General features: G+C 33.3%; 5 protein-coding genes across 12 annotated transcripts; 4 read left to right on the top strand and 1 right to left on the bottom strand.

Annotated features, from left to right (window-relative positions):
- Window positions 1-19,226: 19,226 nt before the first annotated feature.
- Window positions 19,227-24,397, top strand: LOC18032124 (autophagy protein 5). Of its 7 annotated transcripts, none has more exons than XM_024183742.1 (9): window positions 19,227-19,356; window positions 19,702-19,822; window positions 19,904-20,028; window positions 20,113-20,179; window positions 20,257-20,346; window positions 21,285-21,372; window positions 21,555-21,701; window positions 22,915-23,046; window positions 23,895-24,397. In XM_024183742.1, exons 2-9 carry the CDS (start codon window positions 19,718-19,720, stop codon window positions 24,224-24,226), a joined length of 1,086 nt encoding a protein of 361 aa, XP_024039510.1. In that variant the 5' UTR covers window positions 19,227-19,356; window positions 19,702-19,717; the 3' UTR covers window positions 24,227-24,397. The 7 variants fall into 7 exon arrangements, with proteins under 7 accessions (XP_024039510.1, XP_024039506.1, XP_024039501.1 ...); XM_024183738.1 differs by having other exon boundaries at window positions 19,696-19,822; XM_024183733.1 differs by having other exon boundaries at window positions 19,635-19,822.
- Window positions 24,398-25,157: 760 nt separating this feature from the next.
- On the top strand, window positions 25,158-28,680 carry LOC18033499 (pentatricopeptide repeat-containing protein At1g04840). Of its 2 annotated transcripts, XM_024183344.1 has the most exons (3): window positions 25,158-26,412; window positions 26,490-27,319; window positions 28,547-28,680. In XM_024183344.1, exons 1-2 carry the CDS (start codon window positions 25,239-25,241, stop codon window positions 27,308-27,310), a joined length of 1,995 nt encoding a protein of 664 aa, XP_024039112.1. In that variant the 5' UTR covers window positions 25,158-25,238; the 3' UTR covers window positions 27,311-27,319; window positions 28,547-28,680. The 2 variants fall into 2 exon arrangements, with proteins under 2 accessions (XP_024039112.1, XP_006420980.1); XM_006420917.2 differs by lacking the exon at window positions 28,547-28,680 and having other exon boundaries at window positions 26,490-27,421.
- A 17,167-nt stretch (window positions 28,681-45,847) lies between these two features.
- On the top strand, window positions 45,848-47,197 carry LOC18032508 (paired amphipathic helix protein Sin3-like 1). Its single transcript, XM_006420915.1, has one exon. The coding sequence runs from the start codon at window positions 45,848-45,850 to the stop codon at window positions 47,195-47,197; it is 1,350 nt and encodes a 449-aa protein (XP_006420978.1).
- A 2,316-nt stretch (window positions 47,198-49,513) lies between these two features.
- LOC18032029 (TBC1 domain family member 13) lies at window positions 49,514-55,956 on the top strand. The gene is made up of 9 exons (XM_006420914.2): window positions 49,514-49,975; window positions 50,084-50,176; window positions 50,304-50,408; window positions 50,889-51,041; window positions 51,508-51,606; window positions 51,686-51,814; window positions 54,241-54,420; window positions 55,091-55,207; window positions 55,589-55,956. Exons 1-9 carry the CDS (start codon window positions 49,637-49,639, stop codon window positions 55,745-55,747), a joined length of 1,374 nt encoding a protein of 457 aa, XP_006420977.1. The 5' UTR covers window positions 49,514-49,636; the 3' UTR covers window positions 55,748-55,956.
- Window positions 55,957-61,243: 5,287 nt separating this feature from the next.
- Window positions 61,244-70,815, bottom strand: LOC18032524 (O-fucosyltransferase 1). The gene is made up of 10 exons (XM_006420912.2): window positions 70,583-70,815; window positions 70,305-70,461; window positions 69,510-69,588; window positions 69,276-69,346; window positions 68,802-68,890; window positions 68,110-68,233; window positions 67,715-67,998; window positions 67,443-67,572; window positions 66,523-67,247; window positions 61,244-61,566 (listed from the first exon to the last, which is right to left on the bottom strand). The coding sequence occupies exons 1-9, from the start codon at window positions 70,588-70,590 to the stop codon at window positions 66,627-66,629; spliced, it is 1,563 nt and encodes a 520-aa protein (XP_006420975.1). The 5' UTR covers window positions 70,591-70,815; the 3' UTR covers window positions 61,244-61,566; window positions 66,523-66,626.
- Between the last annotated feature and the right edge of the window lie 1,274 nt (window positions 70,816-72,089).

Here is a 72,089-nt window from a genome sequence, read left to right as displayed (position 1 = left end):
CCATACGGTTAAGTTCGCCTAGTCAGTGCATCTTATGGTGATGGCAAGTTTCTATTCAGAAGAGCCACGCTGTGAGATCCTTAATTAGACAATCTGGGTTCGGGCTGGCATCTGATGGGATTCAGATCGATCCGAATCGATCTGATCTTGTTTGGATCGTATTCGAATTTAGAGCTAAATCCGATTGTATAAGAATCTTGCAATCTAATTGGATTTGATTTGAATCGGATTAATTGATCGAATTGCACTTCAAATTAAGAAAATACATAACTGAATTATAAATAAGAAATAAAAATTAAAAGACAACCCAACATCCTTAAAATGCTAATTCGGAATAGAAAGAATCAAAGAAGCACTTGCAGCCACACAAATCCAGCCAATCTCTTGGAGAAAAAGGCAACTTGCTGTTAACTCTCAAGTCATCGATGCCTTAGCTTCACATCGATGACGCCTTAACCAACAGTCGTTGAGCCTGTGAGCCGCTCGTTGCCATGATACCAGCTAAAGCCACAAGCAAAAGTTGAAGTCCCAACTTTGTTCATTGCAAGGGTTTCCAATGGAGTCAGATCCTATTGATCTTTCTAAATCAATCATGCAATTTATTTTATCAACCGAAGTCATAACTTGTTGGTTGATGCGAAAATGAATCGTCACAAATCTATAGGAATAAAGAATAGACTCCTCAAATCTACAAGAACGGATTTTCAAGTACTTTCACGAACGGATCATAACGAGCTTATGTCACTGATGGTCAAAGGACAATTACGGAGTTAGAAAATCCCCTCAATTCACGAAACAAGAACCCATTGCCTTATTTTTCCCTTTCTCTCTCACTATCCTTATGATGTTACTCTGATTCTTTTTGTGCGTATTCGCACCCACCTATGCAGTGCTTATATAGTAAAATGAGTGTAGTTTAATTCAAATAAACTTCCCAAAGTTATTTGAATATGCCACACGTTATGTCATTAGGATCCAAATAAAACTCTGAGTTTATCTTAGAAGAATTTTAGATAAGTTATATAATATTAAACTTATCTCTCACGTCGAATGAGGTCAGCCCATCATAGGAGCCTAAATCTAACATTTCTCACTCGCACGTGATGAGGTGACCGAGTAATTAGAGTAACGAGAGTAGGATATTTGGCCACAAAGCCATTACAGTAGTATCATATGGGCAAGTGCAATGTGTAACCCATCAACAACATAAGTTGGAGCTTGCAAAGCTAAAAATTTCAATTGCACTCTTTGTGATAGATTCAAATAACTTTTTCATCATATATCTTAGATTTCATTATTCGTTATATCAGTATAAACATATTTAATCCCTCAACCAAAATTATGTTTGACAATGCACTCTATGTATTGACAATTATATTCATCCCTAAGTTAATTATACAACTAGTCAACTAATAAACGCATAAGTCATATGTAAGGAGAATAAATCTTCATATGCTACTTATATCTTTTAGTTCTAGGCTAACTGCTTTCTTAGACATGTTTTATAGACTGCATAACCTCATAGTCATAGAAAAAATGCTAAAGTAGCTAACACAAATCTTTCCCTTCAAGATATAGACGATGATGATTAAGTATAACTGTAGAGGTCTTTTATATACATTGAAGGAACTTACACAATGAGGAGGCAAGGATTCATTCACTCATTTTCCTTTTGGTCACAAAAACATGCATGGTATGGATCACAAGTTAGAATGAATTCCTTTTGTATAAGAGCATATATCTAACAATTTATTAGTTAGATCTAAAATTAGTCGTCATTTGAGTGCCTAATTCAAGTCTCAATAAGCTCGCCTTGTAAGGCTCCAAATGAACTCGTATCTAGCTTAATTAGGTTCTCATTTTGACCTAGTCAAGACAATATTTTCAAGATATAAGTTCCATGAGAACGTACCCAATGCTTTCTCTTAATCTTGTGTCTCATCTCAGCTTGCTTTTCTTAGCAATTGAGGCAACCGCTTGTGTGGGAAAGCCAGTCAAAACCTAAAGACATATCTTTTAGTAATCATATATGTGTGTAATCATGTTAATATCATTAAGAAATGGATAAAAAATCTTATTAAAATGATCCAAAAACTAATGAATAAAATCTTATCAAGTACAACTTTACAATCTATGTAACTCTAATGATTTTGAATGTGCGAGATAAACATTTGTGTCATGGCTTTAGTAAACGGGTCTGCAACCATGAAGTGTGTCGATATGTGTTGCATCAACACTTTCTTTCTTGCCACAATATCTCTCATAAACTTATACTTAGTCTCTATGTGTTTAGACTTGCTCTTGTATTTTGCATCCTAGGTAAAGGATAAGGCTATTTGGCTAACACAATATATAATCACTGACGAAGGAAGACTAGTAACGATCTCGAGATCATCTAGGAAATGCGTAAGCCAAATAACCTCTTGTACTATGATCAAACATGCTATATATTATGCTTCCATAGCCGATAGAGTTGTGCATGTTTGCTTCTTGCTACTCCATGAGATTGCACTGCGACTAAGTAAGAATAGTTGGTAATGCCTGTTAACATATATGTTTCCATAATATTGATTTTGATGATAACAAACAAAGTTAAGAATGATTAATCTTTTAAGCTCAAATTATTTAATATTCTTTTAAATAAATCATTATTTTCACATTATAAATGTTTTGTATTTAATGGAAAAATGATTTTATGAAATTGATTGTTTTTATTCTTTTTAAATAAATCATTAGTTTCACATTATAAATGTTTCATTCTTAATGGAAAAATGATTTTATGAAATTGGTTGTTTTTCAAAGTTTATGGTTTAATTGAAAGAATTTTGAAAACTTTGAAATAAACAAGTATTGCTTGAATTTTGGTAAAGGACTTATTTGAAAAGTGTCATAGCATTTTTGGGCTATAACATAATTTCAGAAAGTTTTGGGATTAACAAAGCATTACTTAAAAATTCTAAAATTGGACCTATTTGCAAAGTTTCATGACGTGTTGGGCTATGGTACAGTTTTGTAAAGTTTTGGGGTCAAACTGTAATTTTAGAAAATAGTGCACTGTGCAGGTTACTGTAGCAATCACTGTAGCAAACGGCTAACCGTTTATTTAAAAACGGCTAACCGTTTATTTAAAAACGGCTAACCGATAATTTCCAGAAAGCATGTTCTTTAAAGTATTGTTAATATGATGATTCTGGAAACTAACGGTGAACCGTTTATTGAAAACGGTTAACCGATTATTTCCAGTTTGCTAACCTTGAACCGTTTAGTAAGAACAGTTAAACCAAATTTGTTTTGCAGGTCTCTGGAAATTAACGGCGAAAGGGTAAGCCTAAACGGCTAACCGTTTATTTGAAAATTAGCCCAACGGTAACTTTGACCGACCGAAACGGTTAACCGTTTAGGGTTAACGGCGAACCGTTTTCTGTCCGACAGTCTATAACGGCTAGTTTTTCAGCTCCAACTATAAATAAGCTCAATCCAATTCAAACAAGAAGTATTCAAACGATCATCATTGAGCAAAATATAGAGAATACAACTTTCATTGAGCTTTAAATCTTTGTATTCATCTCATTTATTCACACATTGAGCTTTCACTTGTGATCAAACATATTGTGTGAGAGAGATTCATTTGTAATCTTTTTTGTAAAATCAAGTTAAAAGATTGTAAGTGTTGGGATACACTTGGGTTAAGAGATTAGGGATAATCTCTTGTTGTAAAGGTCCATTGACACCTTGGAAGTCAATTGTAAGCGTTTGAAGCCTTGGGAGGCTAGCTTAGTGAAATCCTCAAGCCCGGTATGCTTGGAGGCGTGGACGTAGGCGGGGATTGCCGAACCACGTAAAAATCCTTGAGTTTGCTTTCTCTTCCCTTACTCATTTATTATTGTGCTTTTATTGAATTTATTGTTTTCGAATTTATTAAGGCATTAGATTAAATTGTTGTGTGGTTTGCCTAGGATAATTTTTAAAATCCCAATTCACCCCCCTCTTGGGTTGCCTAGTTAGTATTTCAATGCCTTTCAAATATGCTAAAATCTTTTTGACAGCATTCCAATATTTGCATCCAAGATTTGATTGGTATCTACTTACCAAACCCACAACATATCAAATATTTGTCCTTTTACACATCATAATGTATGTGAGAATTCTAACAGCATTAAAGTATGGATCTTATGCCATTTCACTACGTTCTTTTAGAGTCTTTGGACACATCTCAAGGCTATGAGTTTGTCCTTTGGAGATGAGAGTATCCATGGGCTTACACTTATCCATTTTAATTTTTTAAAGAATTCTTCTAATATAAGACTCTTATGACAGAGTTAGAAGTTTTCTTAAACGATCCCTATGGATTTTAACTCTTAAGATATAAGATGCTTCATATTTATCTTTCATTTGAAGGTTTGAAAGTAACAATTCCTTGATGACTTAGACAAACTCGATATTATTTCCAGCCAACAATATGCCATCCACATATAATGATAAGCTAACCAGACTACCTTTAAATCTTTTAACATATACACAATAATCTTCTTTGGTCATTGAGAATACATAAGTCATTACATATTCATGAAACCTTAGTTTTAGCCTATATATAGACCTTTTAAGCCTGCAAATTTTGTGCTCATGGTCTTTAGTTATATAACCCTCAGGTCATTTGATGTAAATTTCTTTCTCTAGTTCTCCATTAAAAAATGTTGTTTTATCATCCATTTGATGTAATTCAAGGTACATATATGAATGCTGACTAGAATTAATCTTATAGAACCAAACTTTACTATTGAAGGAAAAAATTTATTTCCTCAAAGTTTATACCCTTTTGTTTGGGTATATCTTTTTACCACCAAGCATGCCTTGGATTTTTCAAATATGCCATTCACCTTTCGTTTAAAATGTAAAATCGATTTGTTTCCAATGGCCTTATGGTTAGGTGGTAGATCAACCAAATTCCAGTTATGGTTTTATCTCATAGATTTTATTTCTTCATTCATTACTTTAATCCATAATTCTTTAGCTGATAATGTAATAGCCTCACTGCAAGTTCTTGGCTCATCACCATCATGTAAAGCAATTATAAATGCCTCCCCCTCAATCTTAAAATGACAATGTGGGATGGGTGTGCAATTATTTCTATGAATTAAGTTATCTTGTGGAGCAAGCCTATCTTGTGGTTAACTCTCACTAGGATTAGAATCCCCAAATATAAGTTTCTCTCAATTTGTAAATCAAAAGTGTCATTAATCTCTGGATCATCAACTCATATAGATAAATGTCTTTGTTGACGTTTGAAATGCTAAGGAATTCATTCTCCAAGGATGTGACACCTCTTGACTCTATCTGTGTTATGGTTTCATTAACCGATTTCCCATGTTTGTAAGATGGGTTGTGAATGATAAACTCAGAGAATTGTTTGAGCAAAAGTTTTCCTTTCTCTTAGAGGAGAATTCCTAGTATATACTATGAATACAAGCTTATGTTTAGCCCTAAACATAGCTAAACTACCATATGCATATCTATCTAAAATAGCCTACAACTAATATATCCTAAATAAGAAAAACATAAAAGATTTACAATCATAAAGACAGTTGTTACAACTGTACATGCATAGAATCTGCCATAAAATTTGCTAATTCCTTTGACACCCCTCTTCAAATTAATGCTGATAAATTTAAAAGCATAAATTTGCTAACAAGACAGTTATATCGCTAACGTGTTATAGATTTGGTGAAAATATCCGCAATCTGTAGAGTGGTGGAGATATATGGGAGGGTGATAACTTGGCGGTCATAGGCCTTTCAAATAGAGCGGCAGTCAACCTCTATGTGTTTCATGCGCTCGTGGTAGACAAGATTGGCTGCAATTTGGATGGCACTAGTATTGTCAGCATGTAGGGGAGTAGGTTGATATTGTGAGAAACCAAGCTCTGTTAAGAGACCAGGTAGCCAAATGATCTCGGAGCATGCTGCAGGCATGGCGCGATATTCTACCTCAGTGGATGATTTAGAGTCTAAGTCTTGCTTTTTGCATTTCTAAGAGATAAGGGCATCACCAAGAAACATAAACCATCCCATAGTAGATTCTCTTGTGTCCAGGTAGCCATCCTAATCTACGTCACTGTAGGCATGTAGTTGGAGTGAAGAACCAGCAAGAAAGAATAAACCACGGCTAGGAGTGCCAAGAATATATCTAATGATACAGTGGACAAAGGATAGGTGGAGATGTCGAGGGGCTTGCATGAACTTGTTGACGGTGTAGACAGCATAAGAGAAGTTTAGGCGAGTGATAGTTCGATAGATAAGACTACCAACCAGCTTCGGATATAAAGTAGGATCTTGAAGTAGTTCCCCTTCATCTCATCGATATTTCACATTAAGTTCCATTGGGGTGTCAACAGAATTTATGTCCATAGGTCCAGCTAATTGAATGAAATCCTGAATATACTTGTGTAGATTCAAGAAGATACCTTGAGGCTGATGATGCACCTCTAACCCAAAAAATAAGTGGGTTGACGAAGGTCTTTCATGTAAAAAGTGGAGTGCAAAAATTTCTGAAGTTTAGAAATTTCCTCTATATCATAACCAGTGATAATGATGTCATCTATATAAACAACGAGAACAATTATGCCCTTAGATGTCTGTTGGACAAAAAAAAGAGGAGTCATACTGACTTTGAGTGAATGAAAAGCTGAAAAGAGTTGATCGAAACTTCTCAAACCATGCTCGTGATGCCTACTTCAACCCATACAAAGAATGTTTTAGTTTCCAAACATCATTAGGTGAGGAAGTAGTCATACCATAAGGAAGTTTCATGTAAACTTCCTCATTGAGATCACCATGTAAGAAAGCGTTCTTTACATCCATTTGATGTAAAGCCATAATTGTGATGCAGCAAGGGCTAGTATTGTTCGAACAGTGGTCATTTTGGCTACCGGTACGAAGGTCTTGTCGTAGTCTAGGCCATATTCTTGCTTGTTACCAAGAACCACCAACCAAGCCTTGTAACGATCTATGGACCCATCAAAACGCAGCTTGATAGAAAACACTAACTTACTACCAAGGGGTTACACAGATTGGGGACATGACTTAATATCCAAGTCTGGTTTTCTTCAAGTGCAAGAAGTTTTGTTTCAATAGCTTTTCGCCAGCATTCATGCTCTATTGCCTATTTATATAATGAAGGAATAGGAATAGAAGACAAAGTGGCGTTCAGAGATAATGGAGAGGTGAAACCATACTTATCTGGTGGTCTACGAACCCAAGTACTGTGTCTGAGAGGTTCAGGTGCAGTTGTTGGAATTGGATCAGCATTTAGGAAAGTTGCTGGAGGGGGCCCGAGAGGTACTGCATTCTTGCATCGCTGATAGACTATGAAAGGTTTAGAATCCAGAATTTACAAAAATGTTAGTAAACTTTGGCAAAATAGAAAATGAAAGAGAAAGATCGTCGTGATGTATGGAAAAGAAATACTTATTTTCAAAGAAAATCACATTTCGAGAAACCCTTATACAATGAAAATTAGGATTATAAAAATGAAAACCTTTTTGGTGCATAGAATATCCTAGAAAAGCACAGTTTTGTGCGTTCGTGTAGAGGAAGATGAACATAGCACACGCAACTGAAGGTACGGAGATGAGAGTAATTTGGTGTATGGCCAAATAACCGAAAGAAATGGGAGACAAGGTTCAAGGAAAGAAAAGACAATTTGTTGATGAGATAGACAGCAGTGGAGAGAGCTTCACACAAAAAATAAGAGGGTACAAATGACTCTAATAGAAGAGTGCAGACAACATCGAGAAGGTGCGATTCTTTCTTTCAGCCACCCCATTGTTTTGGGGGGTTGAAGGACAAAATCTTTGAGAAATTCTACCATTGGTGTGCAAAAATTCTTGAAATAAATGAGACATATACTCACCCCCATTATCAGAGAAAAGAATTTTGATATTAGTAGAAAATTGGGTCTGAACATGTGCATGAAAAAACTTAAAAACATAGAACACTTCTTTAGAATGTAGAAAATAAATCCATGTGAAGCGACTATAGTCATCAATAAAAGTGACAAAGTACTTGTAATTAGCACGAGATGTAACAGGCGTCATACCCCACACATCACTATATATCAAATCAAAAGGCTGGACAACATTTAGTGTGTGAGTAGAAAATGGTAGAATTTTACTTTTTCCAAGCTTAAAAGAATTGCAATCAAATTGAACAGCACTAAGAGATGGTGATCTTTTATTCCCAAGTAAACCAGAATTTAGCAAAGTATGAAGTACATTAGAGTTTGGGTGTCCTAGAAGTTTATGCCATGCTCGATAATCAACATAAGTAAAATTACAAGTGATGACGGGTAAAGAGAAACATGGAGACTCAACAAATTGAAGAGGGAAAAGACATTATATTTTAGGCCCCTTGGCGATAATCTTCCATGCTATTAATCCTGTATAACACAACCAGATTCAATGAATTCTACTTTACAATTATTGTCAACCAATTGACCGACTGAAACAAGATTAGTGGTAAGACCAGGAGAGACAAAGACATTGGTTATGGAAGAAGAAACATCATCGGTGGCTGTGATAGGCAAAGAGTTGTCATCAATTGTATGAATTTTTAGATTCCTAATGTATTTACTTACATTGGTGAGGAATTTAGCATTGTTTGTCATGTGATGGGAAGCCCCAAAATCAAAGTACCAAGGAGATGTAGTGAGTGATTTACCTGAGATAGAGAGACTGCCCTGTTGGAGACTGGCTAACTCATGTTCAAGCTGAAATCGATGAGCAGTGTTGTGATGACTATAGAGTTTCTTCAGATGATTCCACATTTCTACTGCGGTCTTGAATGGTCGAAGATTCAAGATGAAGTTGGATTCCACATATCATATAATCCATGCTATGATTTGAGCATCATTGACTTCCCACTTGGTGTGCCTATCCTGGTCTATGTCTTTGTCAAGGGCAGGTTTCTTGCCATTAACATGTCCCCATAGATCTTTGCCTTTGACAAATATCTCATAATGAAATGCCCATGCTGATTAGTTTGTGCCATTAAAACGAATCAAGAAGGCATCATACTTGTCTGGAGACATGAGGCTGAGATAACTTGATAAAAAAAAATAACTAAGAACAAGGGACTAAACTAGGAAGAAGAGAATTCAGAACCAAGGCTCTGATACCATGATAAACTCAGAGAATTTTTTTAGCAAAAGTTATTCTTTCTCTTGGAGGAGAATTCCCATTATATACTATGAATACAAGCTTGTGTTTAGCCTTAAACATAACTAAACTACCGTATACAGATCTATCTAAAATAGCCTACAACTTGTATATCCTAAATAAGGAAAACATAAAAGATTTACAATCATAAAAACAGTTGTTACAGCTGTACAGGCATAGAATCTGCCATAGAATCTGCTAATTCCTTTGACAGTGAACATATGTTGCAGACCCCCAGGGACGTAAATGAGTAAGGTCAGACTTTCTATCCATCCATAGCTAATATGGAGTGGAACTTAATGACTTGCTTAGAACTTGATTAAGTATATAAGTAGCAGTAAACATTACATTTTCCTCGTAAGAAATTGGAAGATTTGCTTGCACTATCTTAGATCCAATCATCTCGAGTAATGTTCTATTCCTCATTTCTGCAACAACACTTTGTTGTGAGGTCAAAACTTTTAAAATACAATTGGATTTTATAGAAGAGATTGCACAAATCGCAATGAAATAGATTCTGTACAATTTGGTTAACAAACAAAGCAGAAAGAGCTATGATATCAGGCGCTGCTCGTCAGCTCCCCTTTATATTGATATTTCCACAAACAAGATACTATAACTAAGTTTGCCACGTTAGTGCAAAATATCTAACAAACCCCTGCAATTGAAGTCAATTTGCACAAAACTCCTTAACTTATTCACATTTTTTATTTAAGTCCAAAAACTCAGATGTTTATATCTTTACATTGTTGGGTTTTAGTACAAAAAAAAAAGAATATAACTAGTGTTCCCAGAATAAAATGTAATGAATGATTCATTAGGGGAATGCATTCTACGAATATTTTCCTTTTTTGTATTTTTAAGCTTAGAGTTTTTAGGAAAAAAAAGGAAAAGAAATTCGTTCTCTGGTTTTTATAGAAAAATATCGTTATAGTGGAGAAAAATAGAGAAAAGAAGTATGAGTTTGATTATTGCATAAACAAATTTTCTGGATTTAGAAAGAAAATGAATTATTGATTGATGTTACTTGAATTGCGAGAGGTTGTAAAGTAAAATTTTAATTTTTTGGATTTTGATAATGGGTTTAATAAGGAATTTTATGAGTTCAAATAGTCTCACCCTTTATTTTTATACATTTTTTTATGAAATTACAAAAAAAGGACATAAAGTTACATTGAGATTTTAATACTACTTAAATGTTACTATCATTTACAATAAAGAAATTAAATTATGAACTTATATTTTCATAAAAAAATATTTCTATTAGAAAATTTATTTCTTCATTGTTTCAAAATTATTTTGATCCGTATGGTATTTAGAATAATGTCGACACATCAATATGGTTATGGCACATTATGTAATTTATCCCTATATTTATCCATAATTAAGTTAATAATCAACTACTAGATTTTTAGGTTCTATGTGGTTCGGCCTCGGACTCGTAGTATTATGTAACAACTAAACACTCTTATACTTGGGAGTAATTAATGCTTTTGAATTGTATCAAGTCTTTAGCGTCGTTACTGGGGAGTTTTCTAAATTTGGCATCAATTTCATTCATATTATTTTGTTATTTTCTTTTCTTATTTAGTATTTTTTCTTTTTAATTCTCCCTTTGTCATTCCTTTGTTTAGTTCTCATAATTTTATTTTATTTTATTTTATTTTGCAATACTTCACTTAGCCCTTTCTTTCTCTTAAAATTTTAATAATACCCATAAAACTTGTGAAAACTTCATTTTGAGCCAACCTTTACCACTCTTTTACTTGCCAATAAGTCAATTAAGTACCGAAATGGATAATTGATGATGTGTTAGTCTAAGTTGATAAATTCATATATTTTGTGAATTTTTTTGGAAACTGAACAATTGTTGATGAATGCAAGCAAATTCCTGTCATATTAAGCCAACCATTTATAGTCACCATTAAAGCTTTGATTAATTGTCGGAATTGAGTGATGAATTTGTCTTTCAGTACTCAATGCGTTCAACACGTGTAAATGACCTCGCGATAAAGAAGATAAAGATAGTGAGAATGAAGATATTAACCTCATTAAACCAATTATTGAGGATCACATTTAGGATGAGAATTTTATAAACTCTATCAAAATTTGTTTTGATGATTCTTTTGAATCAAGTAAGAAATTAGAATATAATACTGCTAATATATACTCTATACTTGATTCTACACAGGTGTCTAAAGGTGACAGTAGCCAATTAAACTTTGAGTACATGATACAACTTGAAGAGATAAAAGAAGAAGAAGCACCAAAGCTTGAATTAAAGCATTTGCTTGAAAAATTGAAATATACTTACCTTGGAGATTAGCAAAAATATCCAGTGGTAATTTCTTCCCGATTCACAAGTAACCAATAAGGTAAATTACTGGCTGTTCTCAAAGGGAACAAGACTATAATCGATTGGACCATGAAACACATGAAGGGCATTTATCTTTTAATTTGTGCATATAGAATACATTTAAAGAGAAATGCTGAAACAACTCGTCAACTACAAAGAGTACTAAATGGGTAAGTTAAACACAGGTAATACCAAAGAAATCTAGAATAACTATTTGGAAAAATAAAAAAATAGAGTCAATCTCAACACAACTTCCATCTAAATGGCACATGTGCATTGACTACAAAAAATTAAACGATGCCACTAGAAAATACCATTTTCCCTTATATTTTTAGGCCAAATTCTCAAGCGAATAGTACAACACCCCTAAAATTGCTTTCTTGATGGTTACTGAAGCTTTTATCAAATTCATGTAGCCTTGGAAGACCAAGAAAAAACCACATTCACATGCCCATTTAAAACATTTGCATTTAGGATAATGCTTTTTGGACTTTGTAATACTCCTACAACATTCCAGAGATACATGCTCAGCATTTTTATCAATATGGTTGAAAATTATTTGGAGGTTTTTATGGATGATTTAACTGTATTTGTAAGTTCTTATGATAAATGTCTTGATAATTTAGAAAGAGTTTTAGAAAGGTGCAGATAAAAAAAAATTCATTTTAAATTGGTAATGATGTCACTTCATCACCATTTATGGGATTGTCTTAGGCTGTGTAGTGTCTTGTGATGGATTTGAAATTAATAAAACCAAAGTTGAAGTCATCTCAAAATTAGTTTCAGCAAAGACATGCCAAGTTTTAAGACATGCTAGGCTTTATAGGAGGTTTATAAAAGGCTTTAGTAAAATTTTCAGACTATTTTATAACCTTTTATTGAATGACACATCATTCGAGTAGATTGAAGATTGTAAGAAAGACTTTAAAAAGATAATTAATCCTTAACATCAGCCCCTATAATGTAATCCCCTGATTGGCCTTTACCTTTTGAACTAATTCATGATATAAGCAATTATACTATTGGAGTTGTTTTAGGACAAAGTAAAGAAAGTATGTTCTTTGTTAATTATTATGCAAGTAGAACCTTGAATAGTACCTAAATGAATTACATTACAACTAAAAAGGAACTGTTTGTTGTAATATTTACATTGGACAATTTCGATCGTGTTAGTTGGTTCATCTACTATTGTTTATTCTAATCATGCTGCTATTAGATATCTAATGTCTAAATAGGATGCCAAGCCAAGACTAATACAATGGATTTTGCTGCTGCAAGAATTTAGCCTCACAATCTATGAAGCTCGATGCAAATGCTTACGATTGCTTATGATTAATAACATACGGTTAGTAAGGGAATTACTTCCAAATTTGCTGTCTACATGCCTGGTTAAGGGAAAGAAAACAATTCAAGAAAATAAAGAGTTAGACGGCTTCATGTTTCTTGTTATAAGTAGTGCCCGAACAAAATGCAATAGACATCTTTGTACGTCTTTGAGAATGGTGTCCAATAACAGGGAAGACAAAATTCAATTTATTAGGGACGACCTGAATAAAGAGTTATTGGACAATGTCCTTTCGCCTCTTGAAACACATCCCAGTAGATACATTCATAATGTAATTGCCTAGTTATGGCCATTATTCCATAAAAAAACGTGCACTATATAATCTCGAGAATCTGACTATAAACGACCCTATTTACCAATTTATAAGAATGATGAAAAACCTATCATTGACTTATAGAAGGCGTTCAAGCTAATTTTAGACGTGAAATCACAAGAAAATATAAGCCACAATCACAACTACTAGTAAATATCTTTTTATTTTACTATTTTTTTATAGTTTGTATTATTGTTTTTAATTGTGTAATTGATTTTATATCTAACCACTTTTTTTTCTTTTACTGTTTGCTTTTAAATCTTGAGTCAAACATTTTACGCATCATTTGACATAGACACCAACCTATATACATGTGTGTAACATTTTATCTGTCATTAATTTCTTTAAATACGAGCGTCTTTTTCAAACATCACAAATTATTTTTTAGACTTGTCCCTATAGCAACAACTTTTATAGACAATTCAAGAATGTTTGAGAGCTTTTTGGGTTTCACTATGGAAAATACAAAGAGTTCATTGGGTATCTATAGATCTTGGTCGAGTGTTAACAGAGAAAAAATACACCTGGTGTATGAATGGGGTGATCAGATTACTAAAGCTTGTCTCAGAAGCTGCTTATACTAGTGGAAGCCAAGGTTTGAGATGTTTGCTTGATTCACCAACTTGAGAAGAGTTAGTTGTCTCAAGTATGCAAAGGAGAATATCTAAAATGCTAAATCATACCAACGCTTTCATTTTCTTACCAAGAGATCTTGCAACTTTAGAGACACTAATAACATTTGCATCTTGAGTCAATTTGAACATTAATAACAAAGCTCGTTGGTTTGTTAATTGTTAATAACTTTTTTGATGGCCTAATAACATTTCTTAACCACGCAACTAAGAATCATTTCATATAATTAACAGTAAAAAAACTCTTTATTTGTTCTTCTATTACTAATCAGTTACTTGATCTTTTATAGGTTTACAGACTAGAGCCATATCTCATGACCTTTGATGTTAGATTAGTCGACTGATGATGGTAGCAGTAGCTCTAATGAAAACCGCAAATTAGATTTAGTTTTTCATTTGTAGATATTTTCTGTTATAACATTCAAATGATGTCTTCTAAACTCTATTTCTTTCTTTTAAGACATTAAGGATAATATCTCATTCTGGTTGGTAAGAAGAAATAGTAGACAATTGTGGAATAATCGATAGTTGTGTTTATTGTACTTTTTTAATTATTGTACTTTTTTAATTAAGTTCTCAGTCTTAGTGATGTTTTACCAATTTTAGATAAATTTGAGTTGAAAATGATTGGATATGCAGTGTAGGGACTCTAGAAAAACATCTTCTTAGTTTTGAAATTTTTTATTTTGTTTGTTAAAAAATTTATAAAAAAAAAATTCAGTTTGTGAATTCTTGATTCTAATATTATTGACTAACTTTTTTTGTCTATCTTGGATAGCTTGAGAGGCTCGACAAACCATCCTAGACATACATGCATGACTGGTGATGGTGATAGTAAATTGAGATTTTGTAATACCTAGTCCTTTTGTTTTATTTGTGTGCAATAAACAGAGGCAGTAGTCATTTTACCTATAAAATAAAATAAAATATTTAAAAAAGAGATGCCCGTTTTTAGTAACCTGCTCTCCTGTGTAATCAGTAGAGCGTATTCGCATAAAACATAAAGAGTTTATCAAGCTCATGTTATGTGTGAGCTCCTACTTAGTAATCGGATCTCCTGTCTAATCAGCAAAGCGTATTCACATAAAATTATGAGAGTTCGACTTGTTCAACCTAGCTCTCTCTTAGTAATTAGATCTCCTACCTAATCAAAAGAGGGTGTTCACATAAAATAGTTAGAATTGGTTAAAAATATATTATAAATAAACCTGCTACCAAAGGAAGAAACTCTTACGGGATGGTAAGAACAAAAGTATTGCTTTATTCTGATAAAACCTCGATATCATTATGTCAAACACCACTGGGCACAAAAGAAAGTTTGCTAAATCATTTATTGATGGTCGAGTGTGAAATACTAACTAGGCAACCCAAGATGGGGGGTGAATTGAGATTTTAAAATTTAAGCTAAGAAAGCCACACAACAATTTAATTTATTGCCTTAATCAAATTGAAAACAATAAATTTAATCATGCACAATATTAAAAGAGTAAGGGAAGAGAAAACAAGCACAAGGATTTTTACGTGGTTCGGCAATCCCCACCTATGTCCACGCCTCCAAGCTCACCCGCTTGAGGATTTCACTATCCAAGCCTCCCAAGGCTTCAAGTTTTTACAATTGACTTCCAAGGTGTCAATGAACCTTTACAATCAAGAGATTATCTCCCCAATCTCTTCACCCCAAGTGTTTCTCACACTTGTACACTCACAATTTGATGAGAAATGAAAATTACAACAATGAAACTCTCTTTAAGAGTGGATATACAAATGATAGCTCAATGAAGATTTAATCTATGATGATTTTTGAATTTTAAGCTCAATATAAGTTGTGTGCACTTGTTTATGCTTGCTTAGGTTACCAAAAATGAATTGGTTTTGAGTTTATATAGTTTGAGCTCAAAAACTAACCGTTATGCACATTTTGGTCATAACCGGCTTACCGTTTATGGACATCCGGTTAACCGCTTAATGTTACCATTACAGCCACAATTTTGAATTTCTGAACAGTCGGTATGCCGCTTGTGAAATCCGGATAGCCGTTTATGCTTCAGAAGCTTACTGCCCAACAACCGGATTACCGTTTGTCAAGATCCGGTTAGCCGCTTTTAATTCGGATAGATTCTGTCCAAAATCCGGCTTGCCGGTTTTTCACATCCGGTAAGCCGCTTGCTACAGTGACTGCTACAGTGAACTATTTTTTAAAATTATAGTTTGACCCCAAAACTTTATAAAACTATATTACAGCTCAAAACGTTATGAACCTTTACAAATAGATCCAATTTCAGAATTTCTAAATAATACTTTGTTAATCTCAAAACTTTTTGAAATTATGATATAGCCCAACATGTTATGACACTTTTCAAATAAGTCCTTCTCCAAATTTTCAAGCAATACTTGTTTATTTCAAAGTTTTCAAAACTCTTTTAATTAAATTATAAACTTGAAAAGCAACCAATTTCATAAAATCATTTTTTTCATTAAATATAAAACCTTTATAATGTAAAAATAATGATTTATTTAAAATGTATAAAAAATAATTTGAGCTTAAAAGATTAATCATTCTTAATTTTGTTTGTTATCATCAAAATCAATATTATGAAAACATATATGTTAACAAAGTGGAGGAAGGAGGATAGAATTTTCAGAAAATTCATTTATTTGGAGAACAGACTTCAATTTGGGATTGAAATTTGTTAGATATTATCACTTAATTTGCTAGGGACTAGCATTAAGATGGTTGGAGAAGGGGATGTGATTAACACTAGAAAGTTTACATTTAATAAGGTTGAAATTATCATTTTTTTAATATTTATAATGTTGATTAATGCGCTCATACTTATAAACTATCTTAATGCTCCCCTAATAAACTTTATGTGATAATATGTTAATTTTATCTTAATTTTATATTGTAGATATATTTAAAAAATAAAGAGAAAATCGTAGTTGAAAGGAAGAGACAAAGAAGATGGATTGCATTGATAAATAAAAAAGAAGTGGAGTCATTTGGAATGTATTATTGAGGAAATATAATTAATAAAAAAATAATAGAGCGATAGCCAAATAGTAGCCGTCACTGATAAATTTGAACTTTATAATATCTAAGGGGATATATATAGAATTGTATTAATTATAAAAGTGCTTTTCAAAATTAAATTTTGAAAAATTATTCCTTTCCTTCTTTTCAAAATTTATTGTAGGATAAAGTAATTTTATCAAAAGTAATTTCTAAAAAAATTTATAAATACTAAAATTAACTTTTAATTTCTTAAAATTACTTTTGAATCTTCCAAATACAATTCAAAACGGGCTTATAATATAGAAAATGAATAAGCCGTGTGGTGGTGCTGCTCTTGAATTTTTTGCAGTTAAGTGTACTGGCCTTGTTTTTTTTGGATCGTTTGGGCCACAATCAAAAGAGATTGACTCGCTTGAAGCTTCTAACTAGGGATGGCAATTGTACCCGCAAATCCGCAAACCCGCCCAAACCCACCCGCCAAAACCCGCCCGTTGCGGGTAATTTTATCCGTTGCGGGCGGGTTTAGTATTATAAATTAAAACCCGCATATGGATGCGGGTGGGTTTGGTATTAACCTTATACCCGGTGGATACCCGCATGGATATCCACCAAACCCGCAATAATTTTTTTCAAATATTTTTAATTTAATTTAAATATAAAAATATATAAAGAAAATAATGTAATTAATCAAATTACCAAATAGCAAAAGGCTCAAAGTTGTGTATGTGTGTATATGGCTCATCTCTTATTCTAAAGTCATAACCTAAAGAAAACTAAAGGCATTTCCCTTCGAATTAGTATTTGAAAATATTAATCTTAATTATTATTTTAGGCATTGTGTTAGATGGGTGCTTATGGTGGTGAATAAAATAAATATATTCTCTTTGATCTTGTTTTAAATGATAATATGAAATGTAATTATTATTTTTAGATATTAGTTTGTGTTTTTTAAATAGATTTGTATAATTTATACTTAAATTTGAGAATTTGTGTTGAATTGATGTGGAAATTTTAATTTTTCATTTACATTGTTTAAATATAAAATTGAATATGTTATATGGAACTTGAGGTTATTATTATAAATTTATATATTAAATATTTGTGATTTTAAATACGGAAACCCGCAAAAAATCCGCCGGATACCATTGCGGGTTTGGTAATTGTTAAAACCCGCTGCGGGTGGGTTTTTTTAAAAAAATTAAAACCCGCTGCGGGTTGCGGGTGGATTTGGTAATTTAAATTTTGTGCGGGTTTGGGTTTGGTAATGGCAAACCCGCTGCGGGCGGTGCCCATTGCCATCCCTACTTCTAACATCCATCTAAAATTCTTAAAGAACCCAATTTTTTACTTTTGCACCTCATTCTTTTATAAATGACATAAAATTAACTGTATTAGATAATTTATTTCTTTATTGTTTTAATTTTTTTTTTAACAACAAACTTAATTATGTGATTGAAATTGAGGGTCGATTTGCCCAGTCAGTGAAAGTGTAGTTGCTACAATAACAATAATTATTGTTAATAATCATTATATTAATAATAGTAATTATTATTCTTATTGTTGTTGTTGTTGTTGTTGTTGTTATTATTGTTATAATTAATACTTATTATTATTCCTGCTGATAATAACAACAACAACAATAATTTTATTATTATCATCATCATCATCATCATCATCATCATCATCATAACATTAATAATAGTAATTATTATTATTGTAATAGTAATATTATTATAATTATTAATCATTAATATTAATAATAAAATTACTATAATAACAATACAAATAATAATGATAATAATAATAATTGTTACTATTAATATAAATTATAACTATTAATCATTATAATTAATAATAATAATTATTATTACTATTGCTATTGCTACTAATAATTATAATAATAAATAAATAAATAATGATAAAATGAGAATTTAAAAATTCAAGTAGGAGTTATATGATTACTTTAAGAAATGAGATTCTTATTCCCACCTTTCCTACATGAATAAAAACTTTAGTAATCATTTCTAATTTTAGATAGAATTTACCATTTCAATTCCCATTTTATCACTCATCTAAACAAGACAATAAATAAACATACCATTTATTCCCATTACTTGATTTTCATTTTCATTTCCATTTCCAATAGTAAACACCCCCATTACATGTTCCGAGTTCCACCACACAAAATACAAATATTGTACGGTTTTCGATAGTGTTTTTTTAAACTCGAATTTATCCGGGCACAAATCCGAGTTCAGCTGAACCCGTATTTCCAAAACTCGGACCCAAATTACTTTATTTAGCAAATGTTATTAAAGTCATTTTTAATTATTTATTATATATGTAGATGCAAGAAAGCAGAAAAACAGTACAACTGCCGTTTCCTCTAATCGTATTCATCCCCCATCATCTTCAAATCAATTCATCATCATCGTCAATACATCATCTATCATCAGGCATCATCGCCGCCGTGACCGCATTTCTCTGTGAGTTTCAATTTCTAGCTTATGTGTGAAAATTTGGCCTTTGTAGAACTATCTGGATTTAAAAACCCGCAATTCGGGGACCGGGAGTTAAGAAATCCGGGTTCTTATCCGGTCGGATCCGGAACCTGGATGCCTATCCCGGACCAGGATCCGGATTGTCCTGGCAAGTGGCAACTTAGTTGTTCTTTCTGCCGCTGCTCGGTCCAGCAGTCACCACTCTTCTCCTTTTCTAATCTTTATTTATTTATTTGGTTGTTTTTGTTTTTAAGAATAAGCAGATTGAATTGGACCGTACTCAACCTTCAATTATATAAATCTTTTTTTTCTATGATCCTCGAGCCTTAGAAATCGTAACAGAAACATGCATATGGAAGCTCGAAAATATGTGTGGGAAGGAGCAATTCCGCTTCAGATTCATCTCCATGAATCTGAAGTTACCACTCTCCCTCCTCCTCCCCCCGCTTTGGTAATATCTCCTTTAACTCTTTTTCTTTTTTAATTTACTGGAATTTATTTATCTTTTTCTAATAATATTATTGAATCTCAGATATTGGCGCCAAGAATTGGTTACCTTCCGTTGTTAGTTGGTCTCATTAAACCCTATTTTGGTAGCTCACTTCCTCCTGGAGTTGACACCATTTGGTTTGAATACAAAGGCTTGCCTCTCAAATGGTATTTTATTTATTTGCTTATTTTAATGGATTGTGTTTGTAATCGCTGGATATTTGGAAAATTAATTCCTTTAGTTTTTTGCAGGTACACACCTACTGGAGTTCTCTTTGATCTTCTATGCCCGGAACCGGAAAGACCTTGGAATCTCACGGTATCTATTTAATGGGTACTTTATTTTTGTGATTGCTGCTCCTGAAATTGAAGGTTAGCATTTGGTTTTTTGTCTAGGTTCATTTTAGAGGGTATCCAGTGCATGTATTGATCCCATGTGAAGGCGAAGATTCTGTAAAGTGGAGCTTTATTAATTCATTGAAAGAGGTTAGCTCGTGGTAGCTGCTTCTCTAATTTGATAGAACTTGGTATATTGTATTGCATTCGGTATCTTGTATAACTTTAACATGGAACTTGTAAATTTTATGATTAATTTTATTACTAATGTTATTCGAAGATCAACCACTTGATTGCTAACCCTCTCATAGTTTACGAAAGAAAAGAAAAAAGGTGGAAATAAAAGGCATCTTTCTACGCTACACACACATATATGCACAAAATATGTAGCAAAAGCCTTTCATGTTACTTGTTTCTTCCATTAAATGAATTAACATTGTTAGAGTGACCACTAAACTTGGTTGTTTTGTGCTAACATGATCATTCAAAAATTATGCAAGAGCATAGACTATTTATGCATTGGCTTAGAATCACCAGTTGGGATTTTTGTTAGCTCGGCCATTATGGCCTGTTCAAGTACGATGCCTTATGCCTACCCATTTAAGCCAATATGTAGAATTATGATATTGCTAAAAGTTTACACTGTGGATATCAACTGGTTTCATCCACTAGTATAAAGCGACAATATTAGAAAGAGGCAGGTGGTTATTTAGTTTCCTTTTTATTGTGACCTAGTGAATTAATATCTTTTATTTGAAGATTACAATCTTTATGTTTTGATGTTACTTGGAGACATATAAAATGACCGAAGCGATGCTCTTATTCCTTTCTTTGATCTTTCTCTCTCTTTCTCTTACTTAATGAAGCAGGAAAAGGTTTAAATACAATGTCAGTATGATTTCCTGTGTTCATAGGATTTATGCTGAAATATAGAGAATGGGACAAAATGAAATCAAAATCTTTGTTCTAATTTTTTTCTGGCTTTTTTCTTTATTTAAGTTCATATTCATTTATTTATTTCCATTTGAAGTACATGATGTAAGCGTTGATCCAGTTATGTCATTAATATTTTTCAATTATGCCTACAGGCAGCATATATAATTAATGGAAACTGCAAGAATGTCATGAACATGTCCCAATCTGACCAGGTGGAGCTTTGGCGCTCTGTGATGAATGGTATGCCTTCTTAACCATTAGGAGTTTCATACAATATTATATCTTAAATTTTTAGCATTTTGATTGAATTACTCATAGCTAGATCCTCTTATAACACAAATGAATCTCACTACCTTTCAGTTGTCAGGGAAACAATTTCAACTATTTGCTTTGTGTGTTCATATACAATTTGTGCGCTTAAGTGGCAGGTAATCTGGAAGCTTACCTACGGGTGTCTTCTAAGCTTAAACTTGTAACAGTTGAAGATGATTACACAGTAAAATTGAATTCGTCGTCAAAATCTCAACAAGGCACTGGCGAGACAGATTTTGCTGGACAAGTCAAGACAGGTTAGCAAATTTTATGCTTGATTTAAAGAATTGCATTTGAAGAATGGCAGATGAGTTCATACTTGTTACCCTTTATGAGATGGGTCACTGATGTAGTTTGTTCCTTTATTTGCTTTGGAAAATATAGGAATATGAGAGAGTAGAAATGTTAATTTACTGAGGGCATATTTCTCCACATCAATGAATTATTTGGTCGGTTAATCACTTCTTTTCTGCGTCTTATATAACCAAGATACCTCCTAATGACTGTGGAAAATATTTATGTTTTTCTCATGTCTTTAAAGATACATGACACATGCTGATGGCAGTCAACACTACTACACAATGTCAGCAAACGTCTTTGCTAAGAGACCAGTTATTCTCCTATTATTCATATTTATTTGTTTAATAACTTGCATAAGTATGCATGCAGTAGAAGCTCTTTTGTCATGAAGTAACCATAAATCAACTATCACTACTGCCCGAAAATTCTCATTCATTAAGAAGCTAATGGCATGCCAGATTTTTGGGTTTAATTTCACTTCTAAGTATTTAATTTTTGGGGTTTATATACATTTTTTTCCCCAGCCTTCCTTCAGGGGAGGTAGCTTCATTCATTTCCTTCATTCATTTCTAATTTTCTAATATTGTGAAAAGATATAAATTCTTACATGAAAGAGAGAAAAGGATGTTCATCTGCTGATAAATGCAAGTGTTAGAAATTAAGAAATACAAATGCATTTTCTGTGCCATGCCTGCTGGCCCCTTTTGTCACATTGGCATCGGAGTGATGCTTAGCCAAGAGGATAAACCGTCTTCTCCCAAACTAGCCCCCCCCATCCCAAGTCAGGGGAGGTAGCTTCATTCTTTTCTAACTTATAATAACTGTGAAAAGATTTTTATATGAAAGAGAGAAAAGGATGTTCATCTGCCTATAAACGCAAAATGTTAGGAATTAAGAAAAAGGAATGCATTTTGTGTGCTGTGCCTGCTGGCTCTTGTGTCCCATTGGCATCAAAGCGATGCTTAGCAAAGAGGGTAAACAAATTGTCTTTCACACATTACGACCAACCCCCACCACACCCCCCCGGGTCCCATTACCCGGAAAACCCTTTTCTTGTGGCTCGCAATGTTTGCTTGAAAATGATACTCTAAAGAAAATGAAAATAAAAAATTTTCTTGTTACTTGTTCTAGACAAATGCTTGTTTCTCTTATTGTCCAACTGTTTGTCAGGTAGAATTCCTGTACGACTGTATGTTTGGAGTGTAAGCGAGGATTTTGATGATTTAGAAGATGCTCCTGATATTGACTGCTGGGATAAAATCTCTTTCATTAACCGACCTGTTGAGGTTCGCACAGAAGAAGGTAAGCCATGTGATTTGCTCTTTTTAATGATTCTGAACAGGATTTGTGGAGTGATGATGCATTCTGTTCTGCATTTTGTCTATTTTGCTTTATTTGTTTCCATGTTGATCTGTCTAGTGTAAGAAGTCTGGTGAAAGCAGGAAAAATTGTTTATTAGAGAATTGATATATAGCAGTTGTCCATGTGATAAATTATTATGAATTTATGTCTGTTATCTTCTTATTGTGATGTCCCATAAAGTCCCGTGGATTTTGCCTAGTATCCCATATCTGAATAGTAATTTTATATTCAAACTAGTCATACAAATTTGTTCATATAATTGAACATGCATGATTTTGGAACATAAATTTATAAAGTCAATGTTATTGTCAAATTTTTCTTGTCTCATTTATCGCATAGACTTTTTTATTCTCATCTTTCCAATCATTTTATTACATGTTAGTTTGTATAGATGAGATTATATGGCTAGTTTTTTGTGTTTAGAATTGCTCTTTTAGAAGATGTGTCAGGATGGTAATTTGTTTCATCAGAAGCAGAATCACATTTGATTGTTGTTAGAATGCAGTTTGACATGCCAAATTAAATTTGATTCCGTTCCTTCCCTTTTCTAGAAAGGAGACGTAATTTTCAGACTATTTTGAGCCTTCCTTCTGTCAACTTAAGTACAGGGTGCCCTACAATCCAGAAAGAGTTTATGATAATGATATCGCTAGTTAGAAAATACCCAGACACTTTCGTTTCATGGTTTAAAAAAGGCATGCAACTCAGTCTGCCTTTCAGAACACTTATCATCTTTGTTCCCTTATAGCATTCTCATGAATGCTCATTTGTTTATTATGCTTGACCAGCAGGTAAATGCTTCACCCTACATGATGCTATCAAAACTCTTCTGCCAGAATATTTTACCGACAAACCCTTGTTCAACGATGAATCCCCAAAACTAGAAGATGAAGAAATGAACCTCTCTTCTGAAGATGCGGGCAGCAACAAAAATACAGAAGTGGAAGAAATTTTGTATGAACATGTGACCAGAAATGCTGAAATCAAGCTTGTGCGCATTCAAGGAATTGAACCAAAATTGGAAATACCTTTCTCTTGGGTGGTAAACAACTTAATGAACCCCGACTACTTCCTTTATATGTGTATATGCGTCAGAGTTCCAGAAGTGAACACCGTGTGACAGTTTGCATTCAACTATTCTTTTCCTTGTTGTTAGGGATAGTTTGGTGTTGCTTCATTCACAAACAAGTCAATTACTGTATAGAACTGTACAGAACAGCTGTCAAATTCATTGATAGCCTCTCTTTGTGCCCAAAAATGAAGATAGTGAAACAAAGAAGAAATTCATTGATGTTCTATCTAGTGATTTTAGTTTCTCGTTATGCGATACTTCAAAATGCGATTTTTGTTTAATAAATTTTAAAAATAGTTTAGACTATTTTTTGGAGCAAATCCATATTCATTTGAATTGAATTTTTAAGACAAAGTTTGAAGATATGCAGTAGTCGTACTACGGTTTTGGAGTGAATTTCGTATTCCAGCACCTGCAATTTTCTTTTTTTCTTTTTAACGATAGATGTGTGAGCAAGATCAAATTAATTACTTTGCCTTTCTGGAGAAATGAATTCGAATTGATCAATTAAATAAAATTATTTAAAAATTATTTGACTAAATATCTAGCGTAAGATAAATTGTATTATAAATATATATTTAGTCACAAAATAAAAATATTATTCATTTTCCAATATTATTTTAAAAATAATAAAAAATCATCCGATTATCACGTCATTTCAATTCTTGAATTAAGTTTGAGATGTAAAATAATATATCATATACAGATATACAAAAATACCCGCAAGCGGTATTTTTCTTCGTCGTTATGTTATCATTGTATTGGATTCTCTTTATCGATTGCAATAATTTAGTATACAAAAAGCATAGAATAATTTCTGTCAAAACAAAGTTTGAATCTTATTAGCATTTGCTTCCGTTCATCCAATTCCAACGGTTATATAGGCAACAAAATATTGGCGGGAAAACAAAAATCACAAAACGGGTAAACAAAAATTAAAAAAAAATAAAAACTGAGAAATTTTGAAATGAGAAAAACAAACTGAGAAATTTTGAAATGACTCCTGATCAATCACAATCATAAAACCATAATCTATCTGTCTATTTGTTGATAATATACAATGAAAGGCCATGTTTTCAATAGACTAACTACAGCCATAGCACCAACGAAAACCATTAAATCTTCTCATAAACCCTCTAACAACATCACAGAAACCCACATCATATCTCTGATTCACTCCTCAAATTCCACCAAACAGCTCCGTCAAATCCACGCTCAAATCATTCTCCACAATCTCTTTGCAAGCAGCCGCATTACAACCCAGTTGATTTCTTCTGCATCTCTGCACAAATCAACAGATTACGCTCTCTCAATCTTTGGTCATTTTACTCCCAAGAACTTGCATATATTCAATGTTTTGATTCGTGGGCTCGCGGAGAATTCCCATTTCCAGAGTTGCATTTCCCATTTTGTTTTCATGTTAAGGTTGAGTGTCAGACCCAATAGACTAACTTACCCGTTTGTTTCGAAATCGGTTGCTAGTTTGAGTTTGTTAAGTCTTGGTAGAGGTTTGCATTGTCTGATTGTGAAGTCTGGCGTTGAGTATGATGCGTTTGTTCGGGTTCATTTGGCTGACATGTATGTTCAACTTGGAAAAACGAGGGGCGCTTTTAAGGTGTTCGATGAAACTCCCGAGAAAAATAAGAGCGAGAGTGTTTTGTTATGGAATGTGTTGATTAATGGGTGTAGTAAAATTGGGTATTTGAGGAAGGCGGTGGAACTTTTTGGGATGATGCCAAAGAAGAATGTGGCTTCATGGGTTAGTTTGATAGATGGGTTTATGAGGAAAGGGGATTTGAAGAAAGCGGGTGAGCTTTTTGAGCAAATGCCAGAGAAGGGAGTGGTTTCTTGGACTGCGATGATCAATGGGTTTTCTCAGAATGGGGAAGCTGAAAAGGCATTGGCAATGTTTTTTCAGATGTTGGATGCAGGTGTTAGGGCAAATGATTTTACTGTTGTTTCTGCTCTTTCGGCTTGTGCTAAAGTTGGAGCTCTTGAAGCTGGAGTGCGAGTTCACAATTATATTTCATGTAATGATTTTGGGCTGAAAGGAGCTATTGGAACTGCTTTGGTAGATATGTATGCAAAGTGTGGGAATATTGAGGCTGCAAGTTTGGTTTTTGGTGAGACAAAGGAAAAAGACCTTCTTACTTGGACTGCTATGATATGGGGTTTGGCGATCCACGGACGTTATGAGCAAGCTATCCAATACTTTAAAAAGATGATGTATTCAGGTATTTAACCTTGTGATATTTCATTCTGATCCACTACTTTCAAGTATTTCTTTCTTTTTTACTCCCTGTTATTGCAGGTACAGAGCCAGACGGGACAGTCTTCCTTGCCATATTAACTGCATGCTGGTATTCTGGGCAAGTAAAGTTGGCACTTAATTTCTTTGACAGCATGAGGTTCGATTACTTCATTGAGCCTTCTGTGAAGCACCATACAGTGGTTGTCAATCTGTTAAGCAGGGTGGGCCAGGTAGATAAGGCTTTGAACTTCATTAATAAAATGCCAGAAACTCCTGATTTCGTGATATGGGGAGCACTTTTTTGTGCTTGTAGGACTCACAAGGATACCAAAATAGCCAAAATAGCTTTACAAAGGCTCCTGCAGCTTAAACCTAAGCATCCCTCAAGCTATGTCTTATTGTCAAACATTTATGCAGCAGAAGGGAGATGGAAGGACGTGGCGAGAGTGAGGACATTGATGCAAAGGAGAAGCATAAAGAAAGATCCAGGGTGGAGTTATATTGAGGTTAATGGGCATGTGCATAGATTTGAAGCAGGTGGTCATAAGCTTGCAAAGGAGATACACTCAAAGTTAGAGGAAATAATGGCCGGTGCTAGGGAACAAGGATACATGCCTGGAACTGAGTGGGTACTTCATAACATTAAAGAAGAGAAGGAAGAAGCATTGGGATGTCACAGTGAGAAGTTAGCTCTTGCTTTTGGGCTCATTCAAACCACTCCGGGAACAACCATTAAGATTGTGAAGAAGCTTACGATTTGTGGGGATTGTCATTCTCTAATGAAATATGCAAGTAAAATAAGCCAAAGGGAGATAGTCTTAAGAGATACAAGGTTCCATTATTTCAAAGATGGTACTTGCTCATGCAGAGATTATTGGTAACAATTCATTGTAAGCAATTCTTTTCTTCTGCATAATACTCTATACTGACGTTGCCATTATCCATTGCATTGACTTATTTCCATTTTCCCTTAATCATCTACCAGCCTTGAAGATAGGATAATATTAGATCAGATGTAGAAGTACATTTAACGCTTCATGCCATCAGGTGATTTTTTTAGCGGCTATAAATAGCTAGAGTTGTCCAAGTTGTGTAAAGAGACACAAGAGAGTAGTCTACCTCAAGAGAGAATGTATAGAGATATGAGAGAAAGCTGCCTCTCTTCATAGATTAAAATGTTAGAAGAAAAGATGATGTCAAAAATCCCTTTCAAAAGTGAAAATATTAAGTAATGTTCTCTACTATATTTCTCTGTTTAATTCTTGTTACAAGTAATTTTAAGGAATCATGGGCGGTATAGTTTCTATCACTCTATCAGTGTTGTTGCAGCTGCGAAGTTTTGCAAGATATGGTGCAATTAAAAATTTGAGATTATATTTGAACAAGGGCAATGCCAATGCAGTTTCACATTTCAAGTTTCCCCGTGTACACGTGGATGACTTGAACACTTCATACATGTTGTGTTAAAGAAATCAAGCATATGGACGAAGTTATTAACAATAATGGAGTGTATTTTTGGAAATATTTGAACAATTTATGGTAAAATTTGAATATTATATTTGGGTCATTTCCTTAAAACTTTAGCTTTTGAATTTAATGGTATTTCAACATGGTGTTAGATACATTTTGAACCAGATGTCCTATGTTTGAGTAATGATCAACCCCTTTATATTAATTAAATTATAATAAATGAGCAGGTGGTTGCAATGTTTGGATCCAGATATATATGAGTATTACTGCTGTTTTGATAATTTTTTGTGAAATATACATTAACAATATTTCACCTTTACATGTCAAAGAACACAATAGAGTTCTTTCAGCTTTAATAATCTAAAATTTAGATGAAACCTAATAATCTTCAATACCCTACATACTATTTGTATTAGATTTATGCGTACACGTGTTTGGCAATATTTTTAACCCCGTATTACATTGCATACCTCCTGCCAATTATGTGGTCAAACCTGCATAAACTAGACCCAAGGCTGAACTGTGTTTGTGTATGTATGCGTAAAACAAATAGAAAACAAATTATTTTGCTTTCTAGATGCATATTTTCAATCTCCTCAATCCGCTCGCTGCCGCTTCTTAATTCCCTCAATAATCCATCAATGAAGCTTCACCGTAGATGCCAGTAGAACACAGTTGCCACACTGCACCTTTGCTGCCTGCAACCTGAACTTACTTCACCTTTGCCATACAAATCCAAGCTGCAGCTTCCTGATTCTGTTGACGAATCCTTCACTGGAGCTTCACCACACAATTGTAGCAGATTATAAAGGTAAATTATTAACTTTTTTTAATTATATTTTGAATTATTTTAGTCATGGTGATTTGGGTTTTTGGATTGTTTAATATCTTATTTGGGTTGGGTGTACCAAATTTCGTGCCAGCTTTAATGTCAGTGGACCGATATCATCATCATATATGTTGGAATTTTTCAATCATTCTAACTAAAGAGAAAGCTGTGCAAGTGCATATTGAATTTTGGTGATATTCACAGTTGGTTTTGAACGGTTGGCTAGCCTCTTGGCTGCACACAGTTGTCCAAACTCACTGTTTTCTTTGCATTTATCATATCTTACTGTGAAATTGAAGAATGTAAAGGGTGTTGAGAATTTACACTCTGTTCTATTTGTAAACGGTGTTGAGAATTTACACTCCATTCTATCTAAATCAATGCCCATTGGTTTCAAATACTTGGTCAAATGTGTTGCGGAGTTTTGGAGATAAGAATATGCCGGTGTTTTCTGAAGTGAAATAGAGAGAGTAATTAAGGCTTATTAATTATCAAGGTTTATATAATTAAATTTTTATTTTCTGATATTTAGGCTTTAGTGTTTGGTATCTTAGAACGAAGTATTGAAATAAATTGAAGAGACTGAACTATTAAAGCATCTTAGATGGCTGGCTTCTAAGATTTCCTTGTGGAAAAGTGTCGTATCTTTGAGTTTCAAAGAAACAGTATTGTCTGAAATAGTTGCAAATACCTATTGGCAAGGATCAGGACTGCGGACTGTGAAACCGAAGTCGTTAGATGAAACTTGTTGTAAGGAAACAAATGTGACACTTGTGAAAGCTGATGGCGCAAAGCCTATGACAGTGGTTTCAGGGAGAATAAAAACTGCTGTCATTCGTCAAGGAATTGACATGGTGGTGGTTCCTTCGTCTTTAATAAATCAATTGAGAAATTTGCTGCAATGAAAGATGTAGAGGGTGTTAGGAATTTACTCTCTGTTAGTTAGCTATACTTTTGATTAGGGAGTATGCATTTGTAACTTAACAATGATATTTTACAGTAGTATTTTGGCATGTGCATCTATACTTGGATTATTTAACACAATCCTCATTTTTTATAATTATATTGCAACTATTGTGTCATTTTATTATTTTGTGACTTTGTTGTACTATATTGAAATATTTAAACTTTTATATTATCATTCTAAAATGACTTTTGAATGAATTTTGTATATTTTAACTATTTATTTACGCTATGATATTTTTTAGGATGTTGTTTGAATAACTTATTTGCTTGGACTTTTATTTCACAAGATATGAAAATGTTGAAAAATTGAATGTTATGCCACCAAAAATTTTAAAATTTGTTAGTTTTATGTATGTTCAATGAAGAATTATGAGAATCATTTTTTTTAATTTATACTAAATAAATTTATGTAAAAATTTTAAAATCTAAGACTTCTATGTTTACTGTTTTTTCCAAATACTAACAAATATTATTTTCCAAGCATAGAATTTAAATTAATCACAAAAAAATTAATATAGTGCTATGCAGTGAAACATGAAACATAGTATAATTAAAAATTAATACAATGCAGTGTAGAGTTAAATACTATACAATGTCAATATGATACAATGTTAATGCAATATAGTATAATGTTATATGCTTGTATTAAATAATACAGTACAATATGCCAAAAGTACTCCACATGTATATAACATTAATTTGACAATTTGATAATTTACATGAGTATTGCACTGTAAAAGATATTATGTTTCTTTAATTAAAGATTAATAATAAAAGTAATATTGACACCAATGATGAGTTTTATATGAAAAAAGTTAAAAGTAATTTTTTATATTTTGACCTTACAAGGGTAAAATATTCAATTTAAACTTAAATTAAAACAACCTTAATACTTGAATATAATTAAAAGAATCTATAAAAAAAATACATTAAGATAGATTTAATCAATTAATTCTCTAAGATTCTTCTTTATTTGAAATTTTTATAATTGTGTTCGTAAGGTGAGTTTACAAAAAAATATGGATTAGAAATATCGCCACCCTTAAAACTATATATATATATATATATATATATAACACTATAATATTTGTTTGTTTGTTAGTGACAATCGACAATCATGGTTTGATTCCTTTTTTTGAACAAATCCATTTAGTATTAGTCAACTTATATTATTATTGAATCTGATTTTTGTAACTTTAAAAAAAAAGGTGATGTTAATTTGTTACAAAATGGCCTTAATTGGCATCAACTCTACAGCAAATTTTGATTCTAGAATTTTTTATGTATTCGGCAATTTTTTTTTTTTTCGTTAAGTCTTTATGTTTAATTTTAGAGCTGAAAAAATGGGCTAAAGAAAGAATAACTCTTTATATGATAATTAATGCAGTTTTAATTGCACTTGACATATGATAAAGGGAATGATGGTACGAAACTGTTCTAGTTTATTAGATTATTAAAGAAATCTACATTTGTTCATCCAAGGATGAATGAGGGTACTCTTTCTATTGTATTTTTATAATCTGGACTGAAAAATAAAAGAAAAATCAATATTTTAGTAAAAGAATGCAGATTTTATATATGTATGATTAGCGATTACTTAAGAATCAAATGGTGAACAGTGTCACGAACCGCAATCGTGGCATGCGCTTGTGCGCTAGTGTCGATGATGGTTTTGTTGATTGTTGGAGACGTGCTTTAGGGGCGTGTGTGTGGGGAATACAATGACCCTAGACTCTTTGGAGTTCAGGCAGGCCGACCTGGTTGAGTTTGGGGAGCTTATCGCCAGTCGAGGACTAAACCTTGAAGAGGGGTCTAGGCGAAACCCTACACACACTGGTTGGGAACTGGAGCCGTTCTCCTGACAAGCCCAAGGCAGGGCGAAACCAGTCGATATTGTGCCACTTCCACTAAGCTTACTCTCGTAGTATGGGATTGCGGGAGTGCCGCACGGGCTCGAAACCTCTCGTCCCGTGACAAATGGTATCAGAGCCGCGCTTGTCATCTCTCGAAGCCCTCGTTGCGAGCTCGTCAAACCCTCCAATGCCGCACCACGCAGGTCTCCACCCTTTTTGGGCACAAGGGTCGACAAGCGGGACAAATAGGCGGGTTCTCACACCCCCAAGCGTTTGCACTAAGTTGGACAATGTCTGCACGTGGGTCCTCTCCCCGGATCGAGGACGAGTAGGCAGGGAGTTCATGGGTGAGATTGGCAAGCTGATCTTCACGTTTTCGCGCGGAAGCGCACATTTGTGAGGCATACTCTTCATGCACGAGGACGTGCATGGTCATGGCGGTGGGAGAATGTCACGAACCACAATCGTGGCACTCAAGATATGCGCTTGTACGCTAGTGTCGATGATGGTTGTGCTTATTGTTGGATACGTGCTTCAGGGGCATGCGTGTGGGGAATACAATGACCCTAGACTCTTTGGAGTTCAGACAGGTCGACCCGGTTGAGTTTGGAGAGCTTGTCGCTAGTCGAGGACTTAACCTTGAAGAGGGGTCTAGGCGAAACCCTACACACACTGGTTGGGAACTGGAGTCCTTCTCCTAACGAGCCCAAGGCAGGGTGAAACCAGTCGATATTGTGCCACTTCCACTAGGCTTACTCTCATAATATGGGATGCGGGAGTGCCGCACGGGCTTGAAACCTCTCGTCCCGTGACAACAGGCTGGTAATGAGTGAATAATATTACGATTTCATTTGGAATTGAGGTATTGCAATTTTTAAATTACAGTTGTTGTGAAAAAAAATTTATAATTTTTAAATAAAAGTTAATAATATGTAATAATATGAATTTTAAATAATAATTTTGATAAAATTATTAAAGATATAATAGATTTTTCATTATACATGTGAAAAATTATATCAACATATCTTACAAGTTACAGCAGCTAGTGTTTACCAAACACTTTAATACTGTGATTTTTGAACTACAACTGTCTAACCTCAATTCCAAACGCACCCTACATTTGAGTTTTATGATAGTTATTTTATGATTGATTGTATTAAGAGATGTGTGAATATTGTAATAAGAAAAGTTACAGCATTGATAATGTCATTAAAAAATATGTACTTGCCATCTTGATAAAGAGTATTTTTCTAGAAGTGTTCAAAACACAAAAAGGGAAACAAAATTCAAGATTCTGAAGATTTTATGAAAAAGGTTTATTGAAAAGAGTTGGATTTGTTTGAGAGAGTTAGAGAAAATATTATGTTTGATGATCCCTTTGAGTATTTGAAATTCTTGAAGCAAATTCGTGGCTACAATCGTAACAAAGTCGCAATGTCTAATTTGTTGTTCAATTCTTTGGAAGTTAAAACTGAGTTTTTAGAGTTTTTAGAGCACTGTGAAAACATTGGTAGTAAGAGGCCCAAAATTGAAATGAAGACTTGTACTCTAAGTAATTGCTATATACTCATAAAAAAACGTAAGTTGCCGAAGGTCTCCATAACTAAATGATGAATGGGTATCTAGGTCTCTTCTAGAAGATGAAAAATTCAAGAACAAACCAATAACTTTGAAGGAAGAAATATTGAATGGATGTGAAGATGATCGGTATGAACTTGATGTGTTATTGAAGTGTTTGAAACCTTGTGTTGGGAAGGTGGAAATAATATTGAAGATAATCACGACAATAAGTGAAAATGATAAAATAATCAATATTCAAGCGTTGTACAATTTAAATGCATAGAGAAATTGTATGATAAATGGAGTGATGATGCCATAGAGATGTTGATTGATAATCGTGCAATTGTTGTGTCTGTGATATTATCCAGTCTCAAAATGAAAGTAAAAGAGAGTGAAGAATTTCGATTTGCTTTTAATAGCATGATTTTGGCACCAATTCAAGCAGGAAATTATTCGGTCTTGAAAGTCGATGAGCACGGGGAGATAATTTTGAGAATACTTTGGAATAAATTGGTCTTGCATTTTATTTTGTAATCAACTACTTAGTAGTAATAAAGCTTGCTTCTTGATACAACGCTCGGCATACCATTTTGATATCTTTTTTGTTTTTAGTTTTGTAGTTAAAAATTAATCAAAATCATTTTTTTTTTTGCTTTCTTCCAAATACTATACCTAAAACGCACCCAAATTGTCCCCACGCGGGTCGGAGACCGCTCATCCGGCTAGTGAAATTGAACCTGCCACCGAACACCACGCCTCTAAATCCATCAGAAAATCTCGTTCCACCTTCACACAAGTGAGTGGCCTTGTGTTTTAAATTCTACGAAACTTTAGAGCTAGGCTTTAATTTGTGTTTTGAGGATGCTATGAAGAACATAACAGTGTTGGCACAAAGTGCGTTAAGTATGAGCTTAGCTAACTGATTAGAGATTAGTTAGTTAAGATATTCGCTAACATGGCTGCCAGCTAAGTTTTGTTATAACTCTGTTATTGGTTAACTTTGTTAGATACAGTTGTACATATGAGTAGAATCTTCCAGAAACACATACAAATAAGCTTGTGTTTTCTACATTCACTTTTAGATCAATAACACTGAAATACGGTTTCTCAAAGCCTCAGTTTTCTCTTAGGTACTAAAATTTATTTTCCCACTAACCAAACATCATTACAATGTCACATAAAAACAATATCACATAAATTATGATTTGGTATTAATGTTATGATCAAACACTTCAATTGCTTCTTTTGGCTCGAACACAAACTTATTCATCCATTTTATCATTCACGTTCGTAATACCAATCAAACTTGATCGCTCAAATTATATAATTTGGAAATCTTAGATCTTGTCTTTAGTTCGAGCTAATGATCTAGAAGGTTTTCTTGATAGATCTAAAACTTGTCTAGATCAGCTTCTTGATGATGAATCTGGAAACTCCAATGATGCTTCACATGATAATCCAGCATTCATTACATGGGAGAAACAAGATCAAATGCTCTTGAGTTGGCTTCTGTCCTCCATCAGTGTTGAAATTCTCATTTTAGTGGTAACTTCTAAAACTTCTTTTGAAATTTGGACTAGCTCATAGCAATAATTTGGATTTAAAACTACAGCTATAAAGGTTCACTTGGGAATGATGTTGAATAATCTCAACAAAGGCTACGTGTCCATAATTGAGAATTTTGGTATATTGAGATCTACATCTGATGAGTCGACTGTAGCTGGTAGTCCAGTGATAGATCCCAATCAAAGTTAGCTAATCAACCACAAGAGTTTTCTGCTTATGGCGAGAAAACAAAGACCAAGATAAATTGATTTTGTTGACTGAATGCTTTTTATTTTTGCTGGAGCCTTTATTTATAATACTAACATAACAAACTCAGCCTACAATCACAGCTGTAATCAAGCTGAAATAACACCTTTGCTACTTTTACGAAACACAAAACTAAACAACAACTACTAAGGATTCGATCTTTACTAAGGATTCGATCTTATCTGCTATTCCTGCACGATTGTTGAAGCTATCAAATCCCTTGATTCTTGCTCTAACAACTTTGGTGCATTATTCCCACACGAACCCATGCATGCATGAACCATGCAAGGCTAAACCGAAAATCTTCACGTCACGTACTTGGGATTTGGCTTATGCCCTCTACTGGACTTGCGTAGCTCTAGTGGCTGTGGCTGCTTCTTATCATTACCCTCCTCCCGAAAAGTGCCCTTGTCCTCAAGGGTCATGTGAGGAAATTGTCCTTGCAAAAGCTCTGTATCTTCCCACGTTGCATCTTCAACTAGCAACCTCTTCCATTGAACTAATTGTTGTTCCACCACTTTGCCACCTCTTCTCAACCAACGGGTATCAAGAATAGCAAGAGGTTCCAGAACTATCAGGCCTTCATCATCAACTGAGGGTAAGTCAGTACTGCTACTGAAATCGCCGATAGCTTTCTTCAATAATGAAACATGAAATACTGGATGAATGCGAGAGCTTTCAGGCAACTGAAGTTTATAAGCAACTGGACCATTTTGCGTAGAATCTTATAAGGCCCGAAATAAGTGCATGCTAATTTTTTATGAGCCCTCTTGAACACCGAGGATTGTTTATAAGGTTATAACTTTAAAAACACCAAATCACCATTCTGAAATTCCACATCGCGATGCCTCTTGTCACCCACTTGCTTCATTCGATTTGTTGCCATGGCCAAATTATGCTTCAACTGGCGTAGCAGGTCATCTTGGGTAAGCAATGCCTGGTCCACTTTATTCACAGGAGATGACCCAACATGATAGAAAGGTACAGTTGGGGGTGGTCTACCGTAGAGAGCTTGGAATGGTGTCATGCCCATAGAGACATGGAAGGTGGTGTTATACCAAAACGCAGCCCAAGGCAAGAATGCGTGCCACTTCTTCGGCCACTAATGCACAAAACACCTCAAATATTGTTCGAGGCAGCAATTAATTACCTCGGTTTGGCCGTCCGTCTGCGGATGGTAGGCAGAACTCATTTTTAATTTAGTGCCGGACAAATTAAAAAATTCATGCCAGAATTTGCTAATGAAAATTGGGTCGCGATCACTGATTATACTTTTAGGCATGCCATGTAACTTCACCACATGTTCAACGAATTTCTCAGCCACTATCTTAGCAGAAAAAGGGTGGGTTAAGGAAATAAAGTGAGCGAACTTACTTAGTCGATCCACCACGACCAATATGGTATCCTTGCCTTGTGAAGATGGTAAGCCTTCGACAAAATCCAAGGAGATATCGTCCCAAACTTGGCATGGTATGGGTAGTGGCTGTAGAAGACCAGCTGGCTTGAGAGTGTCAAACTTCACTCGTTGACAGACTTTGCATTTACTCACATATTCCCGTACTGCCTGAAACATTGTTGGCCAGTAAAACTGTTGTGAAAGGCACTTGTAGGTTCACAGGACTCCCGAATAACCACCAATTTTAGTGTCGTGAGCCTCATATAGAAGTGACTCGCGTAAAGTACGTGGAACCACTACTCTTTCCTTAAAGAATAACAGTCCATTACGAACCGTGTATGGCCCCGGAGTTTCGTTTTGAGCCACTGTCAATATTTTTTGCATATATTCATCACTACTAGTGGCCTCCTTGATTTCGTCCCAAATAGCAATCTGTGGTACAAACAAGAGATAAAGAAATAGACTGTCAGATCGTCGGGATAAGGCATCGGCGGCTTTATTCTCACGCCCTGGTCTGTAAACAATCTCATAATCATACCCCATCAATTTACTCATCCATTTATGCCGCTCGGGTGTAGCAACTTGTTGTTCCAAAAAAAATTTAATGCTTTGTTGATCGGTTTTGATGATGAACCAGTGCCCAAGCAAATAAGGTCTCCACCTTCGGACAGCCTCCACGATTGCTAACATCTCTTTATTGTAAGTAGACCACCCCTTTTTTGAAGTGCCTAAGCATGGCTCATGTAAGCAATCAGCCTCCCTTGCTGCTGTAGTACCGCCCCAATTCTTTCACCAGAAGCGTCAGTTTCCACAATGAAAGTCTCATGAAAATTTGGCATGGCTAATGTTGGGGTACTGCTCATGGCCTTTTTTAATTTCTCAAATGCTTCCTCCGCCTCACTGTTCCATACGAACTGCCCCTTTTTCAACAATTTGGTGAGCGGATGTGCTATAATCCCATAACCTTGGATAAATTTTCTGTAATATCCCGTGAACCCAAGAAATCCTCTCAACACTGTTATATTTTGAGGTCATGGCCACGAAATCATGGCTGCAATTTTGTTCCCGTCGACCTTGACGCCATGGCAAGTTATTATATGGCCCAAGTATTCTAATTCTTGCTGGCCGAAATTGCACTTGCTTGCTTTGATAAAAAATCTTTGTTTTTTAAAATCTCCAGTGCCTGCTGAACATGATCCAGATGTGTGCTCCATGTAGGACTATAGATTAGTATATCATCAAAAAAAACCAGAATGAATTTTCTAAAAGGACGAAAGATAGAATTCATGATTGCCTGAAAGGTGGATGGGGCATTACACAGCCCAAACGGCATCACCAGGTATTCATAGTGGCCATTGTGAGTCCGAAACGCCGTTTTGTATATGTCGGCTGGATTTACACGTACTTTGTGGTACCCTGCTCGTAAATCTAACTTGGTGAAGTAAGCAGCACCATGGAGCTCATCTAACATGTCTTCAACGGTCGGTATCGAAAAGCGGTCCTTGATTGTAACTTGGTTAAGGGCACGGTAGTCAGTACAAAATCGCCAGTTGCCGTCTTTCTTCTTGACCAACAATACAGGCGAGGAAAAGGGACTGGTGCTTGGCCTTATCAATCCTGAGTTTAACATCTCCTGTACTTGCTCTCAATCTCTGATTTTTGAAAATATGGATATCGATAGGGTATCACGTTCACAGGCTCGGTTCCCTCTTTTAATGGAATGTTGTGGTCAATATCCCATGAGGGTGGTAGTTGCCTAGGCTCTTGGAATAAATCTGAATATTCAACCAATATTTGTTGCATGCAAATAGGAGTCTTGTCAAAAGAGTCTTCTAATGAAGTGTAAAAGCATATAGCGTAGACTCCTTGCCCCTGTTTAATTTCTTTTGCAACTTCTGTTACTGATGCTGACCGCACAGCGTGGGGATTGATTCCTTGCAAGCGTTGCTTTTTATCCTCCCATTTAAATTCCATAGTCAAGTCTTTCCAATTGCACACAACAGAGCCCAATGTCTCGAGCCATTGGATCCCCAAGACCATATCCAATCCTGTTATTGGCAGGGAATACACGGTGAGAGAAAAAGGAATATTTTGGATTAATATTTGTACCTTTTCAAACATCCCCTGGCATGTTGATTTCGCTCCGTTAGCGACTTGTGCAGAAAAAGATGTTGTTGGCTTGATCGGCAATTGCAAAAAATTGGCTAAGCGTGAACTGATAAAATTGTGTGTGGACCCGCTGTCAAGGAGGATGACAATTGCATACTGCCCAATTTTTGCCATAACGCGCATAGTTTGTGGTGCGGCCCATCCGGACAAAGCATATAAAGTAATTTTAGGGTTTACCGTTTCTGTTGATTACATGATTGGCTCCTCGGCAGCAAATTCTTCATACAAACCTTCTTCCGGTGTTGTTTCGCATTCCAGGATTAGTAATTGTGCCTTGGTACACTTGTGGCTGGCGGTGAATTTGTCATTACAATTGAAGCACAATCCCTGGGCTCACCTCCTCTGCATCTCTTCCCATGATAGCCTCTTATAAGGTGTTGTTAGTGTGGCTCGATTCGAAGCATATGGGGACCGAATAGGAATTGATGACCTGATTATTTTCTTTTGTCGTGCTATTTGATCATCCTTCATACGGGCTAGACTAATGGCTTCCTTTAATGTGTAGGGTCTGAACATACGAATGTCTTCCGCAATCTCTGGTTTCAAGCCCCCCATAAATGTTCCTACCAATGCTTTTTGAGACCACCCATGAACTTGGTTCCCGAGCCTTTCGAACTCCTTCTAATATTCACGCAATGATCTCGTCTGTCTAACCCGAGACAAAGCTTCATCAAAATCCTCACACTCTGTCGGTCCAAAACGTGCCTATAATTCCTCAACGAATATTTTCCATGTAACTGGTCGCTTTTCTTCTTCATAAGCCCTTCGCATCCATTGCCACCATTGATTTGCCTCTCCCTCCAAGTGATATGCAGCCAAGGTTACCTTGTATTCATCCATAGTTTCCTAATATTCAAAGTACTGAGATACCCTACTGTACCATTCTGTTGGATCATCGCCGGCGAAATAGGGAAATTCTAGCTTGGTAATCCGTATTGGAGGCATGTGCCGCCCTGCCTCTCTTTCCTCACGAGCAGGTTTTGTAGAGCTTGAATTTTCAGTTGAGTTACGACTAGTGGTGCCCTTGGTTGCATTGTTTGATTCCACGAGTTTGTTTATTGTCTCCTCAAGACGCTGCAACTTGTCATTGATTCCCACCTCCATCTGTTCCATTCTGTCCTGCAAGCTTCCAAGATCAGCTTCAATTCGTTCAATGCGTTCCTTGTTAGTCGTCATTGATAGCCTGGCTCTGATACCAAATGATAGCTCCCAATCAAAGTTAGCTAATCAACCACAAGAGTTTTCTGCTTATGGCGAGAAAACAAAGACCAAGATAAATTGATTTTGTTGACTGAATTCTTTTTATTTTTGCTGGAGCCTTTATTTATAATACTAACATAACAAACTCAGCCTACAATCACGACTGTAATCAAGCTGAAATAACACCCTTGCTACTTTTACGAAACATAAAACTAAACAACAACTACTAAGGATTCGATCTTATCTGCTATTCCTGCACGATTGTTGAAGCTATCAAATCCCTTGATTCTTGCTCTAACAACTTTGGTGCATTATTCCCATGCGAACCCATGCATGCATGAACCACGCAAGGCTAAACCGAAAATCTTCACGTCACGTACTTGGGATTTGGCTTATGCCCTCTGCTGGACTTGCGTAGCTCTAGTGGCTGTGGCTGCTTCTTATCATCCAGTCAGCAATTTAAAATTAATTACTCATTTTATTTCTAGCTTGGGACAACCTTACTAATCTGTTGTAATATATGTTGAGGCTAATATTCTTAAGATGAGTGTCAGTGAAGCTCACTCTATGCTTTTAACTTGTGAGGCTATTAACTCGGGAGGTTAGATTAGAGAGTAATCCCTCTAATGCTAGTAAAGAGGCTAAAATGAACTATACTACTAATTTGGTTCAACTAGAAATAATCAAAGGAAAGGGAGTTACAATGCTGGATAGAACAATAGTAGTCAAGGAAATTGGACTGGGAATTATGAGAACAAGCACGAAGGTGGAATTTACCACTTGAGCTTAGCCCAAGTGGCTAGAGCCACTCCTTCACAAATGTGGAGGAAGTGGTTCGAGCCTCCGCAAACGTATTGCAGGAATTTAATTTAAATTTCTTTTCTTGGAGCCCCAGAGCTTGAGTGAAGGCAGTCTTTCTCTCAAGATGGGAGTTGGGCGTCCCTCGAATGTTAGAGAGGGTTAAAAAATCTGAGCAGTGCCATATCAGAACTGATGTAAACGGGTTTCAGTAATTTATATGGTGTAAATATCATGAGCAATAGTTCTCCTAAAAAAAAGCACGAAGGTGGAATTGGAATGGAAACTATGGAGGCAAGGGAAGTTCAGGATCTAAAAGAGGTAGCAGTATTAGGGATGATAAATTTTTCTATTGGGATGTTTGGAAGGGATTGGGACATATTTTTATCCCAAAATAAAATAAAGAGACGGGAATGAGACTTTTTTATCCCACTTGCATAAACATGACATGATGGAATTGACAAATCATATCCCATTGCCAACATTATTAGTTTGATTTATTATTATATTGTTGAATTATTAGATATTTCAACATGGCTAAAGTTGGTAACCGTCTAAATCTATAATTTTTGAAGTATAAGTCTTAATATAATGTGCAATTGAAGTAAATACATAGTTAAAAAATGTTAACATAAAATTATAGAATATGCATGTAGTCAAAATAAATCTATAGTTTGAAGTGTAAGTCTTAATAAAGTGGAAGCAAATAGGCAATTAAAAAATATTAGTATAAAATTATATTTGAACATGCATATAATCAAAATAAAACTATTATTTGATTATTTTACTTTGTATTTATTCAACACTTTTACTATATTAAATTATTATGATCCTTAAAGGAAAAAAGTCAGAATTTATTTATTTACATTTGGGATTGTTTATGATAATGGGATATGACGAAATATTTAATAGGATGACACTAGAACAAATTTTTGTCCCAAAAAAAAAGAGACGAGAACGAGAAAGAGAAATTTTTTATTGCATTGACTGAGAACAACAAACCTCGTTCGATTGCCAACCCTAGGTAGTATAGGTCATGTTTTTGGTTCAGGAAGGGGATAATGGAGTTGCAATCCCTATCGGCTTCCAAATCAGGGTGGTAATCAAGGGAGAGAAGGATATAATACTGGTGGATTTATTAGTGGCTTTAATGGTTTTGGAAGTGGAGGTGGCAAAGGTAATATCACATGCCAATTCTATTTAAAGTCTAATCATTCAGCTACTAAGTGCAAGAACAGATTCAATAGAAACTTTGTTCTAAATCTACCCGTATAAGGCTTCTTTTCAGTACACAGACAATGTACCAAGTTCTATCAAATCAGAGAAGCAGCCAAACAAGCTAACCTTTTTCAATGAATTTATAAGGCTCCACTTTACAGAATCTTCGCCTTCACATGGGATCAATACATGCCCTGGATACCCTCTAAAATGAACCTAGAGAAAAAACCAAATGCTAACCTTCAATTCCAAGAGCAGCAATAACAAAAATAAAATACCCATTAAATAGATACCGTGAGATTCCAAGGTCTTACTGGTTCTGGACATAGAAGATCAAAGAGAAGTCCAGTAGCAAAAAACGACAGGAATTAATTTTCCAAGTGATTAAATATCCAGCCATTACAAATATAATCCATAAAAATTATCAAATAAATGAATACCATTTGAGAGGCAAGCCTATGTACTCAAACCAAACGGTATCAACTCCACGAGGAAGTGAACTACCAAAATGGGGTTTAATGAGACCAACCGACAACGGAAGGTAACCAATTCTTGGCGCTAATGTCTGAGATTAAAGTTCTGTTTGGGATTAAGGTACTGTAACTTTTAAGCTACAACTATTGTAGAAAAAAAAATTATAATTATAAAATAAAAGTTAATTATATGTAGTAGATATAAATTTTAAATAATTATTTTAATAAAATTATTAAAGATATAATAGATTTTTTATCATACAAGAGAAAAATCATATAAACATAGGACATGTTTGGGTTGGGTTAGCTTTTGCTTTTGCTTCTACTTAAAAGTAAAAGATAAGTAAAAGTTTTAGTTTATTTTTGCTGTTTGGATGACCATAGTAAAAGACTTTTTTTTAATGAGAAGCCTTTTTGAAGTATTTGGATGACCATTTAAAAAAGACATTTTAATCATTATAAAGTCATTAATACCCTTAAATATTTGAGTCTAACAAATACTTATCAAATTTAAAAATCAATGACAAACAAAATAATTATTTGGTCAATCTAGTTAAACTTTTACAAATTAAAGTACCACTTTTCTTTATAAAAAGAGAAAACAAAAATTACTAGATTAAGTTTATCTAAGCATAAGTTCCCTAGCAATATTTTCACAAACCACTCCATTTCACTTGCTTCATTTTCATCAACATTAATGTTAGTTGATGATTCTTCATCATCTGGAACATAATCTTCTTTTCCTTCATAAGACTCGAACTCCAAATCTGTAATAGCCTCTCTCCTTATAAAGTTGTGTAAAGCCAATGATGTGGCAACAACAGCTACTTGCTCATCAAATTTGAAATTAGGCATATGTTGCAAAATTTTCCACCATGCCTTTCATACTCCAGAGCTTAATTAATCTAATCCAAACATGCACATAACTTTTAAGTTATAGCAGTTGTAGCTACAGTTACCTAACCTCAATCTCAAACGCACCCTAAAACTAAAAAATGTTATTAGAAAAAAAATTCAACATATTCCAGTAAATTAAAAGGAGAGAGAGAGAGAGTAAAAAAAAATATCAAAGCCGGAGGAGGAGGGTGTGTGGTGATTTCAGATTCATGGAGAGGAATTTGAAGCGGAATCGCTCCTTCCCACACGCATTTTCGAGCTTCAGGTGTCTCTGCCGCAGTACGCTCCAGCAGTCACCGCTTTTCTCCTTTTCTAATAAATTTTTTAAGGGAAATTTGTAACCTACCTCCAAATAAATTAACATTTTGCACTGTGTCTCCAAAAAATTTGACTTGTTGCACCGCGCCCCCAATTCCGTTATTTTCTCAGTTAAGTTTAACGGTGAAGGGGTAAAATTAGAAGTTCATTCTTTAAATTAATTTTAATGGGAATTCTCTTTATTGCATTTGAAATAAAAATCTTAAAAAAATTAAAGGAAAAATAATAGTGGTGACAATGTGCATGTAACAAGAAAATTTTTTTATTGCAATTTGATGAGCATAATTTATATACATATTTTACCCTTTATTATATAATTGCTAGTTAATTTTATTTATTATTTTTAATTAATTGAATTATTTTATTGAATAGAGAATTAATTGGAGATTATGGATGAAAAGTACATGAAGAATAGTAAATGGATAGCATTAAAGATCAAGTCAATTTGTGGGAGCAATTAAATAGATGTGTATGAAATTCAATCCGAAGAAGCCAAAGCCAATAAAGTGAATTCTCCATGCTAGTGCAAACAAAGAAGAAATTTAAAGCTAAAGTGGCCAGCACGTGGGAATCAAATGCATGGCATTCTAATATTTGGAAGCAATTTAAAGGGACCCACACTTTGCTTTCATAATTACAAAAGGAATCCTAAAGCAATTCTAAGAGTGATCACGTGTGAGAGCAAATCAAGTAAAAGGCCAAGCCTTTTGACTTTAGGATTTAAGAAGTGGGGTCCATTTTAAAGATTATAAAAGAGAGTTTTGCTCTTGGAGAGGAGGGCCACGCGAGAAAGAAGAGAACTGCAGACGCAAGGATTCAAGACAGAGAAGAAAATCTACAGCAATTCGGCTTCCCCATGGCTGAATTTATTTATTTTGTTGCTCCCAATTCAAATATGTCTAGCTAATTTTCTTACACTGAGGACCTGAGGTTAAGGATGAAACCCTATTCAATGAAATAATTATCTCTTTTTATTTAATTAATTCCCTATATATGTTCTTTAATAATTATGATTTTTATTTCACATAATTAATTGGATGTTATTAAAATCTTTTCATCAATTCTGTCATGCATTATTGATTGTTAGGATTAATATTCGATTAAATCTATGCTTGGATCTTTAAAGTTTATACATGATTATCTTTGATTTTATGTCTTTCATTAAATTGTTTACATAGAGTGCTTAGGAAAACTTTTACTCGTTGTTATTCAATATGTTTACATGAGATTCTTAGATATCATATTATTAAGCAGAAAAAGAACCTACACAAGATTAATTTTATTTGGGCTTAATTGTTATATCAATGAGATGACATAGATTGATTTCGAGTTGTCATTCTAAAATTGGGGATTAATGAATATTTAGATAATTACTAGTTGAATAGTGGTGGATTCTGAAACCTTGGTAATTTTTATCTCATTGAATTCTCATTTACTTTAATTGTTTTCTTAGTTTAATTAGTTTAATTTCTCTTAAAACTCAATTTGCTCAACTAGGTTAGAATTAATATTACTTTTAGATTTAAATTAGACTTTTCAATTTATAACAATCCCTGTGGGATCGACCTCGCTACCACTATTCTATTTCTAGATTCGTGCGCTTGCGAGTATATTAAAATTTTCACAACACAATTGAAATAAAAATCTTTAAAAAATTAAAGGAAAAATAATAGTGGTGACAATGTATATGTAACAAGAAAAATTTTTATTGCAATTGAAATAAAAACCTTAAAAAAATTAAATGAGCTAAAAAATTTCTTTTTTTTTCATATAGGGGGTATTTTTGTCATTTAATCAAAAGTTAGATGGAGCCGTTAGAAATAACTGAAAAATTAACGGAATTGGGGACGCGGTGCAACACGTCATTTTTTTTTAATGCGCGGTGCAAAATGTCAATTTATTTGGGGGTAGGTTAAAAATTTCCCTTTTTTTAATGAAAAAACAAACTGAAGTGGACTGCACTCAACCTTCAATTATAGAAATCTTTTAGTCTAGAACAATCCGATCAGAGATTTGTAATAGTCCTCGAATCTTAGAATGCGTAACAGAAGCAAGCATATTCCTAAAGCTAAACGGTAATCAATATTGTGTTTTCTTTTCCTCAATTCCTATTACACGACAATAAAAAGGGGAGGACTCCATTCCTTTTAGTACAAGGCAAAGGATTAATTATATTAATAATCTCCTATTAAAAGATACCAAATTTCACCCTTTGTTTCTCATCACTTGCCGCGCCATCTCTCTCCTTGTTAACCGTTCACTCTTTGTTTCTCATCACTCGGTGCGCCAACCGCTCCATTTCGTTTGCAGTTGCAGTTCTCTTCTATAATTTTTTTTTTCCGGCGTTTTCGTTACTATTTTTCCGCGTTTTGGTTACTCATTATTATTTTTTTGCGGCGTTTTCGTTGCTCCTTTTTTTTTTTGTTGGCAGCTAAACAGATTCTGAAATGCAAAGAGTAATGAGAAGATCACACTCGCACTTACATTCATCTGACTTAAATGAGGCCTGCAAATATATTGCTCAAGTGAAGGCTTTTACAGCAGAAGTTGGCATAGACTTTGCAGAATTTACATCTCTTCTTGGAGAAATCTCTCGCAATCCCAGAAGAATGAATGATCCAAAGTTTATAAAGACAGTCAACAACATCTTTAGAGATCGGCAGGATTTGATTGTAGGGCTCAACACGTTCTTACCTGAGAGATATCAAATCAGTGTCAACAAGCTCCAAATCGCTGATGAAAATCGAGTTCTGGAATCGGCTATCAATTTGGTTAACACGGTAAGGCTTCATTTTCGAGAGGATGAATTTACATACAAAGGTTTTCTGAATGCTCTAACTGAGAACAGATTTGATAAAGCTGCATCAGTTTTGGCTGGTTATCCGGATTTGCTTCAAAAGTTTGTCGGACTTGTGTCATTCAATAATTCTGAAGCAATGAAAAATCTTGAAGGCAAAAAAGGAACTGGGGTTCAAGATTCTGAAGATTGTATGAAAAGGGTTTATCGAAAAGGGTTGGATTTGTTTGAGAGAGTTAGAGAAAATATTACGGGTAATGATTCGATTGAGTATATGAAATTCCTGAAGCAAATTCACGGCTACAATCGTAACAGAGTTGCAATGTCTGATGTTGTGGTTCAATTCTTTGCAAAGAATTCTCAAGTTAAAGCTGAGTTTGAGGAGTTTTTAGAGCAATGTGAAGACATTGGTAGTAAGAGGAGAAAAATTGAAAAGAAGACTTGTACTCCAAGTTATTGGTATATACCCACAAATAACACAAATTGCTGCGGGTCTCCTGAATTAAATGTATTAAATGATGAATGGGTATCGAGGTCACTTGTACAAGATGACAAATTCAAGAACAGAACAATAACTCCGAAGGAAGAAATATTAAATAGATGTGAAGATAATCGGCATGAACTTGACATATCATTGAATCGTTTGAAATCCTGTGTTGTCAAGATGGAAAAGATATTAAAGCTAATCACGACCATGAGCGAAAATGATAAAACCCTCAACGTTCCGGAACATTTGAGCCTTGTACAGTTTAAATGCATAGAGAAATTATATGATAAACGGCGTGATGATGCAATAGAGGCATTGATTAATAAACCCGCAATTGCTGTGCCTGTGATATTACGCAGTCTCAAAATGAAAGCTAAAGAGTGTGAAGAACATCGAATTGGTTTTAATAGCACGATTTGGGCACCAATTCAAGCAGGAAATTATTCAATCTTGAACGCGGATGAGCGTGGGGAAATAATTTTGAAAATACTTTTGAAAAAGTCAGTCTTGTATTTGACTTTGTAATCAATTATTTAGTAGTAATAAATTTGCGATCATGACATGTCACCAATCTAATATAAGTATTCAAAAGTTGTAACTTCCAGTTCAGTGGAACTTTTTTTTTAAAAAAAAAAAATTCAAATAAATAAAACCCAAAAGTTTTGCTTGCTTACTCGGAGGATTTGTAATTTAATAAATGGGTAATTTTTAAAAACCTCCCTTGAGGTTTGGGTTTGTTGCAAGTAGATGGCGAGAATTGATTTATTTGTAAAAAACCTCCTACCGTCAATTAATTTTAACATTGAACGTTAGTTGACCGTGCAAAGACAATATTACCCTTAACAATAGTTTATAAACGAAAATAACTATAAAAAAAACCAAAATTATTAGCTATTTTGCCCTCTTTAAATTATTGATATTTTCTTAAAGTTCTTATAAAAAAGTTAAAATTAAAAAATTAAAAAATCTTCTTTAAATTATTGATATTTTCTTAAAATTCCTACAAAAAAATAAAATTAAAAATTTGAAAATGAAATAGTCATAATCTTTACCTATGATATTGTAAATTTTTGGAATTGACAAGGATAAAATTGTCAAAAAATAGGGTTTATGCTTTTCGCACCAATAATTTTGGTTTTTTTTTAGTTATTTTCTTTTATAAACTATTGTTAAGGATAATATTGTCTTTGCATGGTCAACTAACGGTCAATGTTAAAATTAACTGACGGTAGGAGATTTTTTACAAATAAACTAATTCTCACCATCTACTTGTAACAAATCCAAACCTCAGGGGAGGTTTTTAAAAATTACCCTTTAATAAATGCAATCCATTGCATATGATCACGTGCATCTCACATGGTCCTTTACTTCTAAAAGTGGAGATAGTAATTATGTTAACACGTGTATTTAAAATTAAAAAAATAAAAAAGGAGAAAAACAAAAGCTACAATCCAAAAGATTATTCTAGCAACTGTGTTTTACGTGGCTGGTAGCTTATGGTGTTTTCCATTAATCATCATACACTGTCTGTTCCAACAAAAATAAAACAAAACAGTTAACGGAAACTATTGGGTAATTTTTAAAAACCTCCCCTGAGGTTTGGATTTGTTGCAAGTAAATGGCGAGAATTGGTTTATTTGTAAAAAACCTCCTACTGTCAGTTAATTTTAACATTGACCGTTAGTTGACCATGCAAAGATAATATTACCCTTAACAATAGTTTATAAAAGAAAATAACTAAAAAAAAATCAAAATTATTGGTGCGAAAAGCATAAACCCTATTTTTTGACAATTTTATCCTTATCAATTTCAAAAATTTACAATATCATAGGTATAGATTATGACTATTTCATTTTAAAATTTTTAATTTTATTTTTTTTGTAGGAATTTTAAGGAAATATCAATAATTTAAAGAGGATTTTTTAATTTTTTAATTTTAACTTTTTTATAAGAACTTTAAGAAAATATCAATAATTTAAAGAGGGTAAAATAGTTAATAATTTTGGTTTTTTTTTAGTTATTTTCGTTTATAAACTATTGTTAAGGGTAATATTATCTTTGCACGGTCAACTAACGGTCAATATTAAAATTAACTGACAGTAGGAGATTTTTTTACAAATAAATCAATTCTCGCCATCTACTTGCAACAAACCCAAACCTCAGGGAAGGTTTTTAAAAATTACCCGAAACTATTTGATAATTTTAGAGGAAAAATTAAACAAGGGGGCCAAACTCTATTTTTTAAAATTTTCTCATTGAACCAAGAATAATATATATTATGTTATATGTATGGGTGCTGCTAAGTTAACCCCTTCAAAATAATATGAACAGTAATAATAGGTAGTGAAATCCGTATATTTTTAATAGAACTGTAAATTACAGCAGCTGTAACTTAATAAAATTTATTATGTATTTGATTAACAACTTTTTTTTATACACATTTTTGTATGGTGATCTTAAATCATTAAAAAAATTAAATATAATTAATGAAATTTGATCAAGTGCATTCGATGTTAGTCAATAATCAGGTGATACCTAATTCATTGTGCATAATAATATGTGTAGTGGCGCATTACTAGTAATCAAGGCTCTCTAATTAATAAAGTAACTTCAATTTGTTTCTTGGGATAATAATAAAGTGAAATTTATTAAATTAAGACAAGTGTTGATAAATTGAGTTTCCAAATTAGATCTGGACCTATCAAATAAAATAATTAATAATAATAATTAATCCAAAGAATTAACGCGTGATTTGCTGATTGGTCCTTCAAATTCTCTAACTAACCGACCCGTCATATCTCCATTTGGAAAGAGAGTGTGTGCTTCTTCCGTTCCCCCTGTCACTGATTTTGACGAACAATAGAATGTACAAACAGAAACAAAAATCACTTAAACAAACCCTAACAAAAATCGATTAAAATATTCTGTAAAATTGAAAAAATAATTAAAAAAGAAACAAATCAAATGGTGAAGAAGAAAGTACCGGATTGGCTCAACAGTTCTCTCTGGTCAACCACGACCGCTCCTCCGCCGCCGGACGACGATCGCCCCCAACGCTATGCCGCTCCTAAACCGGTCGCCGCTGCCGCTTCCGCCGCCGAACCTCCCGTTCCCGTCGTTGCTCCACCGGCACCGGCTCCCACTCACGTTCATGCTCCTGTTCCTGTTCCCCCTCGGGACGTTGTTTCGGTGCAACAAGAGCCGCCAAAGCCTCAAGTCATAGTAAGCGATACCAGACCTAGCAATAGCGACAGGAATGATGATGAAAACGGGAGCTTTGTTCAGCCTCAGCTCTTGTCCGAGGTTTTATTATTTACTTTCAGTTGTTCGTAGTTTGTACATCTAAGTTAATAAAAAAAAAAGCATTTTTTTAAAAAAAATTAAAAAATTATTTTTATTTTTTGTTTGCAGCTATCGAAGAAAGTGATAAATGTGAGGGAATTGAGGAGGATAGCGATGCAAGGAATACCAGATGGTGCTGGTATTCGTTCCACTGTTTGGAAGGTAATCATTCATAATTAGTCGTCTTCTTTTTTATTGATACATTGACTAGTAAAGTAATGATGAATGATAGTGTTTTGGCAAATTGTTTGAATTTTAAGGATTCAGCTAATGTACTGATTTTTATCAGTTGTTACTGGTTTATTTACCACCTGATCGAGGGCTTTGGCCGTCTGAACTAGCTAAGAAGAGGTCTCAGTACAAGCATTTTAAGGACGATCTTTTGGTGAATCCTGTGAGTTTCTTCTTTTTTTGATGTTGCTTTTGGTTTTTGGATATGGAGCCTTTACTTCTAATTATAAGGATCATTTTAAATATAATGGAGTAGTAGCTAGAGCGAAAGCATTGCAGTATAACTGGAGTGATTTCTTGAGGTTTTCTTTTATCCAGCTGCAAGTGATGTTTTGTTCAAATGTTTTCTTTAGTAATCGCCCTTGATATTTGGGTTGTTTAACTCATCTTGAATTTGCAATTGTCAACCTTTTTGTCTAGGGATGAAATTTCGTAGGAGAATGTTGATATAAATTTTATTGTTGTTCATATTAGGAATAAGATTATTCGAGTCTGGTGCTTTGCATCAATAGGTCGGATCGTAGAAACACAGTCACTTTGACATCTTAAGTTTATGGCCATCTAATATATACTCCGTGTTGCATTAATCTTGCGAATGTTTGGCAAATGCTTCGGATTTCTAAATGTTTCTGTGGCTAGTCAGTCAGAAATCACGAGGAGGCTGGATAAATCCACAATTTATGAGAGTGAAGGGTGGAAATGTGAAAGCAGTGGATTCCTTTCAAGATCTGAAATAACCCATGATGAGCATCCTTTGAGCCTTGGGAAAAGCAGCATCTGGAATCAATTCTTTCAGGTATCATATTGACTGGAGTTGATCAGATATTAGTTCCATAGATGACCCATCTTATTGTTTTTGTTTAGTATTTTGTGAATCAGCTTCTACTTTGTAAATTTTTTTTCCCATTTTTCTTTTGGGGGGGAGGGGAGATATCCTTGGCATGGTTCATTAATGGCTTGAGCAAATACACAATGACTTTATATCGTCCTTCCATATTTCACATGTTATGCAATACGATGTTCTCTTCCTAGAAATATACCCAATGTGGCTTGATCTGGACTTGCATTAGATTTGTATTAAAATATGCCGAGATCATAGCTTATACATTGACCATGTGATATTTCAGCCATATTAAGTGGAATTTTTGTCTTCTCAAAAAAAAAAGTGGAATTTTTGTAACTTGTGCTGTTGACGTGTAATTTAGTAGTGGTACCAGGTGCATTCTTATGATATATCTGACTCCATTATGAACCTCACGTAGGACTCAGAAATCATGGAACAAATTGATCGAGATGTGAAGCGCACACATCCAGACATGCACTTTTTTTCGGGTGACTCGTCTTTTGCTACATCTAATCAGGTGTGCTGTTGTATCTGGGATTAGACTTCAACAAAAATACAAGCCATTTGGCTGACTCGTCTATGTCTCTCATCCTCAGGAGGCTCTGAAGAATATATTAATTGTGTTTGCAAAGCTAAATCCTGGCATTAGATACGTTCAAGGGATGAATGAAATTTTGGCACCTCTATATTATGTATTCAAAAGTGACCCGGACGAGGAATTTTCGGTAAGCACATTTCATTTTTGTTAACTTTTCATCCCATTCTGAAATATGTTTCTGTTTTGTATTTTAGCATATCCTGTATCTTTACCAGAGTCAGAGTTTGTAATTTTAGCTAACTTTCTCTAGGTTGTGAGAAAAAAATCTACAAGAATAATTCATGTATCCCGAAAATGCAATTAAATACTTGGTTTTTCTGGAAATGTTGTTAAATCACAACCTCAAGTAAATTATATCAAGGATTGGTCGGCCTTAAATTTTTTTTTTACTAAGTGTGAATTAAATTTGGGTTGAAACAAATGGCTTGACTATCAGTTCAGAAAGAAATTTGTCTCCTGATGTCTTTTTTGTCTTTTTTTCCTTAGGGTTTCTCATTTGCTTTTGGAGCTAGGTCTTTTGGTGGTCTTAGGACATATTACACCGTTTCGACTTTGTATAACAGAAATTTATTACTGTATAAGCTGGTCTTCTATAGATGTTACTTTGGAGGCTCATATATGCCTGTTGTCGTTGCCCGTGAAATTCGGCATTTTTAGCCAGCTCGCTTACATAGAATGTCCACCTCCACTTCCACCTCTCGGGAATCTGCATAATATTTTATATTTCATTCTTTACTGTTTAGGCTAAAAAGGTTGCTATGTTAGCAATTGCTCTTTTTCAACGTTGAAGTGTACTTATTGCTAGAGGATGTCGATATGATTTTCGAATTGCTCCTTCATCATTGTTGTAGTAGATCCAAATAGATCCAAGTTTTCTCTGTCGCCAGTCTGAAAATAGATCCTGGATGTACCCTTCTGGCAGAGACCATGTACTTACATGAATCTTTATAGAAACCTGGAGTTGCTGAAACCATATAAAGTCTACGGTGGCAGAGAAAACTTGCATCAATACAACAGAGTCAATTGTAGGCAACCACTTGTAAATAGTAAAGTTTACACTACGAATGTAAAGGAGAAAGTAAAATACTCGTACTATCTCGTCTCGTATTATGCTGTTATGTTATAGCAAAATCTGGCTGAAGTGAATGCATGTAAGTACATCTAAGAAGCTTGGGATGTATAATACTTGTGTTACTGCAATTTATCCAAACCCTTATTCTTTGTGGATAATATCTCAGTGATGGTTATCTCAACATTCATGGTCACTGATTGCATTTGCATTTTTTTCCCCTTTTTTTCCCTTTTTATGGGTAACAAACAAAAGATGATATATAAACTATAAGAGTGATGTACATGAGTTGATGGTACTACAAATCCACAAGTTGATGGTCACTGGTGTATGTTTTTCCCATAGAATTTCTGTTTGTCATTGGTTTTGTAAATTCTTATTGCTAGCTCCTTTTTCTTTTGAGTTCCTTCCCTCAAAGGATTAGCAGAATTAGAAATTTGACCGACAAAAATTAAAAAATGCAGATGATTTTTATCTTCCCTTCATGTCTACGGAATAACACTGGTTTACTTCTAGCCTGCGCTTGTGGTTCCAAAGAAAAAAAAATCAGTCTGATTCATTTATGTAATGATGTTGTTCACTTGCTAAGATATAGAGCAGTTTTATAATATAATCTGAGAGAAGAGGAATTGTGAGCCAGAGGTCATCTTATTTCAGTCAGCTTCTAATTTAAGCGGGGAGTAGTTATATCCTGCTAACAAGAAGCTCTTGGATGTTAGCATAAACTTAGAGGCTTTTTTTTTATGGTCTGAAATCTGAATAGACCTGAATTAATCCGAATTTTTAGTAAAGCTAAATGTCCGAATCTGAACGACATTTTTTTCAGTCTAAATCTCTCATAATAAGTATTATTATTACTTTTCTTAACCTAAAAATCTGAAAATCAGTACTTTTTCATTTGTGCCCATAAAAAAATTTAAATGTTAAATGAATGATAAACATCTCAACGAACATAAATAAAATAATATTTTATCATAACATATGTTATGTTTAAGTGAATAGAACCCTTTAATATTATAGATTAGAACATGTAGATCAATTTTATTGTATTTTACGATGTATTATACGAAATAATTCATAAAAATTTTAAAGATAAATAATGCTATTTTGAAGAATATAAAAAGATAAAAACAATAGTAATCTATCACTATATTATCAAAAGTTATGGAGATGAATAATTAGTTAGTTTTATTTAGGTAAGCACGAAAATAAATTAATTCGATAGGGATAATTTGGGTCATTTAGACTTTTTAGATTAACCAAAAAGCTAAAAAAATTGGTTTAATAACTTAATGAAAGAAAATTTTCATTAGGTTGAAAAAAAGGAACAAACATAATGACTTATCTGATTGAAATTAAGTTAATTAAGTCAATAAGTTAAAAAAATAAAGGCCCCTTGAAGTGGATCAGATATATTGTCATCATAATTTTATGTGGTCAATTTTATTTTAATTTTTTAATCATTTTTCAATTAAGTCTTGCAGGTTTCGGCTGAAGCAGACACATTCTTTTGTTTCGTTGAGTTATTGAGTGGATTCCGGGATAATTTTTGTCAGCAACTCGATAACAGTGTTGTGGGAATCCGATCTACAATCACAAGGTTGTCACAGCTTTTGAAGGAACATGATGAAGAGCTTTGGCGTCACCTTGAGGTCACAACCAAAGTAAGATGTAATTTGAAATATAAGTTTGATGCATTTTGGCAACATAATTTTTTTTTTTTTTTAAAAAGAAATTTCCTTGTTTCAAATTTATTACGTTAAGGATTTAGTCAAATACTCCTAAAATATTAGTACCTTTTATTTAGAAGCACAATCCAATATAGATGAACAATCATTCTACTTTCATTTCACAGTAGATTTACTGATTTGGCATGATTGGGTTTACCACGTTGTCCCTATGTACTCCTAAACTTGGAAGAGGTTGTGGTTTAAAACTGTATATGCAGGAACAGGTTTGTTTTTAAGTGTTGGCGGGTACAGATTGCTAGGGTTAAATAGTTTCTAGTTTTAGATGTTCTCTGTGTCTCTTTTCTATTAATACAGATTTCATAGTTTTCTGGTGAGACTTAAATAGACTTAAAATATATGTGTTGACTGCATGGTTTTTTAGTTTGGTGTAGACTATTGAGATGCTATTCTGTTAAATTTCAGTTCCATGAACTCCTATGTTAAATTTCAGCTCCATTCTCCTTTTTTGTTGCATTAGTTCTAGTTTTTAATTAATTCTGCACTGTAACTAGGATTTTCGAAGGGGCTGTTAGTCATTTAGAGATAATGTTATCTTTTGGTCAACTGATCATTTCAAATGCCTCACGGGTCTGTCTTATGACAGGTCAACCCCCAATTTTATGCATTTAGGTGGATAACTCTGCTCTTGACGCAAGAATTCAACTTTGCAGACAGCCTTCACATTTGGGACACACTTCTAAGTGACCCTGACGGCCCCCAGGTAGGACTGATGTTTTTTCTCTTTATATTTTCCTGTTTAATCTTGTTGATATTATGGAAGGATGCCATGTTCTTGGAACTGCGAAATGTAATAATTGATCCTTTATAAAAGCAATTGCCCTTGGGAGCTTTGATGAAAAAAACCATGAACTTAGTTTGTGGAACCATCGACATACTTTCCTTTCCTGTTAAAGTTGCTACTGGGTATTCAAATCTGTCAGCCATTTAACTCCAATTATTTCTTTTTTTCCTTCTCTTATGGGTAAACAACTGGAGCATCATGGATTGCTCATGCTAGGTGATGAGTGGACCACTATCAGGGTTTCATAATTTTGAAACTAGAGAATAATGTGTAGTCTTACGAAACTCTGACATATTGCAGGAGACTCTGCTTCGAGTATGCTGTGCAATGCTGATTCTCATTCGGAGGCGTCTCCTAGCAGGGGATTTCACCTCTAATCTCAAGCTACTCCAAAATTATCCACCAACAAACATAAGCCATCTGCTCTATGTTGCAAACAAGTTGCGTACCTTAGGCTAATTTTTTAATCCTCTCCCTTCTTTTTTTTTTTTTTTTAATGTTTCTTTATCCTTTTGCCTTCTCCCCTTTACATCTGTTTGTTATTCTCCATTTAATGTTTGTATATTACTGGATGTAAATGTTGGTGGATAGTAATGGCTAACATGCAGGGATATATGTGTTTTTCATTTTTTTCCCCCACCTCACTTATGTTAGTTGTTTTTTTTTTTCCATGGAATTGACATTTCTTTGATTCAAGATTGGATTATCTCTCGATTAATATTTACTTTTGTGTAATATCACGTGGCATGCTTAATGTTAAGTTTTTCGGATGCTTCAATATATATATTTTTATTTTGTATCCATTTTTCAGAAATGTGATTAGATTATACACCTTGCAGCACGGCTTTAGCAGCCCAGTAGCCTTTTTCCCAATTGTGTAATAAATTACTAAATTACCTTTACATGTTATTTAATTTTAATTTCATCCCCTCATTTTTTTAGCTAAATTTCAAATCGATTTTTCAATAAAACAAACCCTGGACACCCATTTTTACGTTCTTGTCAGCACGATTTTGATATTGGTAGTTCTCATCGATGCGATTTCGACATTGATAGTTCTCATCGATGTGATTCCGACACCGGTCATTCGTAATACACCTATGTTCTTCTATCTTTGTGTTTGACAACTCAAGGAAAAGTGCATTTTCCTTTACCTGTTGTTCAGTTTTCCTTTACTCTGTTACATGCAATTTGCCCATGGTCGTAACTTTTTATTTTCTTCCTTTTTCGTTCATAATGTGCTGGAGGGAGCTTTTGTATAGAGTAAATTATTGGGTGATGGAGATGTTAAGTGAATCTATGAATGCTAAAGATGGAGATGTTGAGCGAATCTATGAATGCTAAAGCTTAAATTAATATATATTAGATTAATTTAAAGTTATTGTAACGCCATTTTGTTTTTGTTTTTTTAAAAGCACGCATGAAGGCATTACAATGGAAATATTTATAAGATTTTTATAATTAATTACATTTTAATTTTATTATTTTATGTTGTATGATCTTCATTAGACATATTTATTATAATTTATTTCTTCAATTAGAATTTATTTATTTTCATTGTTAAATTATTTTATTTTAAAAACTATTTATTACAACTTGTGCAGAAAAATAAATTTGATTGATTAAATATTCATTTAATTTGTCAAAGTAATAAACGTGATCATATGTTAATATAATAATTCAAAGTATGAAAAATAATTTGATTAATTAACAGTTGAAAAATAATGTTATTTGAAATTAATTATTACAAATATTCATCACTTCCACTCCATAGTTATTAAAATCTACTAAATATCATCAGTTTCTACTCCACAGCTATTTCTTTTACTCTACAGCAGGTACAGCTTAAAAGTTACAATATTTCACTTTCAAATGAATCCCAACTAGTCCAATGCATGGTTTTTTTTATCCTTTTTAATGGTTGGTTATTATTAAATTAATTTACTAAATGGACGCCAATGCTACTCCAAATAGAATTATTATTTTTTTAACAAAACGTGTGAATGATTGGTGATTAATAAAATAAAAAAATAAAGAACATATTATATTATGACTAACAATATTTGAAATGATTACAATGAGTCAATAATATGCTACTCTAGAGTTGGCCAATAAGCCGTGCTCAGGCATGACATGGACAGTGATTGAGCACAACATAATGACACTTTTTTTTAATATTTCTTATTTATTTTTTTATTTTGTTGTAGTAAAATAAAATACGAATTTGAAAACACAAGTTCAAACTTTAAAAATTAAATTTGAAATTTTACATTATATTCTATTTTCAAATTTATTTCTTAAAAAATAATTCCCTACTCACATTGATAGATTTATTGAATGAGTTCATCTAAATTTAATTGAATTATTTGAATCCATATTGATGATTTAAACTTTAAATAATAAATAAAAATATTACTCCTACTCAATTAGATTAAAATAATATTATTTAAGAGAAAATAAAATAAAATAATCAACCATTGTCAAGGATTATTTCTCAAACATTTTTTCTAATTGAATTGGAGGAAGGGTTGCAAAAGCTTGAGTGCAAGCTTTGCAAAACCATTTATTGCTATATGTCCCACAATAGTACCGGAAGCTTAAAACATAATGTTAATCGTTGTCTATCTCGATTTGAATTTATTAACGCGCATAATTGTTGTTTTATTTATTTTTGAGCTTACGTTTTCAATTATCTAATCCATAAGTTGATGTTATTTATCGTTTATCGTTGATCAAACATCAACATTTATTATTGCAAACTAATTTAATTTATAACTTAACTGTAATCAAATTTAGCAACTTTAAATCTAGTATCAATTTGTCAAATTACAATTAAAATTGGAGTTGTATAACTAATTAGCGTTTTATATTTTTAAAATTAAAAATTTTGCTATCAAATTAGAATTAAATTTTTATTATTTAATGAATCACATTATTTTTTTTAATTCTTATAAAAGTTATGGTATGTTTTTAATTCTTAGTTCTATTAAAAGAAATTAGTATATTTTAAATTAATGAATTATTAAAAACACTATAGTTTATTATTTATATATTATTATTTTATTTTCTTGACATTTAAATTTGTTTTGCCAAGTGGAATATGGACATATAATTTTTCACTTGAACCAAGAAAATCGAAAGAAAATAAGAAGCTATATTTAAAAAATTATATGCCCATATCCACTTGGCTCAAGAAATCTAATTGTCAGGAAAGTATAGTAACAATATATAAAGACTAAACTATGTTAGCGTGAAATATTGTTGGCATGCTTGGCACAGAAAGGGCTGTGCCGTGCCGGGCCAATTTGTTGGCCATCTCCAATTTTACATTGATGAGTGAATTCTTCCACATAATGGGTCAATAGTATGTTACAAACTGAGTGAATTTATCTTTAAGAAAGATAAATAAGTTAAAAGTGACAATAAGCTCATATATTAAGCCTTAACTTAGCAATATAAGACTTAATTAAAGTCGTTACATTCAATCATACAAAGCTCCCCAATTTACTCCGTCCATGACGAGGCCCTTCCTTAAAGAAGGCTTGCTACCAATTATTAAGTACATAGTACATACATTGAGTACAACTCGTCTTCAAAATCCCGCCTGGAAAAGAGGACCCAAATGCTTATAAGTTCACGCGTTAAACCATTAACTTAGCGATGTATTTAAATGATAGTTGATTATACACCATTGTGGGGATCATTCTATGATGCTTTCATTAAAGTTACGGTATCAATACTGTAATTAAATATAAATTATATAAATAAAACATAAAACTTGTAAATTCAACATTAATTATGAAATAAAACATAAATTTTAGAAATTAAATATAAAACTTGTAAATAGAAGGTAAAACGAGTAAATTAATATAAAATTAGTAAATTGATGTATTATTAGTAAATAAGACAAAGACTTGCAAATATAACATAAAACTCGTAAATAAACATTAAGTGTAAAATAAAAACATAAATTTTAAGAATTAAACATAAGATTTGTAAATCAAAGATAAAACAAGTATATTAATATAAAACTAGCAAATTGATATATTACTATTAAACAAAACAAAAACTTGTAAATATAACTTTAAAAAAAGTATATCAACATTAACTATAAATATAAAATATAAATTTTGGAAATGGAACAAAAGACTTGTAAAGAAAAGATAAAACAAGTAAATTACTATAAAACTGATAAATTGATATTTTATTGGTGAATAAAATAGAAACTTATAAATATAATATAAAACTAGTAAATCACCAGTAAGCGCAAAATAAAATATGAATTTTGGAAATGGAACTTAAAACTTATATAGATGGAAAGTAAAACAAGTACATTAAGATAAAACTAATAAATTAATGTATTAATGGTAAACAAAATTAAAACTTTGCAAATATAACATAAAATTGGTAAATCAATACCAACTATAAAATAAAATATAAATTTTGGAAATGCAATATAAGACTTGTAAAAAAAGGTAAAATAAATATATTACTATAAAACTGGTAAATTGATGTGTTATTAGTAAATAAAACGAAAACTTATAAATATAACATAAAACAAGTAAATCAACATTAAGTGCAAAAATAAAACATAAATTTTGTAGATTAGGCCTAAGACTTATGAATAAAAGGTCAAATAAATAAATTAATATAAGAGTTACTGCAAAAACAAAAATCATAATCGTAAAATAAGAACTCATTATAATGTTTTTTACCTTATATATTTATTGACTTTTTTAATTTAAATTGAATAATGATTGTTTTGCATTTATGTAATATGTATAATGTTTTATTAAGGATGAAAATTTATTCTCAAAATCGGATTTTTTTTTTAAATATATTATTTTAATATCTTTCATAGTTGTTGTAAGATGACGTTATTTTGCATATTTCTATACTTCCTTAACAACCCTAAATGTCCTGTAAGTACCAATAAAAAGGTTTGAAACTATATGAAGTATATATAAAATCAAAATTAGATGTAATTTTATTGATATATCATATATGCGTCTAGTAATATAAGAATATTTGTTTTAGTTTTGCTTGATCCATATCAAGATAAATAATTGTACTTAATTAACTTGTGTAATATATAGATATTATTATAGAAAATGGGAAAAAATATACAAATGTCCTAGAATAAATATAGAATTTATGGTTAAATCAATTCAATAAAACTTATTACCTTTTTTTTCAATAAATTTTTTTTGTTTAACTAATGAGTTAAGGGTCGGGATATCCCCGCCCTCCGAACCGTACGTGAATTTTTTTTCTTTGTTTAATTACAGAAAATATTTTTTGTAAATAAATAAATATTTTTCACTAAAATTCTATAAAAACAATGTTAATTTTTTAAATAATTAATAATCTTTTATGAATTTACTATTTTTATTTTATATTTACTAATTCTATATAAAATTATAGCATTGATGCCGTAATTTTCATTTCAGCGTTATAAAATTTTCCTGCGGTTATTTATTTTGACGGGCTCCTCTGAACGAGATTTATCAACATGTGTTCATCCGTTTGCTCCTTTCTTTGTTTAATTAAAGAAAATATTTTTTGTAAATAAATAAAATATTTTTCACTAAAATTCTATAAAAAGAATGTTAATTTTTTAAATAATTAATAATCTTTTATGAATTTACTATTTTTATTTTATATTTACTAATTCTATATAAAATTATAGCATTGATGCCGTAATTTTCATTACAGCGTTATAGAATTTTCCTGCGGTTATTTATTTTGACGGGCTCCTCTGAACGAGATTTATCAACATGTGTTCATCCGTTTGATCCTAAATGCATCTTCTACACATTGTGCTGATATTTACCGAGTGCTTGCACTTTTGTGATTGGATTTCCATTTTTATCTTTCCCCCTTACACAGAATTAGTATATTTGCTCGTGATAAACATTAATTGTTCAATAAATAATCTCTTTACATATATATAAAGACATCCTGGCCAGATTATGACTAATTCTGCTCATCATCTGCATCTGCTGGCCAAATATGTATTAATATTTGAAATAAGAATTGAACCCTGAGAATTCGGTGATTCAATTCCTCGACAAATCATACAACAGGACTGAACATTCAGTTAAGGTGCTTGTTTTTACAGAAATGAGGTGTGGTGAAGTCAATCAATATCATACAGTATAAAATATTCCTTTTGTACACAAAGTTTAGGTTGTATGTTGAGACTGGCACTACACTATATAAGGTTGCCCCGTTCTTGTCCAAATGATAACCAGTTGATTGAGGTCCCAGTAATGAATCTGCAGAGACCAAAACTTCTATTTAGCATTCAATTTAAATGATCCGATTATGGAACACATGAGATAAATCTAGAAATCAGAAACTATGTGCATAGTTCCCTAAATGCAGGATATATGATTGGAAACTGGAAGGAAAAGGCATGAACTGAAAATCTATAATCATTACCTCTCCAAAAAAAAAAAAAAAAAAAAAAATCTACAATTATTTATATCACAAATGTAACTAAACTTGTGCGACCCAGCAACTTGAAATAAAATTGTATATCTTAATAGTTTCTTCAAAACACCACAACAATTATGCTCCTACTATTTATCTTAGGTGTTTGTTCAACACAATCATCAAAAGCGAAATAATCTTAACATAATTCTATGGAAACATGAAATGTGATTAGATAAGAGTAGTAGTAATCTAAGATTTTACAGATAAATTGCAAACTAAGACAATATATTTTTTTTAATAACCTAGTTTCAATTCTGGCCAGCTGTTACTTCACAAAACTCTAATTCTTTTGCTACTTGTGCTACGTCTATAAACTGAGGCTCTTTTTTCTATTGATTGGGTTTGGGCTTGGGTTAGAGAAATCGCAAAAGAACTAGGTTTTGTGAAGGAGGTTGGCTAGGGTTTGTAGTTGGCAGGTGGCTGGCTACAAGAATGCAAAGCAGTGTTGGGAGGATTTGGGGAAGCCATATCGACATGAGAAGAGTGTGACGGGGATGTGAAGTCTGCTGGGTTGCATGGTGGCGGCTCGTACCTGAGGGTGCAAGCTGGGTTATAAGAGATGGATGACGGTTGGTGTGCAAAAGGTGGCTGTTGAGATCCTGGGAGTGATGATACGTGTTCGTCAGCCATGTGAAGATGAGTGGGATCTGTTGGTGGCTGCAAGGACGAAGAATGTGGCTGATGGGGATGAATTTGTGGCAGCTGGCTAAGGTTTTTTGATTCACGCAGGTTTGATGCAGGTGAGACGGACGACGTTGATGAGAGTTAGTGAACATGGCGGCTGGACAGTGTCTGAAAGGTGGAAATGGCAGAATCAAGTGGCTGTAAATCACCAAAGAGGTGGCTAAAGTGGTGGTGTCGACTTGAGAAGCATGAAGGGAGGGAAGCTGCGATCTACAGGTTTTGAGTGGTGGGTATTGCGACTGGCGGAGGGCCTGCCATTCAGTGGGGAGTCGGCCGGTATCTTGGGGAAACCCCAGGTGATGGCAGAGACACCACTGGCGGACGGTGAGGTCATAACAGCTAGCCAAAAGTGAAACTAGGCTGTTGGGGGGAAAAAAAAAAGTGTCCTAGGTGGCATTTATTTTTCCATTTGAAATCTAAATAGACTTGAATTAGCCTAAATTCTAAATCTGAATGACATGTTCGGTTTTTTTTTTTTTTGAATTGCTCAAAATAAATATTAAGTTGTTTTTTTTTAACTTAAAAAAGTCTGAAAAATAATATTTTACATTTATAACAAATTGTAAATGTTGAACAAATAATAAACATTTCAAAGAATTTAAATAAGATAATATTTTATCATAACATAAATCATGTTCAATTGAATACAACATTTTATATTCTAAATTAGTATATGTTAATCAATTTTATTCTAGTTCTTGATGTTTTATATGAAAAATATTCATAAAAATTATGAAGATAAATAATGTTAATTTCAAGAAAATAAAAAAATAATAGTCTATTACAATATTATCACAAGTTATAAAGATGGATAATAATACAAATTATTAAAATTTTATTTAGGTAAGGATGCTAATTAATTAGATAGGAATATTTTGAAGAATACCTTTTTATAACATTATTAAAACATTTTTAGATTAAACAAAAAGCTAAAAAAAAGCTTAATGACTTAGTTATTGAAAATTTTCATTTAAGTCAAAAAAACAATCGAACTTAATGACTTAACAAATTGAAATTAAGTCAATTAAGTCATTAAGTTAAAAAAAAAAAAGAAAACCAAACAGCTCCTTACTTTGTATATTTCTCTGTAAACTCCTAGATTAGTACTACTACTATTTTCTAATCATGTTTCGATATAAAAATTATCAAAGACCAACATTCGAAACTTACCTTCAATTTTCTCTTTTAGCTCTCCCAAAAAAAAAAAAAAAAAAACTCACTTCAATTAATACAACTTTTATGATGTTGAGCAAGATCACTTTAAAATATCAACCAAAATCAAGATAATTGAAACTCAAAGGGCTTCCATAAATTTGCCCTAAAGCTCTTCTTCCTCTTCTCTCAACCCACTTCTTCTCCTTGCTAAAAACAAGATATCATTTTCATTTTACACTTAAAAGCTAGGGTTAGCTAAGAGTTGAAAAAGACTTAAACACGCCTAGCTTAATGAAGTGACTAAAGTACCACTAAGCAATTGGGGTTTTACAATCTACCTCCTTAAAAGAATTTCGTCCTCAAAATTAACTTTTAAACCTCAATATCACTTATGATCCACAAAATCATATAAAGATCTAAATGAAACTATAATACCTCAAATATATATTTCTTGGCAATAAATTATGAAATGTAAAGGTTTGGCATAAACCTAATTCCAATCATCCCTACTATCAAGTCTACAAAATAAAAATAAAAATCAATCATCCAAATGAAACGCCCTGATCAACTAATAAAATCCCTCCCAAGCAATGTGGGATGTCACAATCATCCACACATATTTGGATAGGAGTGCTTTGATATCAATTATAAGACTGAGTCCACTAGTAAAAAAAAAATTTACTTTGGGTTTCACGCCCGCATTTTTCACCCTCATGGTCTTGTTGTTGGTGTGGACCCAATCCGTCATAAACTCATTGTGATTTCATTGTAATACCCCCAATTGCTTAGAGATATTTTAGTCGCTTTATTAAGTTCAAGGTATTTTAGTCTTTTTTTAACCCTTAGCTAACCCCAACTTCTTAGCATTAAAAGAAAATGTTGTTTTGTTTTTAATAAGGAAAGGAATTGAGCAAAAAGAGATGCGGATGAAGAGCTTAAGATTCATTAAAGGCCTTTGGGTTTCAATTGTCTTGATTTTGATTGATATCTTAGAGTGAACTTATTCAATAACATCCAAGTTGTATGAATTGAAGGTAGTATTGTATTGAGAGAGACAAAAGAGAGAAGATTGAAACTAAGTTTCTATTCTTAGTCTTTGATAATTTTTATAGAGAAGCATGATTAGATAAGAATAGTATTAGTAATCTAAGATTTTACAGAGAAATATGCTGGCAATGGGTCTTTCTAATGGTATTAGAGCCACTCCCAACCAGAAGTGTGCGAATGGTCACAGCTAGCAAGATGCAGTGTCCAAAAAGAGTAGATTGTGACATCCCACATCATTTGGGAAATATACGAGCGATACGATTATAAGGATGATCACCCTTAGACTAGAAGAGGCCTTTTAGGTGGGCTTGGTGTCACGGGATGATAATTTTGCGCAGCAAAATCCCGTGCGGCACTTGAGCGACCTTAGTGCGCAAGTCGCCAAGTAAGCCTTGATTACTCCCCAAACAAGCCAAGCACACACTTGTAGAAAATGTTATAGGAAGCAAGAGTGGGATGGCCAAGTATGATTGTATTATACACACTTAGAATAATTACAAGGGTGCTTGTACAAGAGAGCTTGTGTGCTTGTGTGCTAGTGTGCTAGTGTGCTAGGTGTGTTGTGTGGGTGTGTTGGTGGTGGTGCAAATGATGGGTGCTCACCCATATTTATAGGGAGTGGAGTGCTTAATTCTAGATTGCTCTACTACAAGTGGCAAAATATTTAAGGACCCAAGTAGTGAGTCCTAGAATGTTCTAGTGTATGTGTAATATGTAGAGAGTTCTAGATCTCGGGCCGGGCTTGTGTTGCTAAGCGCACCACGGCTAGTTAGGTGTCTTGGCGGCCCATTTCTAAGCTAACCCCACTTCTAAGTGTGCCCGCTTTGAGTGCTAAGTGAGCCCGCGTGCGCAAATTAACCTCCGATCGTAGAGTTTTGAGCGGCCCGTAACATTAGGCCCATAATAAAAACAAAACCCTAAGGGTAAAGGATGCGTGTGTGAAGCCCAAAGTGGAAAAAAATCTTACTAGTGGGCCTATGAACAAAATTCATATTTGCTTTTAGCATTTTCACCTTCACTCTATTTCTGAAAATCGAATTCTTATGGTTCATCAAAATTTTCTAATATGCTAATCTTTCTATTAGTAATCTAAGTCATCAAGTTTCATTTCAGCTTTGCCTACATGGTTGGATCGTACTTGGGGGCGTTTGGCACCCCTCATTACATGAGGTTGCATTGCTAATGTTTGCACAATGTAGCCACTTACTGCATTAGCTAAACCCAACTAGGAGTCAAGTTTAGCTATCAAGCACCCCTCATTACATGAGGTTGCGTTGCTAATGTTTTCACAATGCAGCCACTTACTGCATTAGCTAAACCCAACTAGGAGTCAAGTTTAGCTAATGCGGTAGTTGCCACATTAATTTTTTAATATAATATTATATAATATTCCTTTTTTCTTTATTTTTACATTATAATTATTGATATAAATTAATAATTTATTATTTAATAATATTAAAATACTAATGTATAAAAATTAATTATTTTAAAATAATTTCATATAACTAATAATAAATATTTAAATATGAATAAATTTTGAATAATATTAATTTAAAATAAATCGTACTATAAACAATGATAAAAAATATTACTACATATATTACCGTACGTATTGCACCAAACATGATATTGCATTACAGTTTAATACACCTTAATGTAATACACCATGATGTTATATAACTAATGCAATATTGTGTGCCAAACGCACCCTTAATGTACTGTCATTTAAATTTAAAAGCTATAAAGAAAATTCAAAACAGGGAAAAAAAAAAGGTACCACAAGCACTAGCAAAATATATCTAAACCAATATAAAGCAGCATAATGTACACATCTCAGATATGACACGTACCTGAAAGGCCGAGCGTAGCATTTAAAATCCACTCCCTTTTCCAATTTAATATGTAATGCTTATTATCCGGAGATTGGCAAACGCAAAGGTTTGAAGAAAGAATCTTATCTTTTTAGTATAGATGTTGAGAAATTTCCTTGGGTCAACGATTGCGAATTACTTCTTGCTTCACTCTCCAAACGGCTGTTTAGAATATCCAACACATTGTCTGGTGGGCATTCATCAGTAGGGTTCTGTGCTGATATTTGACAGAAACATTCAGGCCAAGAATTTGTATAGAAAGATTCAGGTGGGACCCGCTTGTGAGGTCCACCAAAGTTTGTTTTGAGCATGACATGCCTTACAGCTTCCTCAAACCCAGCTGTTTGCCCATTCTCCCTATCAATAAAAATTGGGGCAAGACCTTTCCTGTCAGGTCTGATTGTAGTCCGGAAGCCATAGTAGAGACGGTGGCCCAGAAGATTGTTGGCAAAGTTGCTTGGTCCATCATATGTTGGCATAAAAATATCAGAGAGGAGGCAAACCATGTAATCCACAGCCGACCCTAACAATCCTCTGGTGTTCGTAACTAGCTCCTCCGAAGGATCCACAGAACTGTGATTCTCAAGGTGAGGAAACAATGCCCGAAACGGTTTCATGAATTTCTCTCCACCAAATAGTTCACCAGCAGCTAGGTAAATCTTGGTAGAATTATCAAACCCCATAGCACGTAGGATAAGACCAACCTGCAGAGTGAAGAGAGGAAAAAATTGTATGTATTGCATGATTTGCCAATATTGAAAATAAAAAGTGTGCAATGTAAAAGTTGCCCTGGAGTTCTTAATCTTTCATCTCCTTGATGAACTCAATTAATTGTCGTTAAAAACAAACACTAATAGAAAGCAACAGATAAGGGAAATGATAAACAAAAGAAGAATCACCTCTTCTGGAGTTAATGGGCATTTCCCAATGGCCCTTCTTTCTTTATAAACAAGTTTCTTTTCTTTAAAATTTTCTTCTCGATACTTCTTCAATATTCTTTGCTGCTCTGGCTTAAATATATCAAAGCACCTGCAAATCATTCAAATCCTATTGCTCAGCACTCTTAATTGTAGATCAAGTAATACATCAAAATACATCTTGTGCATCCTGAAACCCTAACCCACGTGAATAATTGTCTCCAGAAAGTAGGATATATTAAATAGGAACATACCCAGCAAATGCTAGCATATCCATCTCAAAACGAAGATGTATTGACATGAAATGACCTTCTGCACGGAGTTTATCAACTATCGACTCACTTAACTTCATTATATTTGGCTTGAATCTTAAAGCATGATAGTTAACTCTGCATCTCAGTCGCTGATACTCAGGGTTGTCTATTTCTTCAGCTAATCGATGGGAAAAGGGAGTCAAATAAATAGCACCGTGTTTCTTCATCTGTTCCATAGCTTCTGTCAAATACCAACTGATGGGAGCATCTCTAGGCGGCCGAAGCTGAGTTAAGAAAGAGCAATTAAAAGTTAAAATTTCTTAAATTTTCAGAATAAATCATTACTGGCAGATTTTACTTCATGGACACTACAATTGCATATACTCAATTCCTACCTGATAAGCTTTTATTTTCTTGGTTTTTCCATTTTTGTGAATTTCTGGTATGCTTTCCACAATTTGAACATCATATCTCAAGGTCTGAATAAAATGCTCAACATCATAGATGCCCTGGAAACCACTGTTCACAACAAAATAGCATAACCTCAATTATTTTATTTTATTATTTTTTATATAAACATAAGTATCCTATTCACAAAGAGAAAGAGAGAAGAACAAGAGGTCCACAAGGTCAACAAAAACAGTCCATTAAAAGCTAAACTACCAGCTTACAGTGCAATAATACTGATCTCATCTACGGCCCAAAGAGGACACCAAGTACAAAATTTCAAATCTAAAGATGGAGGGTATTCTGAAAGAGCTTCATCTCGCAAATAGCTATTAGTTGGGTGCATGTCCTTTGTTGAAAGAGATAATTTCATCAGGTATCTCTAAAAAATCATAATACTAGAAAATGAATTTTACGTAAGCGGTGCTGTAGTGGCTTTCCCACAATTTGTTGCCCATCTATGCCAAAAGGCGTAATCTGACAATCACAATTAATCTTTAACTTAACAGATTGCAGTATTTTGCTACCTAGAGATGTCCATTAAGAAAGTGAAACCTACTGTGCAAACTAGTAAGATATTTTAAACAATCAAAAAGATTAAAAAAGTAGAAAAGAATTAAAAACACTGAGAACAAGATACCTGTCATCATGCCAGAAGGAGTTTGCATCCAATTCAGGCAGCACAAGTGTAGCATTCATGATTCTGGCAGCAAGAACCGCATTACAGATCTAGAACATCGATAAGAATACATGTTAATTACACAAATTAACCCCATCAAATCCAAAACAAAGAAATCCATTAAATAGGTAAGATTATCAATTAAAAGTTCTACCACCATTTAACTCATTCTTTCAATCTTTTAAAAAAATCCAGCTTAGCGACATCAAAAAAAAAAAAAAAATTCATTTGCATTATCAAAAATTTACAAAATGGAAAAGGAAAGGATAAAGAAAAGAAGAAAACATGGAGCGACTGCAAGAAGTAAAATGTTAATCTCTCTTTTCCCCAATAGAATTATTAAGAGAAACTCTCTTTCCCCCGATAGAATTATCAAGAGAAACCCTTGCATAGGTATATCTATAATATATTTCACAGGAAGAATGGGGTACAAACCGCAGTACGCTGTTGATTCAGACCACCATTACAACGAACACGCAGATAACCATTGCTCTCTTGTGGGGGAGCTGCCACGATTTAAAGAGTATAGAATAGTGTAATCAGAATTAGCTGAAATGTATCTCTCAATAACCTAGTGCTTCTGACATCTATTTTAGAAAATTTAAAAGGAAAAAAAGATTTTTAAAAATTAATCAAACAAAAAAAAAAAAAAAAAAAGAAACACCATACGGGGCCAGACAGATCTTGGAGCAGATGAAGGCCTCCAACCGCCAGATTTAGCACTTCCCCAGAGTTCTTCTACATTGATCTGCTTAAGCATGGCAACAAAAGAATAGATAAGCTATGAGGAAAAAAAATTATGCGAAGCAAGCTCACAGAAAGGAAAGGAGCTTAATATAACATGTTTCTGCAATTATATATTTATGTTCAAACAAATTGCATTTACTCTATCCAGTGTCTCGTGGATCCATATTCCATGTACGAAGTTCATGAAACTGACATATCTTCAAAAGAGTCCCCAAAAAGATGCAGCAAGATGCTAGTGTAGTGAATTTAATTGCAGCGGTTATAAGCACAACACTGATACCTCAAAAGGAGCAGGACCTATATCTATCACATATAGTAGATCTCTTACAGGCCTAAGGTAAATTACTGAAAGAAAAAGAAAATATAGTCAATAGAAAAGCTTCATATGTTTCTGTAAGCATACACCTAGTCACTGTTTAAAACAAAAACAGATCAGCAAACATTCCTTGCATTTTCTAAACATTTTTGCTAAAAGCAAAAGCAAATCACTTCCAATTGAAAATTTCACTACTACAGATTCATTGGTGAGTAGTTAAATTAAACTTTTAATATTATTGACCTTCATATTTTTCATAATTAACCTCAGTTCATATAAAATAATAAAATATCCTACTTCACTAATTCCATTGATACTTTCGATTCATTTTCCTGCATTTTCTCAGCAGCCAAACAAACAAGCAAACAACTTTAAATCACTTCTAACGTAACTAAAGTAACCTTCGATGGAGAGTAGGATCCGTGACCTCCGCCAATAGTAGTAGCAGAATACAAGAGACAGAGAGTGCAGATCAGTAGAACAACAACCGCAATCGATAACTTCCCTACCATTCCTTTCAATCCTCCTTGCTTCCCGTGCAATCTGTGGTGGCCATACCTGCAAAGAATTGAACAAATCAATCAATATTAATAAATGATAAATAAATTAATTAAATATTGAATTTTTGTTTGTTTAGATGGAAAATTTTTAAGTTTCCGGGAAAATAATTTGTTTGTACCTCCTCATTGTTTGGAGATCTGATGATGATGAAGCTTCTTTCTTCTTGTATGTCGTGGCTACTGTACTGCTGTTGTTGAGCTAAAGCACTTGTAAATTGTAATGTTGTTCCATCAAGTCAGTGAGAAAATGTTAAATCTGAGAATTAGGTGTTGGACTTGGCGGTGGGATGATGGGTAGATTGGGTATGGGATTTGATGGTACTGCTGGGTCGACCCATTTGGGCATGTTTGGAATTGCATTTCTTGGCTTTGGCTAGGAGTTAACTCTTTGATTTTTTAAAAATCAGTTTTATAAATAATTTAGGAGGATGTTTGGTAAATAAAAATTAATTGACAGTCACTATTGGAATGGTTTGCTATAGATGTTTGGTAAGTGGAGTAAAAAGTGTAATGTTCAATTTATAATGATAAAAATAAACTTGTTTACTTATTTGTAATTTTTTAAAATATTATTATTTAAATTATTTTATTTACTACTTTTTTATGGTATATCTATTTTCTTTATTACATATTTAAATAATTTTTCATTAACTATTTATTAATCTTTTCATCAACTATTTCATTTTGCAATAAATTCTACATATAAAAATTTTATTATCTACAGCACATGATATACATATATATTAATATATTATTATTAAATTAATTAATTAATGTTTTTTAATATAAAAAATTAATAAATTTAATGCAAAAAAATATAAATAACTGAGCAATTAAATTCATGGAAATAATATTCGAATGATAGATAATCTTTATATAAACCCTTATGTACTTAAACTATCATAATCAAAGTATTTCAAAGAAATGTAATGCTATAGATATGCTTATTTATAACAAAAATACTATCCACTCATTAAAGTTATAGCAATGTTATTTCTGAATCTCTTCATCTCTCGATCTTCAGGAGCCTCACTACCATGATCTTTTTCTTGAATGATGACCTCCATGTTTGTCTCTTCATTTGGACGAAAATTTGAGTCATTTTCAGTTTCTTCAAAATGATGGTCATGCGAAGCAAACTTCCTAATATGATTATGCAATGCCGTAGTTGCAATGACTATTTTCACTTACTTTTTGAACAGATATCTTAGCATATCTCTTAGAATTCTCCATCTTTATTTCCATACTCTAAAAGTACATTGGATAACACTTCTGAGTGAAGAATGCACAAGATTGAACACTTCTCATTGGTCAATTGGTTGGCTACCTTTTCCAAATGATATCTCTCACTCTTGTATAGTCCCAAGTATCCTTTAACTGGAGGATATCCCACATCTACTAAATATAATTTTTTCCTATTTCATTAAGATATGTTTAGTTGTAATGTGTTTAAAAAAAATAAAAAAATGTACAAATAATAATAGTAATAAAGAATAAAATTTTATTGAAAAATATTATTTTCTGAAGGACATGGAAAATTCAACCTACAATTACGAATGGTTGTCATAAATATCCTAACATCATGAGTACCTTCCCATCTAGCAATTGCAAATATAATTGCATATA

This window comes from Citrus clementina, unplaced genomic scaffold, assembly GCF_000493195.1.
Source record: "Citrus clementina cultivar Clemenules unplaced genomic scaffold, Citrus_clementina_v1.0 scaffold_9, whole genome shotgun sequence".
Classification (NCBI taxonomy): Eukaryota; Viridiplantae; Streptophyta; class Magnoliopsida; order Sapindales; family Rutaceae; genus Citrus; species Citrus x clementina.
This window is presented reverse-complemented; position numbering and strand designations above follow the sequence as displayed.

What these genes read in the sequence shown, in the direction of transcription:
- LOC18032508 (XM_006420915.1), top strand. Translation starts at nt 45,848, where the DNA reads ATGAGAAGATCACACTCGCACTTACATTCATCTGACTTAAATGAGGCC.
- LOC18033499 (XM_024183344.1), top strand. Translation starts at nt 25,239, where the DNA reads ATGAAAGGCCATGTTTTCAATAGACTAACTACAGCCATAGCACCAACG. An exon ending in TAAAAAGATGATGTATTCAG is followed by an intron (nt 26,413 to 26,489) that starts GTATTTAACCTT and finishes CTGTTATTGCAG; the next exon opens with GTACAGAGCCAGACGGGACA.
- LOC18032029 (XM_006420914.2), top strand. Translation starts at nt 49,637, where the DNA reads ATGGTGAAGAAGAAAGTACCGGATTGGCTCAACAGTTCTCTCTGGTCA. An exon ending in CTTTTGCTACATCTAATCAG is followed by an intron (nt 51,607 to 51,685) that starts GTGTGCTGTTGT and finishes TCTCATCCTCAG; the next exon opens with GAGGCTCTGAAGAATATATT. An exon ending in GTGACCCTGACGGCCCCCAG is followed by an intron (nt 55,208 to 55,588) that starts GTAGGACTGATG and finishes GACATATTGCAG; the next exon opens with GAGACTCTGCTTCGAGTATG.
- LOC18032124 (XM_024183742.1), top strand. Translation starts at nt 19,718, where the DNA reads ATGCATATGGAAGCTCGAAAATATGTGTGGGAAGGAGCAATTCCGCTT. An exon ending in CTCCTCCTCCCCCCGCTTTG is followed by an intron (nt 19,823 to 19,903) that starts GTAATATCTCCT and finishes ATTGAATCTCAG; the next exon opens with ATATTGGCGCCAAGAATTGG. An exon ending in TTGGCGCTCTGTGATGAATG is followed by an intron (nt 21,373 to 21,554) that starts GTATGCCTTCTT and finishes TGTGCGCTTAAG; the next exon opens with TGGCAGGTAATCTGGAAGCT.
- LOC18032524 (XM_006420912.2), bottom strand. An exon ending in TCCAAGATCTGTCTGGCCCC is followed by an intron (nt 69,347 to 69,509) that starts GTATGGTGTTTC and finishes AAATCGTGGCAG; the next exon opens with CTCCCCCACAAGAGAGCAAT. An exon ending in TCCTTCTGGCATGATGACAG is followed by an intron (nt 68,234 to 68,801) that starts GTATCTTGTTCT and finishes TGTTGTGAACAG; the next exon opens with TGGTTTCCAGGGCATCTATG.